Source organism: Octopus sinensis, unplaced genomic scaffold (genome assembly GCF_006345805.1).
Source record: "Octopus sinensis unplaced genomic scaffold, ASM634580v1 Contig18740, whole genome shotgun sequence".
Taxonomy (NCBI): domain Eukaryota; kingdom Metazoa; phylum Mollusca; class Cephalopoda; order Octopoda; family Octopodidae; genus Octopus; species Octopus sinensis.
The window spans coordinates 170724-237770 of NW_021835990.1; the positions used below are offsets into that span (position 1 = coordinate 170724).

Sequence of the window (67047 nt, forward strand, 5' to 3'; positions counted from 1 at the left end):
TTAAGTTAAATTTTGTTTCTTTTAATATTAATTGTTAATGAATGAATATGTGATTATTCTAATTTATCTAGATTCTAGATGATGATTTTTGTGAATTATCCATGCCATTCTGTACTGTACTCAGCCAGCCTTTGTTGCAGGATCTTATCACACTAGTTTGAATCATCTATTTTGAGAGTATTCTCATAATTAAATTTGTCCAAAGAAAAAAAATCAATTATAATTAGTTATTTTTCAATCAAGAAAAATAACAATCACGTTGTCTACAATATTGATTATGACAAGTCCAGGTGTCTGAATATAAAAATCACAACATAGTCTTTGAAACAGAAATTCCGCTTGCGTACTGTACTCAAAATAATTAAAGTAAAAGTCTGCCCTTTTTCCAAAGAAAAAAGCCTCAAAATAGAAAATTGATCACTCTTTTAAAGGACAAGTGTATAAATTGAAGATCATTCAATATATCTTGGGATATTAAAAATTTAGAATAATTTTATTAGGTTAAGAAAGAAACCAATAATGAAGAATTACTCGTAAATGTAATCATTTAGCATGCTCTTCCAGCCAGATATTTCTTGGGGATTAAACCAAATCGCGATTTCTCTCCGGGCACTTTCATTTGAATCACTTCCGTGAATAATGTTCCTTAAATTAATAAACCCACATACACACCTTCCCACATCGATTCCGTAATCGCCTCGAATTGTGCCAGTATTTGACTCCTGGGGATTTGTTGCTCCGATCATTCTTCTCGCTGCAGCTACGATATTTTTTCCTTCCCAGACCTAATTGACTTTTGAAAATAAAATACCATTGGAACCACAGGTCCACTATTAGCCATATAGTTAACCATTTTGCTAAAAAATGGTTTATCTCTAAGTTCTTCGTAGTGCCTAGATAACACTTCTTCTGATGGCTAAGAATGACCTGATTAAATAAACATTAATAAATTTCATCGACAGAAGTTTGTATCCTCGTCGTTCAAACCGAGAAATTATCTCGCCCACCAATCCTCGTTGCACACCGTCTGGCTTTATCATAAGAAAAGTTTGATCCATAATTAAATAAACGACGACAGAATTAACCACGATAAAATAAGTCTATTTTCTATAGTATATGCTAAACCATTCTAATACATTATTCTAAAATTACAATCAAATTTACTATTATTAAAAATTTTATCTATTTAATTTCATATGAAAAATATTTTTAACAAAATTAACAGTCACTTAAATATGCCCCCAATAGTCTAACGAGCTCTTTTGCACAAATATTGAACAAGGCATTTGCTCTGCATCGTCCGCTCCCGATTGGGACAGGGACAGTATTAATACCCATTCAAAAACCAGGAAAACGAAAGGGCCCGTCTGGAAACTTAAGACTATCAGTACTAGTCACCACTTTAAGGAAAACTCTATCAACTATTATTTGAGACCTTATATCAAAGTCCGTCAATAGATATCTTTCTTAGTGGTCTCAAACCCAAAAGATGTACAGCTAATGTTGTTTGGAGCCACCAGTGAACAATTGCATCATGACAGAAGTACAAACGATCCTTTCATATCCTTGGAGTCGACATGAGTAAGGCTTTCGAAACAGGAGCAAATTACTTATTGTGTTGAAAGACATTATTGATGAAGACAGTCTGCGCATGATACATTTGCTATTGGCTGAAACTGAACTACTTGTCAAAGTCGGTTCTAAGGAGTCTACACCATTTTCTACCAATTCTGGAACCCCACAAGGAGATACGCTATCGCGCGTATTATTCATCGTTTATCTGGAGGTAGCTTTGAGAGATCTAAGAGAACAAATCGAAATTCTGGACAATCACTTAATGGAACTCATTTACTTGGCAACTCAGAAGATATTACACGACGGAAGATCTTAGCCACAATAATACTCAAAAAACTACAATCGATTTTATTGAGAATAAAAATTCATGCGAAGATGCGACTGCGCTTATATAACGACCAGTCCTCATGTACAACGCAGGTACTTGGAGTCCGTCAAGAAAAGACATGGAACAACTTGACTAAGAAAGAGTCCAAAGCCTTCCATACAAGCAAAAAACTAGTCAATCTCTACACACGTGTCCGAGTGAGAAGAGACAAGGCAGAAGAACTTAAAAAACAGTCCTTCATCCCTCACCAAACATTCCAACGTAATCTTGACCTCAAAAAAGTCACAATTTCCAATCTTCTCGAACAAATCGACGAAGCCAAACGACAATTCGAAAACTCCGTGGCCTGCCACTTCCAAAAGGTGGACAAAATCGTCGGTTTTTCGTCAATTAAGCCAATTTTAGACTTCCAGAGAAAATTCTTGTACAATGAGAGATCAAAGTTCGCCGACGAGTGTCAAAACATGACAGCCAAATCAGAAGAAGAGATCCAATTACTTGAAAAGAAAAACAAGGATTTGAATGATTTGGCGGAAATTTTCTTTCCCCTTAAACTGAGCCACAATAAAAAGAGACTTAAATCAATGCCAATTACCAGAACCAAGTCGACAAGATAAAAAATAAGGCAAAATGTTTTTAATGATGCAGAATCTGGAAGAAAATTCTTTAATAACTTTATTTGAAAATTTTAAGATTTTACATTCAACAAATATAGAATCAATCAGAAGAGACTATTTTGCTCTTTAGGTCAGCTATAATTTCATCTTGGATAACAACACGTGCTTTTGATTCTGCTAGCAAAATTTCTAATTCTTCAATCCTTCTTTTTAAATTCTCAGTCTCTCCCTACAAAAATCATTTAAAAACGGGACAACCTGCGAACTAAGTTCCTTCAACAAATCACCAGCTGAAGGCCTACTCCTAGGATTATTACTCATCATCAATCTGATCATAAGCGACTATAATCATATTAGTCATTTCCCACCAGTTGTGCCCACCGTCGAGTAAATCCCTTTGACGGGCCATTAGTTCGAAGATATCTTGTACAAGTTATTCGTTCACTGTTAGTTATATAAACACTATAAAGCTCATATAGGACAATCCCCAAAGAATATATATCACACTATAATATATTTAATTTTTAACCTTATTATCGTATTCTGAAGATTTTGTGACTTCTGGAGCAATATATAATCTAGTCCCGACTCCTTTTGAAAGCTGAACAATATTAGAATCTATAAAAAGTAAATCAATAAAAGTAACCATCACATGGAGACTGAACAGGTCTAGCAAGACCAAAATCCCCAATTTTAACAGTCAAGGTCTCTGTGTTAAGAAATATGTTCCCTGGCTAAAATATTAGAATATCTGACCTTGATATCTCTGTGAATCACTCCCATTGAGTGTATATACTCAAGTCCTTTAACTATTTGGAGAGTAATATCAAAATTATCACATCTGTCAATTACACTATGCCTTTCTTAAATGCACTAATACACAAATACCGCCTCACCTTCAGGAATTCGATTAGCGACAAAACAATTGCGAGTATTCAGCCAATTCTTTAACGTATCAGAACACATTTCCATTTGGATGAACAACGTCCAAACTAATGATTTCTACATTACGGAAAAATTTATGTTCGAACCTCAGAACGACTAGATTTTGTATCATCTAACAAAAATTATTATGCCAAAATAAAAAAAACCGGCGGTAGATGAACTCCACTGGTTATACTGAGGCTGTTCTCCACTACAGCGAAAAACAACAAGAGAGGAGCTATCAAAAAATCAAAATTGATCCAAACTAACCTTTCAGAAGACTTTAGGGGTTGAACTGATTCATATTCTTCGTTCGAGTCCTCACTTTCGCTGCAGTAAAACTCCACCCAGGACGAATAATAGCGGACGACATTGGGGTGAGTTAACTTTGCAAGGACTACAACTTCTCTGAGAAGAAATTCAATATCTTCTTTGGATTTTTGAATCAGCTTGACATCATATTGAACTTTGTCTACTTTATTGCGAGTCTAGTAAACTTGACATTGGAAATTACTAAATAAACGTGGCCAAAGCAACCACTTCCAAGGGTAGAAATTTGAGTAAAATTCAGATGGTAGAACGAAGATCGGTTTAAAACATAAAACATTTGATCAAAAAATGTTTTGATCAAGTCAGGGTTTGACATTAACGCTACATTAACAAGCGCCCTCATTAGAAGTTTAAATGTAGAGTAGCTGTGATCCAGATCGAAATGTAATTTATATGTAGAGGGTAAAATATCACGTTTTTTTAGTTGTTCTGACAAAACTATATTTTTTATGTTTCTTTATTTTTACTGTTTAAAAATTTATTTTCTTCATTTGAATAACCAAATAAGATTTCACTGATGTACTTTAGTGATGAAATGAGGACCATTTGTGCTGCGTCTAATTTTTTAGTGTTTATTTCTCCTTTTGGAATAATCTCAAAATCGTTGCTATCAATCTCTGATTTTATTTAATTATAATCACCTTCAAAACCTCGTATTGGTTCTATTTTGATATTCTTTGCAATGTTTAATTCTTCTTCGGTAAATTGACCATAAGAATCGTCAGTATCAGACATAATTAGGGCAACCAAATGCTATAAAATGCTATTAAATATAATTTAATAAAAATATCATAAATAATAAATATGATAGTAATAAAATTATTTTGTTATATTTATTTAAATAAAAAATTTGCTATTTTTTGTTATTTTTATACAAAATGCTATTTTTTGCTATTTTTTTATAGTCTGCTATTATTTACTATTTTTTAATTGTTATACAGTAATAAGAATAAAAAGAATTTAAAGCAAGCATGGTTTGCACTGTTCCTTTTGGAAGCTACGTTAGACTTAAAATTGCTCAAAAAGTGGAAATATTGCGTTACAAAGAAAGTAATAAGTCTGCTTCATGCCAGACGATTTGCAACAGAAAATAGATCAATTTTGTTATTAATTGATAATTGCCCATCCCATTGCCCGCCTCTTTATTTGGAAAATATTAAAATAATGTTTATTCCAAAATACAGTACAGGGTTTATTCAGCCAATGGATCTGGACATTATAAAAACGTTCAAAGTACATTTTACAAGACGCAAATTACTTTATTCAACGGATATATATTTCGAAGATCTAACCACGATTGGAAGAAACTATTTAAAGATTAATGACTTAATTTTGAAAAGTGAAGATGAGGAATATTCGATGGAAAATGCATATGAAGAGTTAGATTCAATCATTTTTCATTCGGATCCGTGCAATATAAAAAATTATATTATAAAGAAACTATAGAAAAAACAGGGATCACATAAAACAAACGCCCCCAGGGGCGTTTGTTTAATATGTGTAAAGTTAGGGGCGTTTATTTAATATGTGTGAAGTTAGGGGCGTTTGTTTAATATGTGTTATATTGATGTTATAAAAAATTATATTATAATTTTTCCCATGTTTATTGTAGGTAGTACATACGAAACAACTTTAAGAGAACTTCTAGGAAGTGATACAATCGGGATAATATGTCGCGTCCCACACGAGCTACCCATCCCATGGTGGTTACATGTCACCTGTCAATAAATAATAATGCCTGTCATGGTGACTGTCAAATTTAATAATTAATTTAATTGCATTGATTTCTAATCAATAATCGTTTCAACAATAAAAATTTATTAAAATAAAGCGTCTACGTTTTTTTAACTTGATTCATATTAACTATTTTAGACTTCCCTGAACTTGTTTTAATCTGTTAAATAAAATAATAATAAAATAGACCTCTAGTCGATTGTTTGACAAAATTTGAACAACTTCAGCAGGTTCTCCATATGGGGATTCAAATCGGTTTAGCCTTAGGGAAGGATTTGTCCCAAAATCCTTTAGAACTCTAACCTAACAATTATTCACTAAAAATACTCCGCTCCCAATTGAAAAATCGTATTTCGATTGATGAACATTCATTTTTTTATTCATGCGTTTAAAATATGGTGAATTTAAATTAGGTGGAGAAAAATTCAATATAAAATCACTAGCATCCAAGTTGTCTAGCATATGTTATTCAAAATTTACCTGAAACATCTAAAATATTTTCTACATCCATATCCTCTGATGATACATGATAAAAATCATCCAAACACTCACTTTCTTTGAAATTAAAAAAATTAAAAAAACTTTTATCATCATGAATGACGGTGTTTATACCAGAAACTCCTCTTAGTTTTTTAAATGGTGTTTCATTTATAGAAGAATGAATAGTCGTGTTATATGTAAAAGTGCTTCGTTTAATAAATTGGATCCAGTTTTTAGTTGATTCTTCACTCATCAGCTTTGAAAGATTTCGTGTTAAAGTTTGATTAAATCTTTCCACGATACCCTGAAACAGATAAATATTGTGTCATTACTTGTGATTGAGGATGATTTGGTCTTCCGTAAATATGTTGGATTTTGTTTTTCGTGCAAAAAGAATCGAGATATTTATTCCTAAACTCAGTTCCATTATCTGTTTGTAGAAACTCGCAAAAGCCGATTTCTGAACAAATTTCTTCGAAAGCCTCACAAATATCTAAATTCCAATATAAAACATAAATATACTTATTGCAGATTTATTTTTAACTCCTTTAAAAATGGCATACTTACTGTAAACATCAATGAAAGTAAATATCCATTTGTAGCCATCGTTCGAATCGTTAAATTTTTTAACGTCTATAAGGTCTGCTTGGAATCGTTCATTTGGTCTTTTGGCAATCACATGGTACTTAGAATCTGAAACCTGCTATATAAGTTTTTTATTTTATACTTTAAGTGGAATGGAAAACTTGCATATTGAGCACTCTTTGACGACTCGTTCGATAATTTTACGCTTTATTGTAAAATAGGAGTGTAAACATTCCTGTTTCAGTTTACGAATTCCAGAATGGCTATTCCGGTGAATAGAATCTGCAATAGTTTGCATCTCACTCTCATTATCCATGCAAATTTGTGCTTTTGAAATCTTTCGTCTTTGAGGTATAAGCAGTCATCAATGACAATAAATTTAGTGGATTTTTTAGTTAATTTATATTTTATTTGTCTTGAAGATGTCTGTACAGGTTGGCCATTTAAAATATTGACTATAGTATGATATTCTGAGATATTTTTTACAAAACCTATTATTACATATACAGGGGAATACATTTTAAAGAGGACATGTTGAAAATTGAATAATAACGCTAAAAATATTAAATATGCCCACACGAGTAACGAATGATTAAACCACATTAATTATGACATCTGACAGCCAATGACCTCGTAAAAATGATTGATTGACAGGTGACATGTAGCCAGCATGGGATGCGTAACCACCATGGGACGCGACATAATATCATTTTTTAAGGCAAAAGGACTAATGAAATCAAAAATGATCTTGAATGTTTTTGGGTATGACCACGCTACTGTAAACCACTCAATTAACTTAATTGAACCAACCACCGGTGTTCATACCCAACATGTGGAGTCCTATTGGAATAAAAACAAATTGCGTTGTAAGAAAATGAAAGGTGTCAAAAAAGAATTTTTACAAGACTACCTAAACGAATTTATGTGGCGTGACAACGTAATTGGTGATCCTTTTGAAAAGTTAATGGAGCTTTTGAAAAATTATTATGTTGTTCAATAAACTTGTTTCTAAAGTATAGTATTTATTTATAAATTTGATATTTAGTTTTATATTATTTTAATGTTTTCGTCGAATGTTTGACATGTATAAATTTAGGGGCGTTTGTTTAATATGTGTAAATTTAGGGGCTTTTGTTTAATATGTGTAAATTTGGGGGCGTTTGTTTAATGTGATCCAAAAAAGGAATATCTGATATTCTCCATTTTTCTAACAAGAACATTCCTTTAATAGTTTATGCTAATTTGGCAAAAAGTAGCCCAAGTTCGTCATCTGTTGAAAAATTTTCCCTTTGAAGTTTAAAATTTCGAAAAATGCTATTATTTGCTATTTTTTCTTTGGTGATTGCTATTTTTTTCAAAAATTTTGCTATTTTTTGGTTGCCCTAGTCATGACTGATAACATCGCCTAGTACCGATAATAGGAATCCCTGCTTCTCAGAAGAATCAATAATGGTTAGGTCTATATTCCGCTTTATATTATTTGTTACCACTTTGGAGTTGCTTCATTGGTTGTTTTCAATTATAGACTCTTGCAGTCTTTTCATTTATTTCTAATTCTCGTTTAATGTGATAGGAGAGTGAAAATATTTTTTTAAAAGCAGCCGACATACAGTCGGTCGTGCTTCAGGAGATTTCTATTTCAGTCTGATATATAATTAAAGACAATTATCCATTTTGGGTTCTCTTAATTGCTCTAAACTGGGGCGGCCAATTAGAAATGCCTCGCTAACAAATTTTATAATACTAAAGGAAATTGGCCCGAAAACAAATTTACTGACCCGTGGGACATTAGTAAAATATTTTTATATTTATTGTGACTCAAAAGATTTTCAAGCTCGTACATTTAATGCAGATTTGACTCAGGACTATTTTATATAGAGAATAATGAAAAACATTTTTAAAAATAATTTTAGCTTTAAAAATAATATCGTATGTACTAGTTCCTAAATTTCAAAAATAATTGCAAAACAAATGAAGCAATTTACTGACATCGAATTTATCAAAGAATTCTTAAGCAGAAAATTTATTTACCACCAAACAAACACTTTTGAGTCTACGCCATTTCTAACGAATATCCTATCAATCAAAAAAACCATAATTTGTGAAGACCTAAATACAAAGAATTCAATTTGGCTTACCGGTAAACCCCAGATCAAAGAGTATACAACTATGACCCCAACAGAAAGATCTTGTGATTTTAAACAACTCCCGCCTTTACACGAGATGCAAGTTAAAGCCAGAAGATCAAAACACGTCACCCGACCTGATACTATGTTCACCTACGATTACATCTCGTACAATATCACGTCATAAATAGTAATCTACGGCCTTCCATCTGACTATTAATAGGTTCTAATCACCATCGACCTCCTCTCTCCAAGGGACAACAACCGTAAATCAATTATTTATTACAAACGAGCACGATGGGCTGCCTATCAGATGGAAACAGAAAGTACACTACAAAACCTTTCAGTAAAACGTACCTCCCCTTATCAATTAATTCAAATCATTGCTAAGCAGGAAAATCCGTTTACACCTATCAAGAGTTCGCATAGGGCATCAAGATGACCTTTTCTTATGCTCTAAGCCACCTCAAGAAATATTGAGGAATCCCGGGCTACAATACCATCGAGCAAAATACTGTAACGGCGACAGACGGTGAAGATAACCTAGAAAGTGTGCATAATATTGCTGAATCAACAGAGCCAGATCGTAAAGACATTCCCGATTTTACAAAAGGTGAGTACAAATTTGATTTTCTTTCGGTAGACCTGACTTCTGTTTATAATAAAAGGATGAATAAAAAGATCCTAATAATCAAAAAACAACAAGAAATATCGCTAGAAATGGTTTCTTGACAAGAGAACCGAGAACGATCCCTCCAAATAAAAAATCAGTAGAGTAGTTTCTTAGTAGGATGAGTTCATTGTGGCTATCGACACAGGCTAACTTTTATAAAAGAGGGAGAATTCGGGCACCATTGCTTTTATGTCAGGCTCACGTTTCACTTAGATGAGGTATTGGAGTGACTCAGATTTATCCAACACAATATATTAATTTTTGACCTTATAAAATTATATTATTTTTTATCTTAATAATTTAAATATTTAATATATTTAAAACTGATATAGAGTCGGTGTGGAATTTTTATGATGGAATCTCGCGAGGCTCGTAAACTCAATGAAATTATTTTTATTTATTTCCGATTTTTTTATTTTAGATGATTTTATGAATAACAAATTTAAAAGGGTTATTAATGAAACTCAAAAATTCATATTTGAATTTTGCTACAATTTCAAGGACTCGAGAGAGAGCCTCTGGTTCCGCCAGCGCATCGGCCTGGCCATTGTTCGGGGCAACGCACACTGCGTCCTCGCCGCTGGAACTTAACTATTTTCGGTGTTAATTGTTAGTTAAATACGTTTAAAAAAAAAATTTTAAGGCTAAAGTAAGAATTGCTTATTCAAAAATATTTTAGGCTATAAGAGGGTTGACATTTTATAAAATAGGAAAAAGAGCCGAAGGGATGAAATTAATAAGTTTTGTACACCAACAATTCTCTAATGATGAACAACTTTATCGAATTATGACTGACAATTATAAATATATTCAAAGATGTAAATATCAAAAATAAAATTCTTAGATGATTTACTTTTTGAATATACAAACAAAATTTTAGAAAATGGAGTTGATTCCGAGAGTAAGTATTTACCTTTATTGTTCTCTTATGTTACTCATTATCTTTGGTCTGGTATTTTGCCAGACTGTGGAGCTCTGCTGAGTCAAATGTATAAAAAGTGGCCAAATAATTTATACAACTCTTGGAAGCTTGTATTTATTTATTTTCAAGTAATCTGCTTATTTATATTAACAGGCCATTGAATGTATCGATTTGTCGAAAAGCGCAAAACTTTTTACACTTTGTGTTAAAATGGCTGAAAGAGATAAAAACATTTCCTTTGCCTCTGAAATAATTTGGAATATTCTTAAATTTCAAAACAATTATTTAGAAATGGCGAACCATATCGGTTTATATTTTTAGTCTTTGATTTTAAAGAAACGAGAAAAATTGACCAGAGGCTAACTCGCTGTAAAATTTACCGGGAACTCAAAAAGTGGGAAGAACTACAAAATCTTTGCGAATCTGTTTTGATCCAAAGGTTTTTTAATAAATTTACACAGTGTGGACGATATGGATATTATTCGTGATTATTTTGAGAGTCTATCAGCTCTATGGACCGAGAATAAGTATTTTGTTTGTTATAAAAGTAGCGGGAGCGTGGATGTATCGAACGTAGATTTAGAATCGTCCAAACTTCAAAATAGACTTTTTGATCTACACGGAAAATCAAAAACCGGCAATTTTTTGGTTTTTAATTAATAAGATTACTGTTATGGAAGTTGGAATTATTTCGGGCATGTCCTACAATTTTTTGTAAAGATATTTGCTACTCTATAATGATTGAGTATTTCCATGTATTGGGTCATCAAAGACCTTCATGCTGGGCTGATTTGAATTATTATGTGTCGCATTTTGAATTGGATTGTCTCGATTCTGTTTTAACTTGTTTGTATTATTAATAGGTCTATGAAATATTTGATACTAGTGATAAATATGCTCTGTTTCTATGTGATGATTGTTTTGTATAAAATTGAAATGCTGATGTTTTTAGTCACATAATGCAGTGAAATTTCAATATGTTACTGGAAGATATTACAATGAGGATTCACTAAAATTTGCTCTCAATATTATTAAACTCTCATTGAAGAAAGGTGGATTTGTTTGATAATTATTTAAGAAATATATTTGGAAATTGGATTGTCATTGATGCTTGACATTGTTGAATCCACTGGTTTTATCGGTTTTAGAGTGTAGATGTGATGAATCAATATCATATTAATATATTGTTGGCATTAAGAATTCTATGTATTTATGCCACAAGAAATTTTCCATTGAACTATAAATTTTGGTTTTTTGTTCTTCGTGTTTATAACATGATTGGTTTGACATGTATAATATTTTATAAATAGGATTCCCATTTTATCATGAATTTATTTATAAAAAACTTGAAATAAAAAATCTTCAATTTGAAAGTATCGGGTAATCTATTTTATCCAATAAATTATATTTAATAGATTTCATTTTATAAATTTGATTTTACGTGAGGGTTGTTCTTCATTTTTATTCTCAAAATTTAATAGATTTTACGCCAGCACATTAAATCAGGTTAGTATAATAATTTATCTTTCAATAGACTGCTGAAATTTTTATTTTATCCTTGAAAAATCTTCATTTTAATAACGTTCATATTATCCAAATTTATTTGTAGCTTCCAGAGGCGGTCGAACTTTGTAAATCTGTATCCAAATCACAACAGGAAGCTTTGATATTCACAGAATCTCATTTTTGCAATATTTTTGATTCGCTGACAACGTAAGAATTATTTCAACTAATTTTAGATTTTTTAACTTTAAGTCAATACTTCCTGATTTGTATTATTTTGGAACATCTTTGAAATATTCTTATAGTGATTTATTCACAAATAATCGCGACTATTTTTCGTTCGAATTGATTTCTAATAGATCTCGGTATTGATCTGGATTTATATTTTAGTATATCTATATTGTCAATTAATGAGCAAGTGGATTTTATTTGTATATTGTAGGAAATTTATCTTCGATTCCGCATTCTGCTGAGTTGTCTAATGAGGGAATTAATCACTTTTTCTATTCCCGAGTTTTGCTCGCTTTCTCGTGACAAATATTTTGATAAATGTTGTGTATTTTCATATCTGATTTATCAATATTTTGTTGATCGCCCTCCACAAGAACAATTTGGAAAATTGAATGTATTTAATTAATTAAGTAGATCTTAACAAATGTAGAGTTCTTATTTTGTGGAAAGTCCATATCGACATTACCATTATTATAAATTCGGAGAAATAATTCATTCTCTTGTAGCAATACTTTTTTCAGTTTATTCAAACGAATTCAAATCAGGTTTATATTTTTTTATTATATTTATAGATTCTTTTATTGCTGCATGTGACGATTTAAAACTCCTGATAGGTTATTGTTATAGCATTCTAATTTATATTAGGAAAAATAAACGAAGAAAATGCAACACTTGTAGATGTGTTCCCATTATCAAAGTCTCTGTTTAATGTTCAAATTCAAGTAGTGATTAATAATATATATTATTTAAGATATTCAAAGTTATATCATTGTTTTTTTGCAGTTATTGTCAGAATTGAGGAGATTAAGCACAATTCCGAAAGAAAAATAAAAGTAATTTATTTGTATTATTATCAGTTTCCTTTATGTTTAAATTCAGTTTTTAATCAAGTGAAATCAGTTTGTACATTTTTTTACAATCAATGTACTTCGAATTCGACCACTGACGGATATTTGAGTAACTCGTACAGTATATTATCTCACTTTGACATCATTGAATATATGAATGTATTTTTATGCTAATTTATTTAGTTTACTGACTGTGATGATGTAAAAAATGTTGACTGTTTTAGAAATTTACAGAAAAATATTGTAGAAGAAGAAAAGGAGTTTGTAAATAATTTATTCGACAATAAACGGGCTGATTTATATCGGCTAATTAAATTTGTGGAATCATTATCTGTATCAATTTTGTGATTAATCATACCTTGTATTTACTTTCTTATTATCACTTCTTTTAATTAATGATTGTTTCACAATAATATTTTTTTGTTTTCTTATGCCATCTATAACAATTTCAAAAGTTAATGTGGTACTTGTAATTAACGTCTCTGTTCTGGGAAGGGACAGTTAGATTGAATTTATATTTCTCCATTACCTAAAATTGATTAATACTTTTTAATATAAAATAAAAAAAAATTTTTATTAAAAATTAACGATAAATTTTATCTAAAAATATATTAGGATAACCTAAAATGAAACAATTCATTGGGACAATCCTATTCCCTCTTCGCGTACCCATAAGATCCTTGGCGTGGTTTTCGACTCCTTAATGACGTTCTCAAGTCACGTGGAGGAGGCCCTAGCTAAAGGTATTCGGAAGTGGAACGTCTTGAAAGCTCTGTTAAAGAAGAGTCCCTTCCCCCTGGAAGATTATGTCAGCAAGGTCTACCAACAAGTGATTGCCCCGACGGTTGAGTATGCCTGCTCAGCCTGGAGGTTTGCAATTGCTTGTTCGAAAGCGAAACGTTTGAACTCACTCAAAAGAAAGATTATGCTCCACACTGACACCTCAGTTGGCAGCCTTGCTCCCGAGGAGGCGACGCAGAAGAATGGACAGGGTTTCCTACGTTTTGCAAGGAACTGGGAAACCCATTCAAGGAAAAGGTGGCCCATGCAGAGGAATTTCGGTCGGTTATAAAGAAATGCACTCCGATTGAGTTCCTCTGCAGAAAGAAGAGAAGGCGTTTCCGGGTTACGGTTGGGTCATCAGAAGATCATGTAAGGAGAGTACGGCTGTTGTTGGAGGCAGGGATCACCCAATTAGTTAGTTCTGACCTATCTTTCTCGGTGATCTTGGAGTTAATAAATAAATAATAATAAAATGAAACAACAATATTCAAACGTGGTTAATTTTGTTTATACAAATTGGGAAAAATGAATTTTACATTAAAAATCGTATTTTTAGTGATAATTCCAATACAGAATTTTACGCGCAATATGCTTTAAGGTTGGTCTATTGATTGGGACAAAAAATATACATTATTGGTCTATGATAATATTAAATTTCCCTCCAAAAGTGGTTTATTTCATAAAATCATTGTATTTTACAGGAATGGCAAAAATATTTCTCCAAAAGCAAGGGTTCTCCCAAAAAGAGGGTTCACCGCAACTCGATTTTTTTTAAATTCAAGGTCTCACTGTATTTTACCCAATATTTAGACAGATGTTATTTACGTGTTTGCGTTTTTGTTAAAAATGCTGCTAAAAAATTTAGTACTAACTATTATAGATTACAAAACATTGTTTCTTATTTAAAAAGCAATACGATTGATGAAAGTTTAATTGAAATGAACAAGTCAAGATTTCTAAATACAAAAAAAATTTTTTACTAGAAGACTCTAGATTAAAACCAAATATGGAACAAAAAATTGTAATTGCTAAAAATTATATATAAACCATTAAATCTGAATTTTGGAATTTACATTTGAAAACGAATTATGAAGTAAACAAATTGAAAGAATAGTCTGAAAAATATTTTTTAGTATAAAAAGATCAATTATCTTAAAAGTTTATGCTGAATGTGTGGACTGTGTTCAATGTCAGTAATTAAAAGTGCATTCTCCTTTGATAAGCATTAATGAAACAGCTCCAAAAAAGGATACTCGATGGATATGATAGATTTGAGTTTCTGGTCTGAATCGTAGTATCAAATATATTTTTAACATAATCGATATTTATTTAAAATTTTGCTTTGTCTGAGCTACTAATTTAAGGAAAGCATTTCTAATTTCTTCTATTTTAAAAGCTTAATTTTATAATTTTTGACCTCGTCAAATATTACAGTTAGAAAACAGTAAAGACTTCAAAAATGAGAAGGAAAAGTAATTTAAACAATAGGTTTTTAATCTAGGTCAATTTTCACAAAATCTAGTTTACAATATAGGTCAAGTGTGTAACACGATACTATGGGTAATGGAGAGAGTTCGTCACATCTAAAATGTCCTAATCGAAGGGTTAACTTAGGTTTTATCACGTTAGTTGTATTTATACGTTATTAACTATTTGAAAAATGTAAAAATGTTCATTATTTTGACATTTATTAAAATATTGATTGCTATTTCCTTTTTGAATGCAGCTTGTTGGTAAGATATAGTAATTTCTTCAGAAAATATGGAATGCATATAGTAGCCCCTATTTTATAATTAATTCATTGTTGATTGATCTCAAATTTATAAACAAGGTTAAATATTCTAAATTAAGTTATGATAGAAGATCCGAATAAAAAGATATTTGATTTATATTGTCTAATTTTCTGTCAGAAAATCTATAAATTTCGTCCAAAATGCTCTAAATAGATGAACGTGTGCCCATTATTGGTATGTTGGTACACTGGACGGCTGAAAATACGTTCCTAGCTGAGTTTAAACAGACTGAAGATATTAAATCTTATTTATTTTTTAAATTTTCTTAATTTATCAAATTAAATACAAAAAAATATTTACGTATTAAGCACGTTATATTCTTTTCTTGTGTTGTGCATTTCTGCTGTTAATTTTTATTTTTTTATTCCTTTCTATCAATGATTGTTTTTATAATATTATCATTTTTATATATTTGAAGATTAATTAAATTGACCGTTTGTAAAATATCCTGAATAAGGTTTATTTTGCAAGTAAATTTATGTTCATTTTATCAATTAATTAATCTCCATTCCTATGAATTTTTTTCAATTAAATTTATTTTCTTCTACATTATATTGACCATTTTTATTGTTTATTCTTAGTATTTTATTGTTTATTCTTATAGTTGTTTTTATTTTCATTTAAAAAACGTTCACGAGTTCTTTTAGTAGTGTTGATTCCAATTTTTCTGATGACAATCTCCCCAATTTTAGACACAGAGATCCTATTTTTCCACGTGAATCTAATTCTTTTTACTATAGTAGAGCCATTTGAAGTAGTTTTCAACCGCATTGGGCGGATCCTTTTGTCCGGTTTTTGGAAAATTTTAAATTTTTGGGTGGACTTGGCAATAATTTACTTTTCATGTCATCCAGACATACTCTATTGCAGTGTTTCTTAACCTTTTTTGACCGGGGACCACTTTGGTCTGTTGAATTTTTTTGAACCACCAGAAACAAAACAATTTAATAAAAAATCATAGTATTGATGTTAAATCGGTGATCATCTAATTGTATACTAATTCTGCATTGGCTGCTGTCTATATCATAACAAGTTGTTCCAACAGAGAGATTGACAAACTCAGACTTGAGGAATTAATTACCAGACAAATGTTGGATAACACCGGAATTAGAGTGGCTAAGTCCCTCAACAAAACATTAAGCGGACCAGGCTACAATCATCGAGATACCAGAGATTTAGAAGTGATTCATTTACCGGGCAATAGAATCCACGGCAAGAGTGAACAAAGGCCCAAAGGATCACCCTATTGGATGCCACAGGACGAGAAAATAAAAGAACCGGTCCAAGGTCCAAAAAGTTGGAAATTTTTTTAGATTTTCTGCGAAATCATTTCCGCTTTTATTTTTTAAGTTTTGAGTAAATGCATATTTCGAATACATATGACCGTCAAAATCCATGCTATGGATTCATTTTTTGTTTAAATCAGTGATTCTCAAGCTTTTTTGCTCAGGGGCCGCAAATTAAAAAAAAAAATTTACAGGGGCCGCAAATAATTTTTAAGAATTATTTATTAACCAAATAATCAAAATTAGGTTTAATTCTACTTGTTGAAGTACGTAACAAATCACTCAGATGAGTATCAGTCAATCTGCTGCGAAACTTTGTTTTAATTCGAACGAGTTTACTAAATGTCGATTCGCAGACATATGTTGATCCAAACATTGCTATGTTGATCCAAATCAATCAATTCCAGTTGGTAAATCCCGGAAACCTCCTCACTTTTCATAATTAATGGAGATGCAAATAATCTCATTGAATTTGCACCTTCTTTAAAGCTCTGTCAGCTTAAATTAAATACTAAAAACCTGAAATCTTGCATCAAATTGCAAATTTAAATCTTCAATTATTTTTAAATATTTATCAGTTGAGCCACTTTCGGAATTTTCTGACAAATAAGGAAAATGTGTGTAATCATTATTTGATATCTGCGCTTTCCATAAAATTAATTTCTTAACGAAGGCATTTATATATCCATAAATTTGATAATTTAGCAGCTAAAACCTAGGGGCCGCAAATTAAATCCTAGGGGCCGCACTTGAGAATCACTGGTTTAAATCTTTAATAAACAATACCATAATTGAAACCTCTTCAAATCAATTAAATCCATCTGGAATCTTTCATTTGGACGATGGGCAATCACATTATTTTCTTCATCCCCAAGTTTTAAGGGGATCGAAAATTTGCATATTTCGTGAATAAATCCCTCCGCAATCCCATTATAGGCTGCTCAACCATCAGTAATGATATGGGTGCCGGGAAGTACGCGTCGAACGATAACTTCATTAAGTGTTTCCGCTGTTCTGTCTAAAGGATAAATGGAAAAAAGAACCAGCAACTTCTTCAAAAAAGCACTTTCTAGTTTCCCTGTCTATTCCACCCAATGGCCTGATCGCCAATGACCTTGATGGTACTTTCTGTGAAAAAATTTACACTCGTCGATTTGCACCAGGGGTTCTCAACCTTTTTAGCTCATGGGCCAAATCGATAATTAAGAATATCTTAATGAAAAGAAGGCTTTATTAAGTAATAAAAATCAATGCGAGACTTTATTCTGTTTGGCGTCTATTATTTTATCAAAACAGGGAATAAATTTCGAACACGATGTGCGTAAAAGTTGATTTAGGTGTCTATCAGTCAATCGATTTCGATACTTTGTTTTTATTTACGTAAGTTTGCTGAAAAGAGCTTCACATGTATACGTTGATCCGAAGACTGATGCATTTTTTTGAGCATTATCGACCAAGTGATATATGTATGGAGCGGTTGCAGCATCTGCTTCCGTAGGTGACGAAAATATTTTTCCTCCTATTGGGGGTTAAATGCACGATTTTCATGAATAATTTTTCTTCTTCGTTTAACACGTTTATCAGACATCACAAACAATATTATTTAAACATTAATGTACAAAATATCTAATATAAAAACAAAAAATATTTAATATATTTGTATACTTTTAATCGGGCCGCACCAAAATTGTGGCGGGCCGCGGTTGAGAACCGCAGATTTGCACTATCGACTCTTTTAAAAATTATGTGAATTACGTAATGTATCTTCATTAACCACAAGTCCCCCAAATTTAATAGGAGCATTTGCATGAGACACCGTAATAAGTTGTCTGCAAAAGTTCATCCAATCTGTAGTCGTATTTCTAATTCGTACGAGATGAGATTTTCCTGGTAATTTAATTGTAAAGAAATTGTCATGACAGTGCTGTTCTAAACCATTCTGCCCGCAGTGAGTAATATTGTGAATATTCTTGAAATGGAAAGCCATTTCCTCTTCATTATCCAAAGTAATTACAAGCTTCGGACTTTTATCTTTGCTTGAAAGATACAGCTTTCCAGAAATTACACAAAAATTTTCAGCTTTTTTGCTGAGTCGATAGCTGCGCTGACATCCTGCGACATTAAACAGGAATCACTGAGGATTTAGAAGTAGATTTTATATGAGAGAGACGGAACGAGAGAGCCATTCATAAACTGACTCATATTCTTTTTAAAGAGAGAAACCAAGGAATCACCGGGGAGACGAGCAGGGAGCCCAACGATTCCAATTAGAAATAGATGGATCGGAAATGACAGAATCGATTAGAGAGGATAAGTTTTGGGTCACCGAAATACGGGCCGATTTGGGATTCGAATAGGAATGCGGAAAGAAGAACGATAATTTAAGAACAAATTCAGAATGCAACAAAAATGGATCTGAAGGGTTATCAAGAGGGGGAGTAGTAGCGGAGGGGAGGTTATCATTTATATAAGAAGGAGGAAAGGAAGAGCAAGAAGAATACACCAACGAGAGAGGCTGGAAAGTGATTTCTTTGACATCTTGATACAAGAAATATGAAAAGAAGAATTGCAAGAATCACACTGAATAAACTTTTTTCCGATTATTGACGGATTTACAAACGGAACAGATAACCATTAGGAAATGAATGAAAAATCAAACAGAATTACCAAAAAACCTTATTTTCTTCTCTAATATAGACCAAAAAAGACAATAAAAGGCACCACAAAAACAATCCTCCCAAATCTTTAATCCAATGTCACCGGTTTTATAGCCCACCGGGTTGGATAACCCACGATCGAAAAAACTACCAAAAAATATAAATATAATCTAAAAATCATCTGAAAATATAATTAACTTTGATTTTCTTCTTTTTTATTTGTTTTTATATTTCTGCCTGTTGCATAAATCACACATCATTCATTTGTGCTTTACATTTTTAAAATAAATAAAATTTTATTTATTTAATGGGAGTCAATAAAAAATAAGAACTAATTCATTTAAAAAAATCAAAATTTTAATCAAATTTTTTTTAATCTACTTAAATGCACGTTTGATGCTGTTTCTCCATTATCTTTATTAACACTACACGTAGTTTCAAATTTTTCTGAAACTGTGTACTTATTTATATCCAGTTCGTCATATAATGGGTATCTACGGTTACCAGGGTTATCATCCCTGTCGTGTTTCAGCAGCACTTCAATGTCTTCTGCGTCATATTTCCACTTACGACGTTTTTTCATTTTCTCTCCAGCTTTAACAAGGTTTTCATGCACTTGTTTCTCAGTTTTATTATCGTCATTTTCAAAATAATTCGAATTTGACTCATCACTTTGTTCTGCATTTGTTCCGTCAAACATTAACAATGCATTTATTTGATCTTCTGTTCTCTCCGAATCTTTTTTATCCCCCATAAAAATTTTGAAGGGCGCCCATTTGGTAGTTTCATGTTGTGTGGAGTTATATTTGTATACAATTTCTTGATAAAATTCCTTGAATTTCCCTAGCATTCCGTTTTATGCACTTGTAGAGCTAATCCATCTTTTAATTGATTGATTAAACCTACAAATAAATTGACTATAAGAAACCTCTCCACTTGCCCCTGAACCAAGGGTGCTCTAGGTCAGGGGTCGGCAAAAGCAGGCTCGCGAGCCTTTGAAGGCTCTTTAACTATTACGGTAGGCTCTTTCAATTTTTAACTATTTTTTTGTTTTGTTAAACAACGCTAATGACCAGCGAAACATATTTAAAGAAATTTTCTGATTGGAAAGCTCATGACAATCCGTCAAATGTCACAAATAACCACCCAAATAGTAAAAAATATTAACTTATTAATACTCAGGCGGGACTAATGGGCATTTAAGTGAGTTTAAAGACGATATAATCAATAAAAACTACGCTTCACATTCTTGTGGGGCTAAAGTACTTGAAACGAACTCTGAGTGTCATAATTCACAGGCAATTCTATCAGATGATAAAGATTTTTATACAAATAATCCATGTGAGGCTAAAAATGGTTTTTTTAATATATTTAATTATTTTTTTAGGTTTGTGATCAAGCTGTGTGACTCCATCGATGTAACATCTGTCAAATTTGCAATTTATCAGTCCATCCACCCGAGTCTCCAAAGGCTAGTGAATGGCAATTTTTGATCGAAAGTGACCTTTTAATCCGATTTATCCGAATTGACTATGTCGAACATGAAGGAAAGCATCATTTCTGCCCTCTGATTTATTTTCGGTTTGTTACAAAATTATATTTTAGGTTTTATGGACTGACAGAAGAGGAGTTGCTTTTTATGTACATAAATAAGCATGATTCCGTTACACCTCCTGTCCCAGAAATCACGGAAATTGATTCCTTTGATGGTTTTCTATCAAATTTCAAGCTCAGGATATTGTTTGGGTGGAATAAATCTGTTAACTTGGAGTTTGTTTATGGAAGATCAAGTTTTTTGTCCAGTCGACGACTTTAAGCATTCTGCGAAAGATAAAAATGATTCGAAAGTGGGATTATCAGGCTTACTACATCTACTTCCCAGCAAAAGGAAATGGCTTCCCTTTTGAAATTAAGCGGAAATATTAAAGATTTACAAAAATCCGCAATTTTAAGCGAAATAATTTATATTTTTAAGATATTTGGATGAAATGAGTCTATATTATAATCGGAATATATGTGAGTTGAATGCTAGACTGGATACTCTGGCTAACGAAAATACAATGACAATGAATAAAGTAGTTTTGTTAGTTTAAAATTGGATAAGGTTCGATTTTTGCACAATCATTTGTATTTGTTGCAAAAAAGATTGTTTGAATTGGAAAGTAATGTTTCATACTATACAAGATTGACCGATGATTTGGAACGAAATCTATATATTGAGGATTATTTGTAGTTGCAGAAGCAAGATCGTGTTATTCTGCTTGTTGTCATATCTGTTGTGGATATTTGGGCATTTATTATTCTTTACAGACATGAAAGTATAATTTATTGGTTTTAATGAGGCTAGAGAAGGTCATTTAGTACATTTTATGAGTGATGCTTTTGAATGCTTGTGAACTATTTATTTGTTTATTTATTGAATAAACGACTTATTGATTTTTTTGTTAAAATATTATAGAATAATCGAAATAGTGTTTTACATTTTATGATCCGCAAAACTAGGATCTCTTTTAAAGATAATAACTTTTATTTTTGGTATTTATTATATTCTTATTATTGACACAAAAATTGACAAAGTGATAACAGAAAAGTAACTCAAAAGATAGTCAAGAGCCTAAGTGTCAGCTTAATGACTCTGCATATTAAGTGGCAGTTTTTGCGGACCTTAGCGACTGAGATTTGCTGAAAAAGTTAGCTAGTCTCCTTCAGGTCGCTAGTTTTCGTCGAAATTTTCTCAGCCAATGTCAGAAAGAAGTTGAATCGCACCCTTGTTGAGGATTCCAAAGATTTCAAAGGCAATGGAGATAAACTTTAGAGCGTCCAAAATGCACCCCTATTTTGTCTTTTTGACTCCTTCAGTCTGAATACTAGCGGAACTCTGGTTGTTAACTATCTCTGGTATAAGCGTTGCAGAAAACAAGTCAACACAGGTGGCTTCCGAAACCAGGGATTTGCCTTCTCTAAAAAAAGTAGTCATCCCGTCGGAACGCTTTCCGTCACTCCGGCAGAGACCAACTGACTATAAAGTGAAAGGAAAACCTCATGTATCTAAAGCTCTTTTGGCAAATTCGTTAAATCGAGTGTGACAAAGAATTCTAGCAATATTTTTCTTTTACGACAAAGCGTGCAATCCGTTCGACGAAATTGATATCTCTTATTTGGCATAGAAGTCAAATACGTGATGTTCTATATTACCAGTTTTTAATAAATAAATCAATGTAAATTTTTAGTGGAACTAAGAATATGCATTTAGAACAATTTGATATCACGTTCTTGATGATTCGACTCTTGACTCCAAAGTAATAACGACTGCATAGATGCTGAATCTTATTGATTCCTTAACAAGCCTCTTCATGAAGTGAAGATACAATCAGTCTCATGCCTGGCTCATTTTTCTGAGAAATGACGTCGTCCTTTTCATTTACACTTTTCAGGTATAGCTTTTTTGTTCTTAATTTTAACATACGTTTTGCCTTGTTCCAGGTACAAACAGATTTACTTTTGACGGTAGATTTTAGCTCTCTATAACTTTTTGGCTGACCTGACTTTTTTGTCCATTTCCCGTCGTTTTTCCGCTTACAGGAAAATTCTTAATTATCAGTATCTCCACTTAATAATTATTAAATCACAACAAACATTTTTTTAATTTTTGGTAATATTTTTGAATGGAAATCTTATTATTTCATCCACCAATGACGTTTTATCTCGACTTAAAAATCTCCAGACATTAAATTTGAAAAAAGTAAAAATAATTAAAAAATGGAAGCATTTTTAAGTTCCTTGTTCTGTGAATTCTTTTTGCCATCTATAGACTCCGTGAATTTAACCAACGAGGCTGTACATTCACGAAAAATATTCATGTTTTGTCTTAGTGCCAGCAGGATTCTCAAGCACCCTTCACTGAATTACGTTTTAGACGTTCGCTTAGCGACACTGGATTCCCTTCAGTACTGGAACCAGTTGGGCTAGACCGTGGAAACGGAAAGCTTCCTGACAGGTCTACTTTATTCCAGTTCAAAATAGGACTTGCCCTCCTATGGGATGTAACACATGTCGACTCGTTTTCGTCATCAGTGGTCATAGACTATGTTTTCGCACTAGATTTGCCTCTGCTATGGCTAAAACCAAATGAAATCGCAAAGTATGCTTCCTTGGTCAAAACTTGTTGCTTCGTTCCCCGGGGTTTTGAAAACAGTGGGGTGATTGGCCAAAAAGCGCTTAAATTCTTTTCATAGATTGGTTTAATCATATCAAAGAGGAGTCACAACAGTCGTTTTTTAACAAGAATCGGTCGAGATATTACGTGGAATTTGCCTGTCCATCCGCTCAGCGACTAATAAAATTAAATTGTTCTTTTTTTGTTGTCAATATTTTGTTTTGTCTTATTTGCTACTGGAGGACTTACAATTCCCCACAAAGGGAATTGGATTTGCCAAAAATCGAATTTTTTCTTTAAAAATAATAGTTAAATGTTTTAAAATCATTCTTTCTCTCAATACCATTATTTTTTTAATATTAAAATTTATTTTTGTTTTTTATTGTATTTTAACTTCCTGAAAGAGGGATCGAGCTTCCGTGGACGTCCACGTGTTACGCTGCCGGAAACACTTGACGGAGACCTGAAATGTGTGAAGAAAAGGCTAAGGAGTGGTGAGGATCTGGACGAGCTGAGGAAACTCGCTCACGACAGAGGAGGTTGGAGGAGGCTGGTTCAAAGGATTGTTTTTAATGCTGCACGAGTAAAATTATAACTAATATGATTCTACGTATGTTGCAAATAATAATAATAATATTGTATTTTAACGTAAAGTACAATGAACCCTCGCAAATTGGCTATTTTTGGAACATGAAAATTTCATGGCCAATTTAAAAAAAATCAATACTTTAAAAATTAAAATAGACACGTTTAAATTTAATTAAAATAAAATTTAATCCCTAATTTGTTTTTAATTTCCCGTTGTAGGTTTGCTTTATATTTTATATTGCAGTAATGAGCAAAAAATCATTTTCATTTTTTCTGCATTACAGTCAAGTTCCTTTTCTACTCTGGTTAATCTAATTTCTATGTTTTTTCCATCAAGTTGATATGTGATTTTTGTATCATAGTGTTCAATTATTAAATTTTTAGAGATACAATGTACAGGACAGTGGTCTATTAGAAATAAAATTTTCTTTCTAATTTTAAGCTAGAGATAAAAACTGATAATCTAATCAATAAATATAGATGCAGTCATCCAAGCTTTCTGTGAGCTATAATATAAGACTAGAAATCCATAGTTAACATTTCTAAAGCATCTAGGCATTTTCGGTTTTCCAATCACAACTGGTTTTAATTTATGATTTTCGGTCATATTTAAACAAAGCATAGATACATGGTCTATATAATTTTTGTATCCTTGGAATCGGTTTTTGCATATGCTTTTCGCTGAATAAGTTTATAATATAATGCAGTATCATCCAGATTATAGATTTGATCAGACTTATACAATTTAGCAATTTCTTTAAATTCTTGACAGAATGAATTAATGTCAACTACTTTATCAGTTCGAATCTCTCGATGTAATTTTGACATTCTAAAACATGCCTCTTTTTGAATTTTGTTAGAAATCCGGTAGAATTTTAAAAATTATAAAGTTGTAACTTTTTGGCAAAATGCGCAGCCTTACACGATATTAAGGAATCATTCAACTAGTTTAAAAAAATTCAAAAAATTGTGGCCAATTTGAAATTATTAAGAAAATTAATTTTTTTCTTAGTAAATCGTTAAAAAATTGGCCAATTTGAGAGGGTTCACTGTATATTAATTACGTGGACACAAAAAGATTGTTTTCATTTTAATGACACAAATTAAAATGCAATATGCCTTATTGAAAAAATGAATTTAACTCCATTTTTAACGCCGATTGCACAAGATTATTTTATAAATGTTTAAAGATTTCGCACTGTTTATTTTTTTATTCATAATTACAAGATTATTCACTCCTTTATATGAAAATTATCCAGAAAATAACCATCTGAATTTGATTTAAATTTAGATTCGGATATTTGAGCAAGATACACAGTGTAAATTGATGGTTCATTCCTCGAGATCAATTGTAATATGTTTTTTTTGATTTGAAGACGGTTTTGCTAAAAAATCTCTATTTAATTTTCGTATTTTGGTGCCGTTTTTGAACAATTTTATTCTCACAAATCTCACAGTCGGTTTGGGAATTTCTAGCATTTTAGTTTTTCGAAAGAATATTAGCCAATGTTTACCCCCGACCAAAACTTTGTACTCATAAACGGAATTCGCAACTTTTTGAGATTTCTTTCTTCGCACCGGCATTTGGCCAAAATTATAAGTTGTATTCCAAAATTAGTTAGGATTATTGTCAACTGAATTTAGCCGCTATTTTATTCAATTGAATCTGCCCTATCTTCTGACTCAAAAGCTGATTGGTGCAATCTTTGCTTTGCTTTGCCTCTGTAGTCTTTTCCTATCTGTTAAAAACCTCTCCTTCCTCGAGCTCTTACTTCATTAAATCCTCGGGCAAACCATAAGTTAAACCACAAAATCCAAGGTCTTTGGAAACTCCTTAAAGGATTACCCGTAATAAACTCTCTCAATCGGCAGACATTCCCAATTTCAACAGATCTTTTTTTGGTCTTACAAGGAGCATCAAAGACCTCTCAGTTACAAAAATCATACTATTTTGGTTCCCCAACATACCAAACTGAATCAAAACAAGCCCTTGTTGAAAAGAAAGCCGTGCTTGATTGTATTCTCAATAGGATTACAATCGCGTCTCTGAGAGCTCATTTGATCTTCTTTTTTATCAACAACGATTTTTTTATTTCTAAATTTGCTTTTCAGTTGCGATCGATGCTTGAAAGTTTTCGATTTTAAAAGACTCTATCATTTTTGTTGCAAACTGGGTGTAAATAGATTTACCAGGCACTCAACGTTAAACAACCTTGTTAAAAAAGCTTTGAACTCAGAAAATTTTTTTTCTATTTGAGAGCACATGGGCGTGATTGCAAAACGTCCTGGCGGATTGACACGTTTGTCGGGATGCCAAATATCTCGTTTGGGATGTACCATATGTGAACTTTCGAAAATCTAATCTAATTAACTTTTTTCACCTTCGAATATTTATTAAAGATCAATCATTTAAGACAAACGCGTTTTCGAATTTATCGCCTTGAATTAATATATTGTTATTTGGGTAGCTATTAAAAAAATTCGCTGCGTCTTGGGGATAGGAACAGCACAGCATGTTTTCGCCCAACAATCTGCACCAAAATATTTTTTATTATATCAAAATGTGTCCATAACTGCACATTCGGGGAAGCCAGTCTTAAAACCTCAGAGAAAACTTTATTCTCTTTTATAATCGGAGGAACAACAAAGTCTTGTATCAGCTTTGGAAAATGTTCTTGAAAATTACCGGAAATTTTCCTGGCATTAAATTTGCGACCAATTTATCTAAACCTTTATAAATAACTTTATCAAACATCGCCAGATTCGACTATCAAGTCCATGAACTATTTTACCTATGTAAATAACATACAAAAATTTTATTAATTAAAAATCATTGAAAACAACTTTGTTTATCACATTTTTTAAGTTGACAAGCCTCCTTATATGGTGGATTAATAGGAGGCTGAATAGGTTCGCGGTATACATACTCCTCCTCTCCAAACTGACATTAATTAAAGTATAAATACTACTTCTAATATATACGTTTTATCTGAATCCAATGAATTGAGATCCCCACAGAAAAGAAATTCTGGACGGAAAGAATTTTGATGTTTAAACAATAAAAAGGAATTTTCTGGTGCCTTTTCAGCGCCATAAAATCCTCTGCAAACTACAAACGCTTCTGCACTCGAATTTCGACTGCTGGCAGGTTTAGCAACAGAAAGGTCCTCAAAAAACAATCTCAATTGGGAACATAGTAGATCAAAATTTTTAGCTCGAAAAATCTAAGAACAATTTGAATTTCTCACTTTAGACATAAAGACCCTCCTTTCTTCAACAATTTAATGGATATTTTAAGTGCCTTGTAAAAATATTAATAAACTTACTGAAAGGACAAGTTGAGCTTGCATATACTCGTCCATGTCATGCAGTCCGTGACTAAACAAAATAATGAATGGACAACCATCGGGGGCTCCATCACATACAACAAGGTTGGCCAAATTTCCATCCAAATTCTGAATAATCAAATCGACTGTTTTGCTCTAACAGTTTTAAAATAAATATAAACATCTGTAATGTCACATTGCAGTGTAATAGCGTCTTGCAGTGGCTTTATCTCCTGAACATCCACTGACACTTATATTAAACTTCATTAAAAATGAATTTTTTTAGTTTATGATTACATTTCATAATTCGAACAGCAAATACTGTTCCAGAATCATCCAATACATTGCATTAGCAATGGAGCAACTGTTTCTATTAATCTTTTAGTAAATTCGTTAAGATTTTTAACAGGAATAATCTTAAGAAGTTTTACTGTAATGCATAGTTAACTCTTATTTAAATAAACACTCTTTAATAGTGTTTAATCTAAAAACAATCCACAACCGCCGAAAGTAAATCCAAAGTAGGTCTTACAACAAGAAGTGTTTCCTTCGAACAGTCATAGTAGTCAATAACATACATATCTTACATCAAAACCACACCGATCGACATACCAGTCGTGACGATCGAAGGGTAATTGATACCTAAAGAACTAAACTTTAATATTTCTAATTCTTCTCCAAAAAATTTCTAATTCTTGCACGCAGAGAAATATTGTCACTTCTCCCGTGGAAACGGCGTAAATTAGGACTAAGACAATCACTAATATATTTGTTTCCATATTTAAAACTTCGCGTGAAGGGCTTTTCATTTGAGAATCTCGATAACCTAACAATAACACGGTAAAACATTTCAGAAGATAAATAAGTCCAATTTTTTGAATCAAAAGAGGGCATTGGAATACTTGACGTTTCTCATTTTTTTGGATTACAGAAATTCTGAGAAACTGTATCCTTACTAAGATCTGGAATCTATTTTCTAAGATTTCATATTATTGACAACCATATTCCGATCATTTACAATCTCTATATTGTTCTGTGCAATTGGAAACCCTCCTTCTGATGGGTTAGAGATTTTCGTATTATTATTCAACTTCTCTTTTGATATTGGGCAAAAAACTTCATTTAAAATATAATTAATTAGAAAACTAAGAAGCAGAATTGAATACCAGCTTCGTTAAGAGACGCATGTGACGTAATTACTGTAATGTAATTTATTGAAAAAAAATTTAATTGTTATAATTTTGGTGACTTGTTCGAAAAATGTTTCTATCATCTTGGGAAGTATTATTTGAAATTGAAGTGGGAAAAATCAATCCGTGGAAGAATGGCTGAGAATAATTAGAAACTGTGAACAATCGAGGAGCCACTGACTGAGATGAACCAAATAGAGAGTGAAACACTTGGCCATTGAAAGCCGAGTTTTTAAATGGAAGGTCTCGATAAGCAATGTTGCTACTTCCGCCAAATACAGTATTCATTGAGTCAAAACAAGGCCTCTTATTGGAAGATAAAGGAAATCTTAGAAATGTGATTCATTTTGGGTATCCTGACAAAGAGAACGTACCGATCCTTCTACGAGGACTAAAGAGGGCGGTTCATTCTCAACTTCTAGATTATTTATATCTTTATCCTCGTCAGAATCTTCAATAACAATAACATCGTCTCCATCCTTCGAAATATTGACCACGCTCTCAGTTATCGGAGTCGGTTCTTTATGTTGAGCGGTATCAAAAATTTGTGAGGGATTCACTGAATCAGAACAAGGTCTCTTATTAGAGGATAAAGGAAATCGCAGAATATGTGGTTCATTTTGGATATCCTGACAAAGAGAACGTACTGATCCTTCTATGAGGACTAAAGAGGGAGGTTCATTCTCAACTTCTAAATTATTTATATCTTTATCCTCGTCAGAATCTTCAATGACAATAACATCGTCTTCATCCTTCAAAATATTCGCCACATTCTCAGTTATCGGAGTAGGTTCTTTATGTTCAGTGGTATCAGAAATTTCTAGGAAAATCAACAATAGCAAGTAACCTTTAGCAGGTTCCATTTTATCTGAAACACGGTGCCAAAGCCCATTCTCATCAAACCTAACAGATCTCACGTGAGTTTCAGTCTGCATTAAAATGAAGGAGACGTATCTTATGGAATAATATAGTCAAAACACAATACTCGTCAATCTTCACGTAGCAAAAGTCCATAGGCCGAAAACAGATAGGACAGCGCCAATTAGGTCTTTTCTCATTCATTGTGAGAAAAGTATGGGCATCAAAACATTGAATGTGGTCACATTGCGTTGACCTGACCGGAAGAGACAAACGAGTCTGGGATATCTACACATGTAAATGAGAATATTGAAACAGGACATAAGAGAGAGAGGAATATATCAGTCACAACAGGTTCGTCAGTTTCATTGTTTCCAGAAAGACGTTCAGTGACTAAAAAGTCACTTTATTAGGTCAATACTCCATTTCTGAATCTGTTCAGTTGTTATTAGAGATCGAGATTGTATTTTATTTATTAAATCGTTGACTGATAATTTTTTAACAACAAAAATTCCCGCGTAATATTGATCCTAAAAATAAATATAAAAATTACTTTTTCGCTAGAACTGTTACGGACAAATAAACAATTTGTGCTATTAGGACGTGTGATTGTCACCATAGTCACATCAACAGGAATCCGCGGGCGTTTCCGTACGTCGTTTTGTCGCTTGATAGGGAGGTATGGCTAAATAAAAGGTCGACTTATATAGAATACTGGAAGATCAACAGATTTTGAGTTGAGTTTACACGTTAAAGTTGAAGGATATTTATCACGCAAAACATTTAATTCCAAAGCGCCAATTCTAAAATTATTAATTTGAACTGAACCTAAGTTGTACTTGAAATTCAGTCCTCAATCCCATATAGTCAAAGAATCTGTATTATAAAAATGAAATATCAAAAATTATTTTATATTGAATAAATATTATTGATAAACATATTTTTAAATTTTTTAAAAAACAATTACTTTAAATCTGGGAAGGTATTGTAAATTGACTCTGCAAAAGTAAATAAGTTTCTGCTGTCGCCGTCAGTTATATTATCACCTAAAATAATGTATGACAGCAATACCATTCTTGATTAAGGTTGGGAATAAAAGTGCGTAAAGGTTTTCATAATAAGGAATGTCTTCAAATTTAAGAGAATTCAAATCTATCGGGGGAGCAACTTGTATTGTAGGAAATATCGTTTTTATTGGAAATATAGCATTATCCCTATTGCTAAAATATAAAATTTGTTATCTGGTGTACTCAAAAATAGATTTTATTTCTTTCAGAAAATCAGGATTGTAAACTGTTTCTAAATTCTCACAAATTCGTTTCAACAGTTCATTTTTATTTCCAGAAATCTTTGCATGAATATAATGACAAAGTTTTTGCAAATCAACTTTTCGAAGTTGCCTGAGTAATATCTATTAAAATTTCAATATTTGATATAAACTATATAAGGGGCCAAAATTTCATTTCTCGGCATTTTAAAACAAAAATTTCCAAAAAGTCTCACTAAAGTGATTTAATAATATCAGTCTATTTAGCTAAAAATCAATACTTAAAAAAATTAAGAATAATTAATTTATTAAATCAGCTTATTTTATATAACAAATTAATTATTAATCAATGGAAACTAGTTAAATTAAAATACTAAAAATGTATATAAAACAATAATTAATATATAATGCATATTAAATTTATTTTTGTTATAAATAAATTAATTTATTATATGAATTTTTTTTTAAAAATATAAAAATTGTTTAAATAAATAAAAAAAACTTTTATGTCCTTGGATCGTGTTTTTGTTAGCCCCCTTGGCTGAGGCAACGAGTACTTCTGGCACGACACAGTTGAAAAATGGGGATCTCCTACCTTCCTTCCGGTCTTGGCGTGGCGTTATGGGGTCCACCATGTCAGTTGGAACTTCCAATCGGATATGGCAACGCTCAGGAGGCACTTGATGCCTACCGAAAAAGGACTCAAACGAAAGAAAGACCGGCGACAATACCTCTTCGGTCACCACCCCCGCGGGAGACTTAGGCAGACGGTCGGTGGGGACGGTGGGGCACCTGATCATGTCGGTGTCGATGACTGTGGTCTCCCTCCAAGTCATCTTCGAGTCCATCAAGGCCCTGTTTTCGGGGAAAATAGAAATAGAACTGGATGCAGTGTCGATCGGAAGTTTATTGGCCACGATTGGTAGATTATCAGCACATGTGTGATTAGTCTCAAAGGCAGTCCTCTTTCTCCTCCTTTTCCGGAAGAAGACTCCTCCCTTCAGGACGATTCACAAGGACAGCTTCAACGACGTCCTCAGCAACTCGTTTACTTTGATTTGTGTGTTCGCTGGTCAGTCGATGTGACTGAGTTGTAGTCACCCAAGGAGTGCGCAACTGGAACCCCAACTGGAAGTATTTGGACCCCCTGGTGGCCATTGCCCTGTCCTCCTACATTGTGGTGGGGTGGGTCCTCGTCTCTCTCGGTCTGCAGTGTTGCCCATTTAAGATTTGGGGAGGAGACTGAGTGGAGTGACTGCAGACTCTCACTTCATCCAGCGACTGGCCTGGGTGTGTCTCAACCACCACCGGGACATAATCAGCATTGACACGATCCGCGGAATCCACTTTGGGGACAATCTGATTGCGGACGTGCACATTGTCCTGCCCCCTTCCATGGCACTCAGCACAGCCCACGACATTGGCGAGTCACTCCAACTCGAACGGTTCGAGGATGTCCAAATGGCCTTTGTGCACCTCACTACGAGTCCGACCACCATCCGTCCGTCGAGCATGTGTTTAAATGATAGTTGTATCTTTTATTCAAAAAGGCCGAGTTGTTAGAGCAGGTGAGGATGGTGATGAATACGCAGATTAACGTCCTCTGCGGGAAGTGTTGGGACATGTGCGTGGACAAAGTGGATCGACCACTCTCGGCCGGCAACAACAACTGTCTGAAGGACTGTGCCACCAACTTTGTCAACTCTACCCTACTCATTGCCCAACTATTGGTCAATAACACTAAATAACATTTAACACAATTTGTCAGTCGAAAAGAGAACAAACCCGGGAGAGAGAGTACTGGCCATACTCCTCTGCAGGGATAAGGGCGGACAGTACTCTTGTATATACTGAATGCTATGTTGTCGCACACATTCAACTCGTCCCCCCACACATTCCACTGCAGACACGGCCGCTGGGAGTCATCAACACTCCTCACCCACAAATAATGTCCGAATTTGAGTTGGCAGACGTGCACGACTTGGGTGGCCACCACATTCCTGGTCATACAAAAACATACTCGTCGAAAGTGTAGACCCACACGGCTGCTGATGTGGCAATGGCCAGTGCGTGGTAGTGTCTCCCGTTGTTGGGGGCAAACACACAGTCCAGAGGGGGCGAGTCGGGCAGTTCAAACACTCTTTTACGATTGCCTTTCAAATCTGTGAGGACGACCGACCCACATTCGTCCCCACCCACAGCCACTGCCAGCAGAGGGGGGAACATTCTTAAATAGGCAGCCCAAGGAACCTCGAGTTACTCCAGGAGAGAGAGCGAGAGGGAGCCTGTAGCTCGATGGAGCGGAGAACAACCCAACTGTCGAGGAAGGCAATGTTAGTGCTTATCATAACATTAACCAGCCCGTCAATACTCAGACCGGCCTCACACTTACGACTGCCCACAAACCAGTGTCAGGTCGTAGGGGGAGAACTTGGTGCAAATGACTGACTTGTTCCAGTACCCCAGTCGACAGCAGACCCTCCAAACTCGGGTAGTCCTCTTATTTGATGGGTTTTTCTCGTCTGCTGTGGGGGAAGGAGGTGACCTTTTTCCTGGAAAATGAAGACTTTGAAGTCTGAGGCGCCCGAGGCAATGACACTGCCGTAGTGCTCGGGTGCCCAACAGGCTGTGAGGACGCGGCCATTGTGGTGCTGGGAGTGGGGGAGGCTTAGTAACCCGCAGTGTGGTGCTGCATCTCCACGTATCGCCTGTCCTATCCCAAACCTTGACCAACGAATCACTGGAACATGTCAGCATTCGCGTGCTGTTGAAATTGAGGGCAATTGAATTGATCACATCCTCGTGCCCGGATTTCATTTGCGTTCCACAAGGCATTATTATTCTTTCCAATATATTTAATACATTTTCTGGAGTGGGACGAGGAATGGCTTTTTAGCCTCTCACAGTACAGTTATAAAGTAAATAGTTTAAATAAATAAGTGTTGTTAGTTGAATGGAGGACGAAGAACAGTTCAACGACACAGTGCGTGAATATGTGGTGGTTTCCCAGTGTGACCCTCCTAGGTTGTCTTCCTAATGTGGATCACCGTCTACCTCGTCTCCTTCTACACCATCGGGAGATATCGCACAAGTCTGAAAGTGCTCTACAGGACGGATGACCGAGTGACCCACTCTCAGCTGTTCCGTCATCAATTGTAGTCAACTGTCTCTACTCTCTAGGTTTGTGGTACTTTGTGTCCTCCACTGTGGGGGTGCCCTACCTTCTCCTCATTCCATACTTCCTTCTCGAGTCGGCCCGATTCCGCGGACCATTCAGAGTAAGGACTACTCCACATTGCAGGGCATCCTCGGGAGGGTGAGTGAGCCCGTCTGCGTGCTGTGCCTCCTCGGTTGGGTCCTTCTCCACATTGCTTTCATTGTGCAGGACCGATATTCCAAACACTACTTCTCTCACCTCTACGAACAGTTTTATTCCATTTTGTGTCTTCTCGGAGTCGGTTTCCACCTGTGTAAGTCACCTCGGCTTGTTGTAGTCTGCGCTCCCCGAGGACTGTCCTCCCTCATGCCATTTCACACGCGACGGACAGTCCGATTGCTTTATTTCACTTATTTCGTTTATTCCGCGTTTGGGAGTGTCCGTGATGGTGGTCTCTATATGACTGACCACGTAATCCTCTATTCTGATTGACAGGGGGATCCCTCCGTGTCCAAACTCGGCCCTTTGGTGGATGTGGGAATGATTTCGTACGCTTATTCGGTCACCCAAGTAGATATTAAAGTGTGTGGTACACATTGGAAAAATATGTGGCGGAAAAATAGTTGAGTACTCAGACTGTGGAAATTAGAAAGAAAATGGCTGGAGCATGAGGCGTAACAGTCCAACTTTTGAAATGTTCATTTTAGGAGGCCGTTAAATATTTGCCAAGTTGGAAGGCTCAAGGCTACGATGTGTATATAATTTTTTTCTGAAGAACTTTGAAAGATCAAGAGGTTTAACTTCCTATCCAAGTCTCCAACTGCTTCCAAAGCCCGGATAACCTTACAGAAGTCCGGCACCTTCATTCTAAAATTCAGTTCGCCAGAGGATGCTGCTGCGTTCAAAGCAGAGCTGACTCAATCGAATATGTTTGGCGAAGGCGGCCATAAACTTGCCTCAATAGCTGAGAAGGCCTCAGTCTTGGTCCTTAAAGGAATCCCTCATTGGATCTCGACAGAGGATCTTAACCTCCACTTGAGAGAAAGTCTAGAATCGGACTTCAAGTTCGAAAGATTCTCTCGCAATGGAACCGACATGCCTATCGGCAGACTCACGCTGGATTCCAGAGCCGAGGCCAACACCCTCATCCGCTTTGGAATAACTGCGGGCTTCAGCCATATCCGCTGCGAATGGCACAAGCCCTCAGCAACGAGATGCTTCCGTTGCAATCAGTTTGGACATACGTCCTACAGATGCTCCGAAAAACTCCGTTGTCTCCTCTGCGGTAAAGAACACAGGCACCAAAACTGCCCGAGTTCCAAGCCAAAATCGAATGTCCCAGCTGCAAAAACTTGCATTAATTGCAAGAACACTGGGCACTTGGCGTGCTACGGTGGATGTCCATCTGCCAAAGCAGCAACAGCAGCCTCAAGGGCTGCGAAGAGCCCACAGACAAAAAGCCCAGTACGCTGGGTGAAAGCCGAACCGATAAAATCAGTCTGGACAAAAGCGGCTCCCCGAAGTCCGTCCAAAGTCGATGTCTCTACTCAGACGTCGCCGGCCCCCAGCACACTCACAAACTCGAAGACAACCACTAATGAGTGCCATAACTCAGAAGTGGTCCGCTCGGCTGTCCCTCATAAGAGGAGAAAAACCCACCGTGACAAAGCTTTGTCACAAAGAGGTCCCCACTCGGATCAGGACCTACACAACAGAGATTCCCAACTGGAATGCTTCCGCTGTTGTGTAGGAGCCCTGACCCTACTTGGAGTGGATATGGATATGCTGCAAGAGCTCCTGCTAGAAGGGAGCAATTCAGCAACATAGCCACCATTAACTCTGGCTCACGACAGATGAATTGGACGCAAGCTCAGAAGAGTTCAGTTGCCTTTGCATCAGTCTCGTCCTATCACCGTCCTTAATTCCTGTCACTTTCTCTTTCTCTGTTAATTACAATAAACTTCATTCATTCATCCTGATAAGTGAAAATTCAGTGTCCACAAAAAAGCAAAGACTTATAACAGGCATGCTGTTTCTATATAAACTAATGACCAATTGTGTAAACATCAAGCTTGATGCGTTTGTGGAAGCTTCCGCCCTTCTCTCAAAAAATCAATTAAGAACGAAGAAGCTTTGTCAAAGGGCAAAAAAAGATATAAACAATACGAATGATTAAGTAAACAAAGATATAAACAATACGAATGATTAGAAACTTCATAGTGCATAGATCGATGTTAAAAAAGCATTCGATTAAACAGATCACGACTTTCTGAAACAGATTTCGGAAAAGTCTGGTCTACCTGGATGGATTGTCAAGTTTGTTGAGCCGATATTCACCAGATGTAAAGTCAAACTAGAATTGAATAACAAGTAAATTCGAGATTTACGCATCAAGAAAGGAATCTTGGAAGTGGACGGTTTGTCCCCCGTGCTATTTGTCCTTGTATTAGACCCTTTGAGTCGTTTATTATCTCATAACTTCGGAAAAATCTCTATAGGGGGACGTTTTTTTAACAAATCACTATCTTTTCATCAATTATGTCGAAACTTTTCTCGAAAAGTGAGGATTTTTTTGTTAGAATGGTGGAAGAAGTGAAATGGCATTTACGTGCAGCTGACTTTGAGAAAAATCTGGAAAAGTCAGCTACGAATGCCGCATTGCTATCAACATAAGCAAAAGTTTTTGAATAAATTGGTGGATATAAGTACTTTAGAGTTTAACTGAGAAAATTCAAAAAATTGGACATGCTGAAAATAATTATCAGAAAATTAATCATGAGAATTGAAAAATTAACATGTAGAAAACTGAATGGAGTAAACATGTTCAATGCAATTAATGAACACGCTTTCTCACCGTACAGCTATTACATTGAACTAGTCGATATTGAGCCAATCGAATATGAAATAGTGGACGATAGAATCCTGGCAAAATTAATAGAATACAAGATACCCTTTTGACCGGCGATTAAACAGAGATTATACCTCGCCAGTAACAATTTTAGAAAATGATTGAATCCAATTTCTCTTCTAAGTGAACGTATGCTTCTTGGATTCCTTATGGACTAAAAAAAACCCAAGTGGTGTCTGTAAAAAAAGCTTCTCTATTCTTCAGACAAAATGCTGGAAAAAGCTATTGAAGAGCACTTGATTTACAAATATCTACTTGAAAAATCAGTTTTACTTAGCAAAAATTTGTGGTCTGTGTCTAGAAAAAGCACCCAATTACGCTAATTATTAGAATATTCAATTTTTCCCATTTTTTAGAACACCTAAAAAATATTTTTTGAATAGTATCAAACAAAGAATCTTAGTTAGAATCAAAACAGTGACGATCTCCCCGGTGACCTTATCGTGGACCACAATATCGGGTCTGTTGTGCAGGACAACAATCGAGATGCGTATGGAGGTATCCACCTCAATGCACACCCGCGAGTTCTCACACACTGATTAAACTTGATGGGTTCGCAACTTTCTGCACCGTCTCAAGCCATACGTATTGCAAAGCAAAAGATGGAGGGACCTCACCACCTCGGTAATCATTTGAATATCTTCGCATGTCTTTAGACTGTTGAAATGGTTTCAAGAATCACAAGTTGATATAAAATGGCGAATAACTTTTTGATTTATACCAATATATTTTTGGGAAATTAAATGGCACATCTTGGAAACTCCAGGATGTCCGATAGAATGTTCTGAGACCTTAATTCACCAGTAATTTTATTATGGATATCCTTAAACATGCACCTGACTGGAAGACAGTTTATTGATAAAATCTCTAGACGGAATGTATAACTTTTTCATCAAGAAGTTGAACTCTGCATGCGTTTCTGTGTAAAAAGATAATCCGAATAATTAACGGAGAATAAATGCTTGATAGCTGGTTGACATTGAAAAAGCCTCCGACTCGGTGTGGCACGACGGTTTCCGGAGCTCCCTCGCCACGTATGGGTTTCTCCGTTTCTAAGACGCTGCGAGGACAGGGAGAAGTACGTTGACGCGTTCAAGAAAGTCAAAAGACGAGCCATCCGGCTAGCCCATGGCTTAGGAAGGAAGACCTCTCGGAAACACAGGAATTATCCTTCCCTGAGGTCCTAGAGAAGATAATGTCTGGGTGGCAGGTAAGGCGGTAAGTCGTGTTTAATGGGGTGCAAGGGAGGAGTCTGTCCTGATTTTGATGTTTTATTAACGTTTTTTGCATGCAAAACTGGAGTCAAACGTTCCTAGACCTTAGTTTCTTTATAGGCTACTACAATGTATGCTAATGGCCTATCCATAAGGACCCTTCTAGAAGAGGCCTGGAATTATGCAGTTTATTGATAAAATCTCTAGAATACATAACAAATTCACTAAAATATTATAAATCAGTCAATTAACAAATTTGAAAAGCTGAACTGTCTGAACTTTAGATATTTCTAACTAAAAATGAGTCTTTATTTCCCGACAAAACACCCCCCGAGATCTCCACTTGTGTGCAACCAATCGACCTGATTTTTCCAGGACAACTGCCTCCCTTGATCGTCTATTATATTAATATGTTCAACCTCCTCTAAACCTTTTTAGTATCTCAAACTAAGGAACTATGTACGATCTAACTTAAGATGTCAGACTTACAATGTAAATAAGAATTTATTCAAAAAATTTATTTTTTGTTAAATTTAGTTGATTTTATAATTTTTATATTTCTAAACCCTTGTAGATTTGAGTCTAATTTTTGTTTTGAACACAAAATATGTTTGAAAAATAAATTTTCATCAGATCACGATCAAAGAAAGTATTCGTATTAAAACTATTTTATTTATAAACCATTCCAAATAATGTAATTTCAACGTCCAAACAGAATGACTCGTTACTTTTCGTGGAGGGAAATCTTTTGTTTAGAATGTGTCATGCTTAGACTTTTTATCAAAATGACTTTTGCTTTCGTCAGTAACTGACTTCAAAAGGAATTGATGTACGTCCTTTCTTAAAAAATGTGGAAATCATCCCACTTGCGTTCGAGAAAAGAGCTGTCACTGGTGAGAAAGCAGAGGTATTTTTAAAGGAGGTCGAAAACATGACTTCTAAACGCACATTTGAGAGGAGGGTGACCCACGAGTGTACCAGAGAATCTCAGACACGAGCCCGAAAAGAAAAAAATTGGCTATTCGCGATTCTAAACTCATGAAATTATATTTGATCGGAGTTAAATTATTAGCGATGGGTGTTAATTTATTATACTTTACATATCTGTAGTAAAAATAAGACAATAAAATTTTTTATGAAATCAATGTTGGAATTGCATTTTTAAATCTAATTTACTACTTTAGGCTCTAGAATCTATCCACTCCAAAAGCAGGCGTCCCGACAGGATGAATCATTGTAAATCTTCTTTTTAGACAAAGAGGACGAAATATCTGTGTATTCCGACGCTTTTGAGTATGGTCCCTTGTCTTTGAAACCTCAGGAATCGTCGACAAGGCCATAACTCAACTCCTCACTGACATTAGTAGGAGAATTTATACATTAAAAATGAAATCATTTTAAAAAAAACACCAGTTCCATTCAATTGAAATTAATATTAATAAAACGTACACAAATTTAACTTTAACATAACGTTTTAGGAAAATGAATATCTCCAATAAAATGAATATAAAATTTTTTTAATGTTTAATTATATAATAAAAACAATAAGTTGTGTGATAATGTCTGTCTTGTATGTCCGTTGTACAGAAATTTTAAAATCTTAAAAAAGGGAAGAGGTGTAAGATAAAGAAGATGAATTCAAACCTTCAAGAGATAAGCTTAAATAGGATATTCATGAGATAATGAAGGTGATTCGACCTCTTCACGAGATCGGTCCCTTAGGAACATTAAATCAATAAAGAGCTTAAATAGGATATTTCATGAGATAATGAAGGTGATTCGACCTCTTCACGAGATCGGTCCCTTAGGAACATTAAATCAATAAAGAGCTTAAATAGGATATTTCATGAGATAATGAAGGTGATTCGACCTCATGATGAGGTCCCCAAAACCTTCAAGTCAAAAAATTAAAAAAATATTCTGCGTTTTTGTTAAAATGAACAACAAGAAAGTCCTCGACTCACATGATGAGGTCCCCAAAACCTTCAAGCCAAAAAATTAAAAAAATTATTTTCAGGTGATTCGACCTTTCCACGAGATTGGTCCCTTAGGAACATTAAATCAATAAAAAGCTTAAATAGGATATTCATGAGATAATGAAGGTGATTCGACCTTTCCACGAGATCGGTCCCTTAGGAACATTAAATCAATAAAAAGCTTAAATAGGATATTCATGAGATAATGAAGGTGATTCGACCTCTTCACGAGATCGGTCCCTTAGGAACATTAAATCAATAAAGAGCTTAAATAGGATATTTCATGAGATAATGAAGGTGATTCGACCTCATGATGAGGTCCCTTAGGAACATTAAATCAATAAAGAGCTTAAATAGGATATTTCATGAGATAATGAAGGTGATTCGACCTCATGATGAGGTCCCCCAAAACCTTCAAGTCAAAAAATTAAAAAAAATTTATTTTCTGCGTTTTTGTTAAAATGAACAACAAGAAAGTCCTCGACTCACATGATGAGGTCCCCCAAAACCTTCAAGCCAAAATTAAAAAAAAATTATTTTCAGGTGATTCGACCTCTTCACGAGATCGGTCCCTTAGGAACATTAAATCAATAAAGAGCTTAAATAGGATATTCATGAGATAATGAAGGTGATTCGACCTCTTCACGAGATCGGTCCCTTAGGAACATTAAATCAATAAAAAGCTTAAATAGGATATTCATGAGATAATGAAGGTGATTCGACCTCTTCACGAGATCGGTCCCTTAGGAACATTAAATCAATAAAGAGCTTAAATAGGATATTCATGAGATAATGAAGGTGATTCGACCTCTTCACGAGATCGGTCCCTTAGGAACATTAAATCAATAAAAAGCTTAAATAGGATATTCATGAGATAATGAAGGTGATTCGACCTCTTCACGAGATCGGTCCCTTAGGAACATTAAATCAATAAAGAGCTTAAATAGGATATTTCATGAGATAATGAAGGTGATTCGACCTCTTCACGAGATCGGTCCCTTAGGAACATTAAATCAATAAAGAGCTTAAATAGGATATTTCATGAGATAATGAAGGTGATTCGACCTCATGATGAGGTCCCCAAAACCTTCAAGTCAAAAAATTAAAAAAAATTTATTTTCTGCGTTTTTGTTAAATGAACAACAAGAAAGTCCTCGACTCACATGATGAGGTCCCCCAAAACTTCAAGCCAAAAAATTAAAAAAAATTATTTTCAGGTGATTAGACCTTTCCACGAGATTGGTCCCTTAGGAACATTAAATCAATAAAAAGCTTAAATAGGATATTCATGAGATAATGAAGGTGATTCGACCTTTCCACGAGATCGGTCCCTTAGGAACATTAAATCAATAAAGAGCTTAAATAGGATATTCATGAGATAATGAAGGTGATTCGACCTCTTCACGAGATCGGTCCTTAGGAACATTAAATCAATAAAGAGCTTAAATAGGATATTTCATGAGATAATGAAGGTGATTCGACCTCATGATGAGGTCCCCCAAAACCTTCAAGTCAAAAAATTAAAAAAAATTTATTTTCTGCGTTTTTGTTAAAATGAACAACAAGAAAGTCCTCGACTCACATGATGAGGTCCCCCAAAACCTTCAAGCCAAAAAATTAAAAAAATTATTTTCAGGTGATTCGACCTTTCCACGAGATTGGTCCCTTAGGAACATTAAATCAATAAAAAGCTTAAATAGGATATTCATGAGATAATGAAGGTGATTCGACCTTTCCACGAGATCGGTCCCTTAGGAACATTAAATCAATAAAGAGCTTAAATAGGATATTCATGAGATAATGAAGGTGATTCGACCTCTTCACGAGATCGGTCCCTTAGGAACATTAAATCAATAAAGAGCTTAAATAGGATATTTCATGAGATAATGAAGGTGATTCGACCTCATGATGAGGTCCCCCAAAACCTTCAAGTCAAAAAATTAAAAAAAATTTATTTTCTGCGTTTTTGTTAAAATGAACAACAAGAAAGTCCTCGACTCACATGATGAGGTCCCCCAAAACCTTCAAGCCAAAAAATTAAAAAAAATTATTTTCAGGTGATTCGACCTTTCCACGAGATTGGTCCCTTAGGAACATTAAATCAATAAAAAGCTTAAATAGGATATTCATGAGATAATGAAGGTGATTCGACCTTTCCACGAGATCGGTCCTTAGGAACATTAAATCAATAAAGAGCTTAAATAGGATATTCATGAGATAATGAAGGTGATTCGACCTCTTCACGAGATCGGTCCCTTAGGAACATTAAATCAATAAAGAGCTTAAATAGGATATTCATGAGATAATGAAGGTGATTCGACCTCTTCACGAGATCGGTCCCTTAGAAAATTATAATTTTTAAAAAGTCAAAAAAGATACTCATAATAATAATAATGTAAATGATTCGACCTTTTCGTTAGATCGGTTCCCTTAAGAAATCAAAATTTAAAAAAGGAAATTCGTGATTGATTTTTAATGTTTTAAATTAGGAAGTTATTCACCGAACCTAATCTTTCCAAAATTAGAAAGTTTCACGTATAAATATCAATCTATATAATAAAACACTAAGTTGTGTGTCTGTCTGTCTGTCCGTGTACACTTATATATCTAAAAAAGGAAATGTGTAAGATAAAGAAGATGAATTCAAACTCTTCAAAGAGATCGGTCCCTTAGGAACATGAAATCAATAAAGAGGTTAAATATGATGAGATAATGAAGGTGATTCGACCTCTTCACGAGATCGGTCCTTAGGAACATGAAAGAAATAATAAAGAGCTTAAAAAAGATATTCATGAGATAATGAAGGTGATTTGACCTCATGATGAGGTCCCCCAAAACCTTCAAGCCAAAAAATTTAAAAAAAATTATTTTCTGCGTTTTTGTTAAAATGAACAACAAGAAAGTCCTCGACTCACATGATGAGGTCCCCAAACCTTCAAGCCAAAAAATAAAAAAAAATTATTTTCAGGTGATTCGACCTCTTCACGAGATCGGTCCCTTAGGAACATTAAATCAATAAAGAGCTTAAATAGGATATTCATGAGATAATGAAGGTGATTCGACCTCTTCACGAGATCGGTCCCTTAGGAACATTAAATCAATAAAAAGCTTAAATAGGATTCATGAGATAATGAAGGTGATTCGACCTCTTCACGAGATCGGTCCTTAGGAACATAAATCAATAAAGAGCTTAAATAGGATATTTCATGAGGATAAATGAAGGTGATTCGACCTCATGATGAGGTCCCCAAAAACCTTCAAGTCAAAAAATTAAAAAAAAATTTATTTTTCTGCGTTTTTGTTAAAATGAACAACAAGAAAGTCCTCGGACTCACATGATGAGGTCCCCCCCAAAACCTTCAAGCCAAACAAAATTAAAAAAAATTAGGTTTCAGGTGATTCGAACCTCTTCACGAGATCGGTCCCTTAGGAACATTAAATCAATAAAAGCTTAAATAGGATATTCATGAGATGATAATGAAGGTGTGATTCGACTCTTCACGAGATCGGCCCTTAGGAACATTAAATCAATAAAAAGCTTAAATAGGATATTCATGAGATAATGAAGGTGATTCGACCTTTCACGAGATCGGTCCCTTAGGAACATTAAATCAATAAAGAGCTTAAATAGGATATTCATGAGATAATGAAGTGATTCGACCTCTTCACGAGATCGGTCCCTTAGGAACATTAAATCAATAAAGAGCTTAAATAAATTAGGATATTTCATGAGATGATAATGAAGGTGATTCGACCTCATGGATGAGGTCCCCCAAAACTTCAAGTCAAAAAATAAAAAAAATTTATTTCTGCGTTTTTGTTAAAAATGAACAACAAGAAAGTCCTCGACTCACATGATGAGGGTCCCCCAAAACCTTCAAGCCAAAAAATTAAAAAAAATTATTTTCAGTGATTAGACCTTTCCACGAGATTGGTCCTTAGGAACATTAAATCAATAAAAGCTTAAATAGGATATTCATGAGAGATAATGAAGGTGATTCGACCTTTCCACGAGATCGGTCCCTTAGGAACATTAAATCAATAAAAAGCTTAAATAGGATATTCATGAGATAATGAAGGTGATTCGACCTCTTCACGAGATCGGTCCCTTAGGAACATTAAATCAATAAAGAGCTTTAATAGGATATTTCATGAGATAATGAAGGTGATTCGACCTCATGATGAGGTCCCCAAAACCTTCAAGTCAAAAAATTAAAAAAAATTTATTTTCTGCGTTTTTGTTAAAATGAACAACAAGAAAGTCCTCGACTCACATGATGAGGTCCCCCAAAACCTTCAAGCCAAAAAATTAAAAAAAATTATTTTCAGGTGATTCGACCCTTCCACGAGATTGGTCCCTTAGGAACATTAAATCAATAAAAGCTTAAATAGGATATTCATGAGATAATGAAGGTGATTCGACCTTTCACGAGATCGGTCCCTTAGGAACATTTTAAATCAATAAAAAGCTTAAATAGGATATTCATGAGATAATGAAGGTGATTCGACCTTTCACGAGATCGGTCCCTTAGGAACATTAAATCAATAAAAAGCTTAAATAGGATATTCATGAGATAATGAAGGTGATTCGACCTTTCCACGAGATCGGTCCCTTAGGAACATTAAATCAATAAAGAGCTTAAATAGGATATTCATGAGATAATGAAGGTGATTTGACCTCATGATGAGGTCCCCCAAAACCTTCAAGCCAAAAAATTAAAAAAAATTATTTTCAGGTGATTCGACCTTTCCACGAGATTGGTCCCTTAGGAACATTAAATCAATAAAAAGCTTAAATAGGATATTCATGAGATAATGAAGGTGATTCGACCTTTCCACGAGATTGGTCCCTTAGGAACATTAAATCAATAAAGAGCTTAAATAGGATATTCATGAGATAATGAAGGTGATTCGACCTCTTCACGAGATCGGTCCCTTAGGAACATTAAATCAATAAAGAGCTTAAATAGGATATTCATGAGATAATGAAGGTGATTCGACCTCTTCACGAGATCGGTCCCTTAGGAACATTAAATCAATAAAGAGCTTAAATAGGATATTTCATGAGATAATGAAGGTGATTCGACCTCATGATGAGGTCCCCCAAAACCTTCAAGTCAAAAATTAAAAAAAATTTTCTGCGTTTATTTTCTGCGTTTTTGTTAAAATGAACAACAAGAAAGTCCTCGACTCACATGATGAGGTCCCCCAAAACCTTCAAGCCAAAAAATTAAAAAAATTATTTTCAGGTGATTCGACCTCTTCACGAGATCGGTCCCTTTGGAACATTAAATCAATAAAGAGCTTAAATAGGATATTCATGAGATAATGAAGGTGATTCGACCTCTTCACGAGATCGGTCCCTTAGGAACATGAAATCAATAAAAAGCTTAAATAGGATATTCATGAGATAATGAAGGTGATTCGACCTCTTCACGAGATCGGTCCCTTAGGAACATTAAATCAATAAAGAGCTTAAATAGGATATTTCATGAGATAATGAAGGTGATTCGACCTCTCACGAGATCGGTCCCTTAGGAACATTAAATCAATAAAGAGCTTAAATAGGATATTTCATGAGATAATGAAGGTGATTCGACCTCATGATGAGGTCCCCCAAAACCTTCAAGTCAAAAAATTAAAAAAAATTTATTTTCTGCGTTTTTGTTAAATGAACAACAAGAAAGTCCTCGACTCACATGATGAGGTCCCCCAAAACCTTCAAGCCAAAAAATTAAAAAAAATTATTTTCAGGTGATTCGACCTTTCCACGAGATTGGTCCCTTAGGAACATTAAATCAATAAAAAGCTTAAATAGGATATTCATGAGATAATGAAGGTGATTCGACCTTTCCACGAGATCGGTCCCTTAGGAACATTAAATCAATAAAGAGCTTAAATAGGATATTCATGAGATAATGAAGGTGATTCGACCTCTTCACGAGATCGGTCCCTTAGGAACATTAAATCAATAAAGAGCTTAAATAGGATATTTCATGAGATAATGAAGGTGATTCGACCTCATGATGAGGTCCCCCAAAACCTTCAAAAAATTAAAAAAAATTTATTTTCTGCGTTTTTGTTAAAATGAACAACAAGAAAGTCCTCGACTCACATGATGAGGTCCCCCAAAACCTTCAAGCCAAAAAATTAAAAAAAATTATTTTCAGGTGATTCGACCTTTCCACGAGATTGGTCCCTTAGGAACATTAAATCAATAAAAAGCTTAAATAGGATATTCATGAGATAATGAAGGTGATTCGACCTTTCCACGAGATCGGTCCCTTAGGAACATTAAATCAATAAAGAGCTTAAATAGGAAATATTCATGAGATAATGAAGGTGATTCGACCTCTTCACGAGATCGGTCCCTTAGAAATTATAAATTTTTAAAAAAGTCAAAAAGATTATCATAATAATAATAATGTAAATGATTCGACCTTTTCGTTAGATCGGTTCCCTTAAGAAATCAAAATTTAAAAAGGAAATTCGTGATTGATTTTTAATGTTTTAAATTAGGAAGTTATTCACCGAACCTAATCTTTCCAAAATTAGAAAGTTTCACGTATAAATATCAATCTGAAATAAAATCCTACTTCCAGGCTAACTATTTTCATTGCTATCTGTGCGCGCATGCAAAATTAAGTAATGGTAATTAGTTAACAATTGTGCAAATTTGAATTTTCAACATTACTCATTATAGATATCCACAAAAATAAATACCTCTCCCCCTTAACAGAACTTCAAACGATCAAAAATTTAACAATAACTAACGTTTTGTCAATAAATTACTTTTTAACAATATTTCATTATTGAGGATGCTATCAGAGGATTAACTCTATTTCCCTTGAGATATAGAAGATATTAGTTGTTAATTATAGATTGTTTCATTTGTAAGATGTTTAAATCAAAAGTGTTTGTAGAATCTGCCAACAACATCGCAAGTCGAAACTACAGTCACCAAATTCACTTTGAAATTGTTAATTAATCTTAATAAATTAAATGGATATACGGTCGTATTTATGTGAATTCTCAATCATCTATATAATTATGAAATAAATAGATTATAAATTTGAAGTAGATAGTTTCAAACAGTGGATAACAGGTGGGTAGTGCCTTATAGTCCACTGTTATGTAAAATTTTTAATGCTCATATAAATGTAGAATTCTGCAACTCAATTAAATCAATTAAATATGTCTGCAAATACATCAACAAGGGGTCAGATCAGGCAGTTTTTACTATTGAAGGACGGGATGAGGTGACTCAATACATGCATGGGAGATATATTTGCAGCAGTGAGGCTGCGTGGAAAATATTTGGATTTCCCATACATGATAGATATCCTTTGGTAATGCATTTAGAGGTACATTTGGAAAATGGACAAAGAGTTTACTTCAATGAAGAAAATGTACAAGACCAAATACAAAACCCAAGGAATTCTACACTAATGGCTTTTTTTGAACTTTGTACATTAGACACATTTGCAAAAACATTATTATATTGTGAAATTCCAAGATACTACAGGTGGGAAACTACCGGTAAGAAATTCAAACGAAGGATAAGAGGAGAACCAGTGAATGGACATCCAGGAATTGTAAGTAGTGATGCATTGGGCAGGGTGTACACAGTTCACCCTAATAATGCCGAATGTTATTGTGTTAGGTTACTTCTGCATAACATCCGAGGACCGACATTTTTTACCGATTTAAAGACAGTTGATGGAGTAATCTGCGCAACATTTAGAGAAGCCTGTTTTAAATTGGGACTTTTAGAGGATGATAAAAGCTGGGACGACGCATTGACCGAAGCTGGGATTTTCAATATGCCATCAAAGATTAGATATTTATTTACATTGATGTTGGCATATTGTAATATATCAAATCCTCTACAACTGTGGGAGAAGCATAAAGAAATAATGTGTGAAGATATATTAAAGAGGGATGCAAAATCAGGTTTTGACGAGGACATTTTTAATGAAGGATTACTAATTATTAATAGATCACTCGAATCAGTCATTGGGAAAAATATATGTGAGTACGGGTTTAGCGTTAACAGTCAAAATATTACAAATAATTTGGAATATGACAAATATAATTTAGAAGAACTACAAAAAATACTTAATGAAAGGGAACCGAATTTATTGGAAGGTCAATTAAGAATCTACAATGAAATAAACAGAAAGATTGAAGAAAATGATGGTAAAATATTCTTCATAGATGCACCGGGAGGTACAGGTAAAACATATCTATTAAATTTATTATTGGCAAAGGCGAGATGCAATAATAAAATAGCTATAGCAGTTGCTTCTACAGGTATTGCGGCTACGCTTTTAGATGGTGGACGAACAGCACATTCAATGTTCAAACTACCATTAAATCTAGCAAAGGATATGGAGCCAGTTTGTAATATTAAAGGAAATTCACTTATTGGGACTATTATACGTGATTGTAATCTAATAGTATGGGATGAGTGTACAATGGTAAGTAAAAGAGCATTTGAAGCAGTTGACAGAACTTTTCGCGACATCAAACATTCAGATTCACCTTTTGGTGGATCGGTGTTAGTATTAGCAGGTGATTTTAGACAGACACTGCCTATTATTCAAAGAGGAACACCAGCAGATGAACTTAATGCATGTTTGAAATCATCGTATTTGTGGACCTTGGTAAAAAAAATAAGTCTAAATGTAAATATTCGTGCACAAAAGTCAGAAACAAATTCATTCGCTAAGGTACTTTTAAATGTAGGGAATGGAACACTCGAAACAAATTCAGAAGATTTTAAGGTATCACTACCTCCAGAGTTATGCATAAATGTAAACAGACCAGAAGAATTATTAACCTCAGTTTATCCAAATCTAGAGGAAAATTACACATGCTTTGACTGGCTTAGGGAAAGAGCAATACTAGCACCACTAAATGACGAAGTACATAATATTAATTTAGATTTGCTCATTAAATTACCAGGAATGGAACGTATTTATAAATCTGTAGATGTAATTATGGATCAAGAAACAGCATGTGAATATCCTGTGGAATTTCTAAATTCTTTAGAACCGTCAGGGATGCCTCATCATACTTTAAAATTAAAGGTAGGAGCGCCAGTTGTTCTATTACGAAATCTAGAATCTCCAAGGTTATGTAATGGTACAAGATTAGTAATAACAAATTTAATGTCTAATATTATAGAAGCAACGATATTAACGGGGAAAAATAAAGGAGAAGATGTTTATATTCCAAAAATTCCAATAATTTCGGATGAATTACCATTTAGATTTAAGAGACTACAATTTCCATTGAAGTTGAGTTTCGCAATGACAATCAACAAATCACAGGGACAAACCCTTAAAGTAGTAGGTTTATTTTTAGCAAGTGAATGTTTTTCACATGGACAATTGTATGTAGGTTGTTCTAGGGTAGGTGAACGAGAAAACCTATTCATATACACCAAAGATTGTCGTACAAGCAATATAGTGTATCAACAAGCATTACAATAATAAGATCTATATAATATTTGATAATTTTTATACTATAACAATCAATTTTTTATTATATAGACGAGTGCTTTTCACATGGCCAGCTGTATGTGGGATGCTCAAGGGTAGGTAGAAGAGAAAATTTATATTTGCCAAGGATGGACGGACTGCAAACATCGTTTATCCACAGGCCTTAGAATAAGGTTATATCAAAGCAGGTCGCATTTATATATCTAAATAAATTTATAGTTATTTAAGGAAACTGCGAGCGTAGCGAGCAGGGCCTCCGCAGGAGCTAGCTCGCAGTGAGCAAAGCGAACTGCTGAGCTAGTCTGAAATAAAATCCTACTTCCAGGCTAACTATTTTCATTGCTATCTGTGCGCGCATGCAAAATTAAGTAATGGTAATTAGTTAACAATTGTGCAAATTTGAATTTTCAACATTACTCATTATAGATATCCACAAAAATAAATACCTCTCCCCCTTAACAGAACTTCAAACGATCAAAAATTTAACAATAACTAACGTTTTTGTCAATAAATTACTTTTTAACAATATTTCATTATTGAGGATGCTATCAGAGGATTAACTCTATTTCCCTTGAGATATAGAAGATATTAGTTGTTAATTATAGATTGTTTCATTTGTAAGATGTTTAAATCAAAAGTGTTTGTAGAATCTGCCAACAACATCGCAAGTCGAAACTACAGTCACCAAATTCACTTTGAAATTGTTAATTAATCTTAATAAATTAAATGGATATACGGTCGTATTTATGTGAATTCTCAATCATCTATATAATTATGAAATAAATAGATTATAAATTTGAAGTAGATAGTTTCAAACAGTGGATAACAGGTGGGTAGTGCCTTATAGTCCACTGTTATGTAAAATTTTTAATGCTCATATAAATGTAGAATTCTGCAACTCAATTAAATCAATTAAATATGTCTGCAAATACATCAACAAGGGGTCAGATCAGGCAGTTTTTACTATTGAAGGACGGGATGAGGTGACTCAATACATGCATGGGAGATATATTTGCAGCAGTGAGGCTGCGTGGAAAATATTTGGATTTCCCATACATGATAGATATCCTTTGGTAATGCATTTAGAGGTACATTTGGAAAATGGACAAAGAGTTTACTTCAATGAAGAAAATGTACAAGACCAAATACAAAACCCAAGGAATTCTACACTAATGGCTTTTTTTGAACTTTGTACATTAGACACATTTGCAAAAACATTATTATATTGTGAAATTCCAAGATACTACAGGTGGGAAACTACCGGTAAGAAATTCAAACGAAGGATAAGAGGAGAACCAGTGAATGGACATCCAGGAATTGTAAGTAGTGATGCATTGGGCAGGGTGTACACAGTTCACCCTAATAATGCCGAATGTTATTGTGTTAGGTTACTTCTGCATAACATCCGAGGACCGACATTTTTTACCGATTTAAAGACAGTTGATGGAGTAATCTGCGCAACATTTAGAGAAGCCTGTTTTAAATTGGGACTTTTAGAGGATGATAAAAGCTGGGACGACGCATTGACCGAAGCTGGGATTTTCAATATGCCATCAAAGATTAGATATTTATTTACATTGATGTTGGCATATTGTAATATATCAAATCCTCTACAACTGTGGGAGAAGCATAAAGAAATAATGTGTGAAGATATATTAAAGAGGGATGCAAAATCAGGTTTTGACGAGGACATTTTTAATGAAGGATTACTAATTATTAATAGATCACTCGAATCAGTCATTGGGAAAAATATATGTGAGTACGGGTTTAGCGTTAACAGTCAAAATATTACAAATAATTTGGAATATGACAAATATAATTTAGAAGAACTACAAAAAATACTTAATGAAAGGGAACCGAATTTATTGGAAGGTCAATTAAGAATCTACAATGAAATAAACAGAAAGATTGAAGAAAATGATGGTAAAATATTCTTCATAGATGCACCGGGAGGTACAGGTAAAACATATCTATTAAATTTATTATTGGCAAAGGCGAGATGCAATAATAAAATAGCTATAGCAGTTGCTTCTACAGGTATTGCGGCTACGCTTTTAGATGGTGGACGAACAGCACATTCAATGTTCAAACTACCATTAAATCTAGCAAAGGATATGGAGCCAGTTTGTAATATTAAAGGAAATTCACTTATTGGGACTATTATACGTGATTGTAATCTAATAGTATGGGATGAGTGTACAATGGTAAGTAAAAGAGCATTTGAAGCAGTTGACAGAACTTTTCGCGACATCAAACATTCAGATTCACCTTTTGGTGGATCGGTGTTAGTATTAGCAGGTGATTTTAGACAGACACTGCCTATTATTCAAAGAGGAACACCAGCAGATGAACTTAATGCATGTTTGAAATCATCGTATTTGTGGACCTTGGTAAAAAAAATAAGTCTAAATGTAAATATTCGTGCACAAAAGTCAGAAACAAATTCATTCGCTAAGGTACTTTTAAATGTAGGGAATGGAACACTCGAAACAAATTCAGAAGATTTTAAGGTATCACTACCTCCAGAGTTATGCATAAATGTAAACAGACCAGAAGAATTATTAACCTCAGTTTATCCAAATCTAGAGGAAAATTACACATGCTTTGACTGGCTTAGGGAAAGAGCAATACTAGCACCACTAAATGACGAAGTACATAATATTAATTTAGATTTGCTCATTAAATTACCAGGAATGGAACGTATTTATAAATCTGTAGATGTAATTATGGATCAAGAAACAGCATGTGAATATCCTGTGGAATTTCTAAATTCTTTAGAACCGTCAGGGATGCCTCATCATACTTTAAAATTAAAGGTAGGAGCGCCAGTTGTTCTATTACGAAATCTAGAATCTCCAAGGTTATGTAATGGTACAAGATTAGTAATAACAAATTTAATGTCTAATATTATAGAAGCAACGATATTAACGGGGAAAAATAAAGGAGAAGATGTTTATATTCCAAAAATTCCAATAATTTCGGATGAATTACCATTTAGATTTAAGAGACTACAATTTCCATTGAAGTTGAGTTTCGCAATGACAATCAACAAATCACAGGGACAAACCCTTAAAGTAGTAGGTTTATTTTTAGCAAGTGAATGTTTTTCACATGGACAATTGTATGTAGGTTGTTCTAGGGTAGGTGAACGAGAAAACCTATTCATATACACCAAAGATTGTCGTACAAGCAATATAGTGTATCAACAAGCATTACAATAATAAGATCTATATAATATTTGATAATTTTTATACTATAACAATCAATTTTTTATTATATAGACGAGTGCTTTTCACATGGCCAGCTGTATGTGGGATGCTCAAGGGTAGGTAGAAGAGAAAATTTATATTTGCCAAGGATGGACGGACTGCAAACATCGTTTATCCACAGGCCTTAGAATAAGGTTATATCAAAGCAGGTCGCATTTATATATCTAAATAAATTTATAGTTATTTAAGGAAACTGCGAGCGTAGCGAGCAGGGCCTCCGCAGGAGCTAGCTCGCAGTGAGCAAAGCGAACTGCTGAGCTAGTAACACATAAGAATCAACGTTGGAAAAAAGCAACATAACAAAACATCGAGTGAAACTCGCTAAAGAAATAATTGGATATTTTTATTTGTTTAAAAAAATTAATCTAATATTTGATTATTTATTATATGGCTGGATTTCGGGGATTCTGCGAGTTATTAAAACAAAGAAATGGCATTTGGCTACAATCGCAGGATTTCTTACCTCTAAATACGCTATTGCTGACACAGAAAGCATAGATATTAATTTTCTCAAAGACATTCAGAAAAAATATTTGCTAAACAAAATAAAGTCCAAGTCACTACACTCTGTTATGTTCAAATGCCTGGATGAATCAAATGTCGATCTTTCTACTTCCTCAGAATGGTTAGCCAAAGGAAATAATGGCCCCCGAAGTGAAGCATTATACTGCCTTCTGCAAGATAGAAATTTGTTTTTTGCAAACACGAGGCCGTTATGCAATCACTGTAAAAAAAGTAAACAAACTGTTGATCATCTGGCCACTCAGTGTGGTAAAATGCTCAATAGCGATTACCTCCGAAGACATGACGAGGTGGTTAAATGTGTCCATCTTCATATTTGTCGAATGTATGGAATCAAAAAGAGCAGGAAATTAAAGACTCATTCAGTTCAGTCGATATTGTCAACTCAAAATGTAGAAATTAGAGTTGACACGTCAATTATAACAGAAAATAAAGTCAACTTCAATAAACCGGATATCTTTGTTTATGACAAGATTAAAAAGGAAATAACCTTAATCGAGGTGGGCATAACATCTCAGGACCGCTTAAAACAAGTGGAAGTTGAGAAACTTCACAAATATGATTTCCTTGCAAATGAACTATCACTACTCTACGAATGCCAAGTTAAAATTATTCCCGTGGTTCTGACCTGGGATGGTGTTGTCACAAGATGCTTCAAAAATTATATGGATAAACTATATATTGAAAAATCTACAATGACATACATCCAATCGGTTGTGCTCAAAAGGACGCTAGAGAGCATGATAATTGAACACAAGCATGGAATGAAGATAACTGGCGAGGAATATGCCTCTGCGACCGATCAACTAGTAGAAATGGCATGCCACCAGGACACTCCATTCAAAGATAAAAGACGCACAAAAACTGACGCAGAGATAGAGAATGAAGAGGAACAAGCAGCAGACTCTTCTCCTAAAAGGAGAAGAGAGACTACCAATCGGGATTGAAAGTCCTATTTAAATATTTTAACCTTAATTAAATTTTGGTTTCGTAAATAAACTTCTTGGCTGGATTTCTGAAGAACTTTTAAAATAAAAGCTGAAAAATCTATGCTCTCGACCCACTCCTTTGCCAGCCTTGAACACCTCTTAACATCCGCCAATTTAGCGATTGGTTTAATGTTGTCTTATTGATTTCCAGAGGATCCCTCTTGGATGACGAATCCGCCATGTGTCTCAAAATGGGTTACACTTGTTTTCCTCGTTGCAAGAAAAAAACTTTGCTAACCATTTGAGCTTTTGGAAAATTTCGATACAGTTAAATTTACTTTTATCTTTATGAATGAATTTAATTCTTGCCTACTCATTATTCACATCATTGTAAATCTTCCACGATTATTTAATTTCGTATGTCACAGTGTCCGGTTCCTTGATATTGTCCGGCCTGATTAATTTAATTTTATTTAAGAAACAATCTATCAAACATGGCCATTTTTCAGAAAGAGTATTAACAAATACAGTTAAATGAATAAAATATGGTCCCACTTGTCTGATTTTTGTTCACGCAGTGATCCAAATTGAATGTAAAATAACAGAACAATTTTGAAAAATTGCTTATTTTAAATTAGGTATTTCAATTTCCCTTTCAGTATTTCAAATTACTCACTGTGTAGTTCATTCGTGCGTATTCACGAATGGGTCCCAATTCACAATATATTTAGATATTCTATATAATGGTTACGAAACCACAATAGTGAAGTGTAGGCTGGCCACCTTCCCACTGCAGAGTTTTTTGTTAACCGAAAAAAGTGTGAAAATAGATGCACAGCAATTTTACATGGAAAAAATTATATATGCTGAGCACAGAGATTTGGGTTTTGGACAAATAATCTTTTTGATTGTTAATCTCGAATTGGCATTTTAATTCTGGAATGAGCAGCTTTTGTTTAGAATAAAGAGTTTTCAAATAATTATTTCTCACAGTCCTGTCAAACAGAGATTCTCTTAATAGGCCCTCCATCAAAGCATATTTATAATGGGACGAATATATTGTCGTGGGAATCGTATAGTGGTGAATGATTTTTTGAAATAGAACAATTATTCTTAGTATGTTAGATATTAAAAGAATTTGTGTTGGAATGACATTCTTTCTCTATAGCTATTTGGAATGTGAAGATCTGGGTTCGAATCTCACTGTCATCGTTTCGGCCGAAGGTTCCATGCATATTACATGCAGCCCGGATTGACGAGTGACGCCGTCAACAGTGATACACCACTGCGGAACCGGATGTCTACATCACCACAAGCGAGAAACACAGTTGGAGCAGAGACCTCGTTCGGATTAGCTAGTTACTAAATAACATTTTCTCTCTCTGTGTTGCACATGCGGGGCTATAAACATTATGGCTTTCGTGAAAGTGCTATAATAATATTATTTCATCCTTCGATAAAAGGTTGATGGACAACTCTGGAATCGCAAAGTGGATTGTTAACTTTGTTAAATCATTGGTGGGAAGATGGACTGTGCATCTAAAGCTGAATACTCGTGCCATTCGTAAAGTGAAATTGGGAAGAGGCATATTGCAAGGGGATAGTTTGTCTCCATTATTGTTTGTGTTGGTGATGGACCCCTTGAGTAGAGGTTTAAATCTCAAGTTTCCCACAATATCTGTCAAAACAAGAATGATAATGAGATTAAAAATTAACATTTTTCACTGTAAAATTTACAGCAATTGAATCAAATTTTAATATAGATATAACATACAAAAAAATAAAGTCGATAAATTATAAAATATCAATAAAAATCAATGTATATAATAGAAAGGGAAACATATCATTTAAAAAAGATGCATTCAATTGAAATTAAATTATTAAAAATGTACACATTAACTTGTAAAATAACTTTTCTCAAGATATTCTACATGTACCCAATATTTAATCTTCAATAAAATGCATATACAAAATTATATTTAAAAAAATGTTGAATGACAAATAATAATCAACTGTCGAAAATAGAACACGCTGATGATAATAATTATTTAAAAAATATCTAAAGAAATTATCTAAAGAAATAATATTTATAGAAAATATATAAGTTAAAGTTCGGTCATTGATTATATATCTTAATTTCAAAAAAATTTTAAAATAAAAACTAAAAAATCTAGGTTCGAATTAATCTGGTCTATCAGCCTTGATCACTGCTTGCCTGCCCTATTTTGGCAATTGGCTTTGTGCTGTTCCTTTGATCTACGCCGGATCTTTTTTTGATAACAAATCCGCCAGATCACGATTTGACTCCCTGTGTGTCTTTAAATAAGTCAGCCTTATTTTTTTCGTTGCGTGAAAGTTATCCACTATAAGAAACTTTACCTTCTCTTTAGCAAACTGATTGTGCGTAGATTACTTTGTTACTCCTTACGACATTGTCAGAGAAACCTTGATTCGATAGCTTTTGTTCTATTCTACAGCCTGTGGGTCTCGATCATGGAACTGGACGACGCTTTTTCATTTCGAAAAAGCCAATGTAATGCCTGCGATATCACCCGGAGATTTTTTGTGACTTATTAATAAAATTAATTTACCTCCATGGAAATGTGTATCCTGTGGAATAAATGGAGGATTTTTTCTGCTTCAGACAATTTATTCAGTCGTTTAAAGAAAATCTATGAATATGTGAATAAAACTGATAATTATTATCTATAAATAATGATTTTATGACTTTTCGGATTAATTAATCTGTTTCGATTTTTTGGACAAAACCTCAGCTTTTGGAACACTTAGTGCTCGAAATCCAAGTGTATTAATTCAAATCCGAGACGTTTTATAAATGACCCTTAACCTAACCAAGTGACATTATTAAAAAGCCTAATTTATGATCTTAGCCAATAGCTGTTTGATCAGATTAATTAGTGGAGTACAAGAAGAGAGACCAATCTGACTAATCCCTATGGTCTACCTTGTAAAGTTATTACAACAAATTAGTCACATTATCCCGAACAGTTTCGTCCCAATCCTACCATTGACATATTGGCTCAACCTCATCCACCGAGTAAGGAGAAAACACATACTCCTCCCACGATTAATGTGGATTAATGCTATACACGTGCTAAGCACAGTCGCCAACTGAAAACTCACTCGCTGTAGTTCACGCTTGTTTAAATCGACTTGATCAGTACAAGCAAACAATTAAATTTATGGGGCAATAATTCATTTTGTTGGTCCTCACACACCCACTCGTAGTGGCCAAGTGTCTTGATTGTTGGGTCACGTACTTTGGACAGCAAATACTTTTTTACTGAACGCAGTTGTTGACAGTAGTCGCTCATTTCTTGTCGTAATTTCCTCAATTGTGCACGAAACTTGTGTCATACTTTATTGTGTGTGTAATCAAATGGAAAAGACCACCTGTAAGGATATCCCCGCTGTAAGTTAGTTGAGAATAGTCGTCCTTTAATGAAGCCAGTAATGCCTCCAAGAACAACCACAGTTCTCGGTAATCATTGGCCTGAATAGAGCACGACTGTTGCCCTAATTCATTGACATAACAGAAATACTCCATGAGATGGAGACTGTCTGTCCACTGGGGAATCTCAGTGTGGTTTTAGGGGATGTATCCTCGATTATTTGGAATACTTTTTATAAAGCCATCCAAATCAAGTATTTTGGCCGACTTGAAAGTGACTTTGAGATATCCTTCGAACGTGTCGGGCATGTCAGAAAGCATCATATGCAAAGGAAAATGAAATCTTTTGCAAGTCGACTGCCAGTGTGGAAGGTAGGTCTGTCCAATCTTTACTAAACTCGACCACAAAAGTTTAATTATTGGCTATTTTAGTCTCATTAAATTTCCACTAATGAAGGGCACTCTGATATTCTTTTGGGAACTCTCAATCGAGGACCTGAGAAGGATCCGGACATTGTCAACTTGCATGTTTGTGGAGACAAGACACTGGAGATTTAGTCAACAAAAAATACTTCCAGACATATCCGACTTTCCCTCTAAACATATATTTCCATACAAACGTGAAATGTGTCTGTCACTTGAGATTCGGCAGAACGACCTTGGAGGATTGATCTTGTTTGATTTCCTTGCTGAGTGTGCGTAGTTCCTGTCTGGTCTGCTCGTGACTGAGATCTCTGGTCAGAAGAGTCGTCGATATCGTGGAAGGATCGATCCCGAAGTAGAAAGATTCGGGGAACCCATCCTCTCATAAAATAGAGACAAGTCCGCGTTGGTTTCTACAACCAGTTAATAAAAGAAACTACTCGGAAGGCTTGTAACAATTTAAATGGCGGAAAAATCGGTTCGACACGACCAAAAAACTTCCCTTCCCTTGTAAGCTCGAATGGAGGACTGAGCCATCTCCATAAAAATTCCCGGCTTCTCCTCGGACTCTGCGATTAACTGGGATTCTTACTCCACGTGTGGACAAGGAAACAGAAGTCGTGGTCTCGAAGTTTGTCATTTTATTTATTTATTGACCAAAGACCCGAGTAAGCCAGTTAATTATAATCCCCTGTGATCCCCGATTCATGTCAATGAAGTAGATTTTTCTGAAAGATTCGAGCCTGCCCACAATGATCGGACTGAGAAGACCATGTCCCAGGGTCAGAGTTCTAGAAGTTCTTTTTTTGGTAGTTAATTAAAAAATAATAATATTTAGCGCTTTTTTGGAAAGGAAGATATTTATGTAAATGGAAGCTGTAAGTTATGGTTAGATAAAGTCACAGGAGATGATTGACTAATTAGTGCTTTTGATGATCGACTGATTTATAGTCCTAAATGTGCTTTTCTGGCTTACTGTCACGTCTAGGAAAGGCGGGGCAATCCTCCAAAATACCACCCACCGAATAGAGGAACTGTAGCTATACAAACCTGTCTTCCGTCTTTTTCCATATAAAATAAATTTATTTAATTTTGTTTTTTTAGTGGTGAAACGTATGCTTGAATAGACTAATTATAAAGCAATAAGAATATTCAAAATTATATTTAAAAAAAATGTTTAATAACAAATAATAATAAACTGTCAAAAATAGCTGATGAAAATAATAATCGATGAAATAGTGATTCAATATTTATACTTTTTAATTATTAAAAAAATAATATTTATAGAAAATATATAAGTTAAAGTTCAATTATTGATTATATAACTTAATTTCAGAAAAACTTTTACTGAATATGTACTATTTTAATACATTACCTTTTTTCCCCCCTACAAATCACATCTCCTTATACCGATCCGTTTCTGGTAAAGCTGTTTGAGTACATCAGTGAAATAGTCACCACAAGAGACTATCATCAATAAACTGTTTCTTGGAACGGCTGTGTGGAAAGGTTTGCGTAGACAATAATTAGAGGTTTTCATTAACAAAAATAAGTGTACTTGCCCATGTCAAGTCTAACCTGTTCGAAATAATTTTATTTAAAAAATAGTTTGTGGGCGTCCAGAGTATTGACACGCCGGAGAATGGACACTGCTTAGAACACAAAATCGGCAAATGAAATATTGCTTTTATTTCAGAACGTTTTTATTACGTCGGACTACTTCATACCGATCATGGAAGAGAATTTAGTAATGTTCTTATGACTAAAAGTTGCGATAAATACAACATTTGTCATATTTTTGGAAAACCACGCATGCAGCCACAAATTTTGATGCTTATGGACAAGGTAGGGGATTAATACTAGTAAAGGGCCAATTCATAAGCAAGAATTGAACTAAAACGGAATTAAATATTTATTCCACTACTAATAGGCTAAAAAAGTAAACTGACAAGGGTCAGGCAAATTTTTGTGTTGTGATAGACATCAAAAGAATAGTCACCAAATATTACACGGGCTACATAAGCCAGTCAACTGCTACAGCTCTTTAAATTGATTAGGCATATTTTTACAATTAATCACATTTTTCTTTCCAAAAAGATGGGAATTCTATAGAGGGGATGTATACCCCATTAACTACTTTTTTGAATTCTCTGCACAGATGACCATAAAGCGAATAAAACCTTCTAATATGTTGTAAACTTTATTACAACGTTGTCATTTTAGACTCTAAATGACAACTACTTTTCTAAAGTTTATTTTTTACACTATCACTACATAGACTATCAATATTTTAAATACGACGATAACACCAATTCCCTGAATCGACACTTGCAGTTGATGAAAGAGCGTTTCACTCTAGAAATTTCATATTGGCTTTTATCAGAAAACCCTTCGTCGATCAAAACTTAGTTATTAACGTAAAAACCGCGAGATAAGCAGCAACTGTCAAATCAATCGCTACGTTTGAAATAGAAAATAGACCAAAGTTTTGTGACTGAGGAAATATGATATAACCGCAGGTCAGCTTTGTACAGGAGACTGGCATATTGGGCCAGCAGTTGAAAATACTGTTTTAACCACAGAGACTCGGTCGAGTAAAATTTACTGCGAATGTTTTTAATTTCCCTGAACTAAGTCAATTACGTGACAAATTTAACGATTTAGCAGACAAATGAAAGTCAAGTTATTGTATACTATTGTCGGGAATAAGCAGAATATTGGGAAAACATGTTAATGTCCTTTTGGAAGTACATTGCTCTCATTTCATCAAAGATATTTTCCAACAAAAATTCCTTTCGTCTCGATCTGCTAGTGAGAACGAGGATCTGACCTGGCGATTGATTATACCTTTGAGAAAGTCATTTACCCCATTTATTTAGTTCAGATTTGCGACAATCATCTCTAAAAAATTCATATCTTCCTCGTCAATCAAAGTGTCTGTCACAGCCCAGAAAATGAATCTAGCAGAAGACGGATCGGAAGCAAGAGGAAAACCTGGAATCAATATTTTCTAGATAAGATGTTATTATTCCACCTTAATTCATTTAACATAATTTTATGATTTAAAAATATATGTTGACCTTGATTTTTGTGATTTTGCTACAAATCCACTTTTGCATTAACCCCAGCATTCAGGCCAAGTCTAATGAGAATAATTCGGAAGTGTGTAGATTTGTCGTCGACATTCTTTCGAACCTGCTGGTCAATCCTAGAATCCAGGTTTGAAACTATATAAAAACTTCAGCTAAAATTACTGCACAAACTTTCAGGAAAACTCTGGAATTTCCCAAAAGTATAGTGTTTTACATATTCAGTGTAATATGACATTGTCGGAGATACTGTACAGCATATACACCCTTATGTCCTTCAACGATGTACTGATATATGCACAAGTGTAGGTAGCCAGTCTGATTTGTCCGAAAAGTGTATCCTTCCAGTTTTTGAGTCTTTCAAATGTTGGCGATATTGCTACCTCATTGAATGCGTATTTGAATAACAGCCTACCTGGCGATTCCACGTGTGTTCAAATGCAGAATTTCTTGATTGATAAAATTCGAGAAAATTTCCCCCAGGTTTAGTTATTTCATACATTTGTTGATCTAACTACTCTTCAAGGATACTACTCCGATACACGCCGTGATGGCTTATTTGATAGAGTCACTTACTTATTGTAGGAATCTGGGTTCTTCTGTTCCAGTTTCTAATAGTCAGACTGTACTAATATTTGTTTGTTTATTAACAAATGAACTTGCTTTTGCAATCACAATTAGTTCGAAATTCCCCATCAAAAATTAATCCCCCATGGAAACGGTCTCCTACAGAGAAGTGGCGTTTGTAAGTCGACCTGGCCCCAAATCCTGTTCTAACAACGAGAAGCCAGACTGAGAGGGTTTGAGGGTTTTAAATGCGCATTCTTATTATTAATAAGCTAGAATAGACTTCTAATTATCTCTCTTACTTCTAGGCGACTTAATAATAATTAGGTCAATAATCTAAATTTAACCAAAAATAGAACATTCTCTGCTAATAAAAATTCGTTTAGCTATAGAGGACGTATAGTTAGTATGGTTTTGAAATAAGTTTAACAAGACAATCAAAATCTAAGTTAGTTACAGAAGACATTATCGTGAGGAGAAGCAAGTTTTTAATTAGAATAAACCAGTTGCTCCATTTACCTTGATTTGTTATTTTCCACGGATGCTTTTAAAAGTGTTTCTAAAATTGAGAAAACTCAGATACGATATTAGCTTGAATTTACTTGAAGGCTTCCCTATGGACAATATTCTAAAATAATGATAAAACGAATACGAAATCGACTGTGAATTTAAGTTTTTGAAACACGAGACTAAATTTTTATATCAAATAAGATTATAAAATGACTAACTATAATGACATTTGGCAATTCTGGAATAAATGAAGTAAACGTAATGAACCTTGGCATTAGATTTGAAATAATAAAAATACATACATTGAACCCAACTTTGGATTCTTGCTGAGTGGATTATATGCAACTGAAACAGTATGACGATTCGAGGAATATTGTCGCTGATTTACCTAATGAAAGGTTTCAAGTCGATTTGATTAATTTTAAAAGGTTTGAAGTTTTATTAGTTACAAGCAAAGCTTCAAATGGAAATTATTAAACAGCATAGGAGGACTCATTACAGTCCGACCCCAAAATGGGGCAGACCCCAGGGGTGGGGCACCCTCGGATTTTGGGGCACCCCCGCAATTTGGGGCACTTTATTCCAAAAGTACATTTTGGCAGAAAAAAAATAAAAATCGATAAAAAATTATGGAATTTTTGGGGCACCATAAAATCATTTATAAGGAATTAAAAATAAAATAAAATTATAATAAATTAATTATTTTTTGTTTTATTTTCAATTTATATTTTTATTGTTGTGGTTATGGATTACGAAACTAAATTGAAGATTGCTAAAGAAATTTTGAAGAAAAATTTATCTGAGAGGCAACTAATGAAAAAGTACAACACAAGTAAAGGAACAATATCAAGAATAAAACGAAATATTGTACCTTTCTTGCAACACGGCAATACTATTTCTGAGGAATATGACACATTTAAAGCCGATAAAGATAAATTTGATGATCAAGTCTTTGAAATATTTCAAAGACTACGCGTAGATAAAATTCCGATTTCAGGCCCTATTTTGAAAAAAATTGCCTTAGTTACAGCTTCAAAAATTGGATTTACTTCTTTTAAAGCTTCCAATGGGTGGCTTGATAGATTTAAATTGCGGCATGAACTTCAATTCAAGTCAATATGTGGTGAAAAAGCTTCATGTGATTTATCTTATGTGAAAAATTATTTTGAAAAATATGACCAGAAAGTATTAAAATATGGACCTGAGAATATATTTAATTGTGATGAAACTGCGCTTTTTATAAAAAGAACTCCTCAAAAATCATTTGTTGAACAAGGCGAACCGTGTTTTGGTTATAAACAAGGGAAAGAAAGACTCACTGTTCTTCTATGCTGCAGTTTAATCGGGGAAAAACTTAATCCATTGATTATTGGAAAATATAAAAAACCTCGGTGTCTAAAAAATTTTGATGTTCAAGATTTTGGGTTATTGTATTCATCTTCTCAAAATGCATGGATGACTGGAAAGACTTTTATGAGTTGGCTTACACTTATAAATGAATCGTTTTGCAAAAACAACAGAAAAATATTATTAATACTTGACAATGCGGGATGCCATAAAACTGCCGAATGTTCGAACATCGAATTTTTATTTTTGCCGAAAAATACAACGCCCTATTTACAACCTTTGGATATGGGAATAATCAAGATTTTTAAAGATTATTATTCCTCTTTCTTAATGGAATTTTTATGTTTTCAAGATTTCGAAAACGAAAAGTATTGTTAATTGTTGGAAGAAAATCGACAGGAACCGTGATTCTTATGCAACAAAAAACTGTCTAACAGATGAACATTTAGATCAAGTTGTTAACGAAACAATTGATGGAGAATGCGAAGACATGAACAATAATGTTTATGATACATATTCAGAAACCGAAAATAGTGAAAATGTCGTAGCAAAAACAAAAGATCTGCTTAACAATTTAGAAGAAAAAATTTCTAATGTTGCACCAAGTATGCTCCGAGATTTTTTTGATTTTCGGCTGAAATTGACGAACAATATCAGACAAAACTCTACAAATAAAAAGAAAATAACTGAATATTTTAGTAAAAATGTTTTTTGATGTTTATTAATGGTTTAATTTTTAAAAAAATAACAAACCCCTGTTTTTGGGGCACCCCCGCATTTTGGGGCACTTGGTGCCCCATTTGGGGGTCGGACTGTATATGAATTTATTAGTGATGCTTGCAACATGAAACCTCTATGCATGTAAATATGATATTTAAGCAAAGAGCTAAGACACAACAACATATACCGGCAAAGAATCAAAATAAAATATCAGTTTATGTACTCTTATTCCATTTTTGGTAAATAAAGGACCTTAAAACTCCTTCGCCAAATGGGCCAGTTATTCTTTTATTTTTTAATTGAGAATTTGATTTAAAATATTTTGACAAGATATATGTGTTTCTAAAAGTCAGAATCCTGGATAATTTTAAATTTTATTTGTAATTTGAAAGTTTGATTTTACTCTTATTGAAGTGGAATGTTTTGGGATGTATTTAACCAATCTCCCTTTTACATAAATGTCTTTTTTTACTTTCAGCCTACTTTCTTTTGGCTCCCTAAATGATAACATACGTGTAATCGGTGGTTTCTTTCTTCATTCTCCTAGCTTTAAAAAAGTACTCAACATATAATTTTTTAATCCTTTTACTTCCAACCAAAATGTAGGTCATCAAATGTATAGTTTTCATGAAGAATATACTATATTACATTCATTTGAAGGAGCGTTTCAATTTTGTAGTTCATTATGTCCTCATCATCTTTTCCGCCCTATATCTTACATTCCCTCAATATTATCAGCTCCATAAGCTGATTTGACCTACAAATTAATTTTGACAATCCAACTCCATGTGTTATGGCCACTCTCATGTCAAAACAATTGTCAACCACCTCCTAAAATTGGCTAGAGAAACAACAGATCCACCAGATTTGCCGGAAGATGTGTCTCATGTGTCATATGAAGTGTTAGAGAATGCTAGGAATCAAATGCGATTAGTTTGGCGGAGAACATTACGTGTCGAATTGTTTCTGGCAGTGTCCCTGATAGCATCCTGTTCATTAGTTTGGTGATAGCCAACACGAGCCGTACCCCAGAATTGCCCGTGTTACGACCAATAAGATCTTTGAGGTGGCCCTGACGGAGCCCATCTAGTCCACCACTGCTGCTCGGGACAAAGGAGAGAATCCCATCTTTTACGTCTTCTTCGGAGACAAGTAGATTGGGTAATTGTCCTGGGCAAGGAAGAATCCGATGGTCGTCTGGGGGACTTGGGTGACGTTCAACAAGTGATGCGTAGGACTGTTCAGACGGCTCAATTATACGGTGTTGGTCTGCCAGAGTCCTCACAGCAGCACGGATTCCACCTTCCAAAAGTTTTCGACGGATCGCACTTCGTAGTCTCTGAGTGTCAGAGATAGGCTTCTCATTTTGGGGTTTGTAGGTAGGCTTCTCTGAGTCTGCGAATAGGTTCCTTGAGATGAATGTGCGGACGTTCTCCTTTACTAATGACGTAAGTAATTTCTCTTCTTTCCCCCTCCTATGGGGTATGCATAGTGTGAATGGGGCGAAGCAGAATAGTCGTAACCAATCTTCAGAGTCGTCCGAAGAAACTACCTTTTCGATACACTCACATAGACAGTCCGCGACAGATATACGGGCAGCTTTGGGAATCCTGATCAGGAGTCTTCGTGTATGTGTCAGGCCTGATATCAATTCAAGTATTCCCTGATGGTCTAGTGGGGCATGTTTGGAAGGGTAGCGTATAGGAGAGTTTGTCGCATTATCTGGTTGGAGACATGCCCGACAATGCCAATTAGAAATGAGCGCCAGGGCTCTTTTAGTCATTCCGGCACAGGACATGTGGAAGCCACACGAGCAGGCCGTGCAATAGATCATCCTCTTTTTTTTGTTCATCGTGTTGCATTTTTTGCAGATCTCATCTTCTTTTGCAGTTTCTTGCATTTACTTTTCCGATTTTTCCTTTTTTTCTCTTCTTTTTTCTTTTTCTTCACACCACAACAGCGCGCGTGTGCAATGGCATCGCCCCTGCCTGTCAATTGAATTAAGTTTTATAAATTTGTCAACAACAGCAAAAATATCTTGACCTCGTACTCTTCCATCAGGATCGATACAAAAAAGAAAATCCTCAACGATCTTGTTTGCCTCGACAAAACGTACAAAAAAACCAAGTGACAAATCAAAGTTATATCAGTCGATTTATCAAACTGGATGCTTATCGGAGAAGAGCTGCAGTTAATACGATCAACAATCTGAGACAAGATATCACCAGACATATCATGAATTTTTCGATAAACTATATCATTTGACAAAGGGACCTCTTTGAATCCGAATACAGAATCGGCGCCAAACAAAATTCAAGTTTATATAGATAAAACGACCCGGTTTGATGTAAACTTATTCTAACGCCCGCTGATAAAAAATGTTTGTCGTCCGTCCTTCCACGACATATATGAATAAATTTTCTCTTCTGCCTACCCTTGAGCATCCCACATACAGCTATTCATGTGAAAACCATTTGCACTCTTATAAACCTTTAATGACTGTCCCTGAGACTTGTTTTATTGTCATTGCAAAACTCATTTTTAAAGAAAATTGCAGCTTCAATCTAAACGGTAATTAATCAGAAATAATTGGCAGGATCTAAAATCACCTGCCAATACAACCATTACCCCCAAACAGCAGTTCGTTACAATTAATCTATTATGCGAAACTGAAGATAGTACCCATTGTATTAACATGGGATGGGCTGGTTACTCAAA

General features: G+C 34.3%; 3 protein-coding genes across 3 annotated transcripts; all 3 read left to right on the forward strand.

Moving 5' to 3' along the window:
- The first annotated feature begins 47387 nt into the window (after positions 1–47387).
- Positions 47388–49532, forward strand: LOC115231566 (ATP-dependent DNA helicase pif1-like). Its single transcript, XM_029801560.1, has one exon. The coding sequence runs from the start codon at positions 47388–47390 to the stop codon at positions 49530–49532; it is 2145 nt and encodes a 714-aa protein (XP_029657420.1).
- Positions 49533–50617: 1085 nt separating this feature from the next.
- On the forward strand, positions 50618–52762 carry LOC115231567 (ATP-dependent DNA helicase pif1-like). The gene has a single exon (XM_029801561.1). The coding sequence runs from the start codon at positions 50618–50620 to the stop codon at positions 52760–52762; it is 2145 nt and encodes a 714-aa protein (XP_029657421.1).
- Positions 52763–53382: 620 nt separating this feature from the next.
- Positions 53383–54279, forward strand: LOC115231568. Its single transcript, XM_029801562.1, has one exon. The coding sequence runs from the start codon at positions 53383–53385 to the stop codon at positions 54277–54279; it is 897 nt and encodes a 298-aa protein (XP_029657422.1).
- The last annotated feature ends 12768 nt before the right edge of the window (positions 54280–67047 follow it).

Excerpts from the sequence above, each read along its gene's own strand:
- LOC115231566 (XM_029801560.1), top strand. The coding sequence starts at position 47,388 with ATGCATTTAGAGGTACATTTGGAAAATGGACAAAGAGTTTACTTCAAT.
- LOC115231567 (XM_029801561.1), top strand. The coding sequence starts at position 50,618 with ATGCATTTAGAGGTACATTTGGAAAATGGACAAAGAGTTTACTTCAAT.
- LOC115231568 (XM_029801562.1), top strand. The coding sequence starts at position 53,383 with ATGTTCAAATGCCTGGATGAATCAAATGTCGATCTTTCTACTTCCTCA.